This window comes from Lathyrus oleraceus, chromosome 5 (assembly GCF_024323335.1).
Source record: "Lathyrus oleraceus cultivar Zhongwan6 chromosome 5, CAAS_Psat_ZW6_1.0, whole genome shotgun sequence".
NCBI classification, from domain to species: domain Eukaryota; kingdom Viridiplantae; phylum Streptophyta; class Magnoliopsida; order Fabales; family Fabaceae; genus Lathyrus; species Lathyrus oleraceus.
Window position 1 is genome coordinate 485,961,894 of NC_066583.1, and position 72,089 is coordinate 486,033,982.

Genomic DNA, 72,089 nt, shown 5'->3' on the forward strand with positions numbered 1-72,089 from the left:
TATATTGAAGAATTTGAAGCCAGTGCAAAAATTTCCCAAAATGGAAAGTGACCTATAATTTCAAGTTTCCAAAAATGGCAAGTTTTTGGATCAAATTCAACTAGACTTTCCAACATCAAAGAAACTTCAAATGATTTTTTGTCCAACATGAAAGTTGAAGATCTTTCTCTCCCATTTCCAAAAAGTCAAAGATCATGAGCATCTGATGAATGGTTAAGGAGATATGGCCAAATGACTGCAATGTGCACATGGAGGTTCAACAAGCCATAACTTTTGATCCAAAGCTCCAAATGGAGTCACTCTTTTTGTAAAATACTTGTCATGACCAATATTTTCCAAATCCATCATTGCATTGCATGAAATTTAATCACATGATCATTCGTTCATGCATGTCCATTTTGGAGGGAAAGTTGGGAATTTAAATTTGGTGCATCATACATGAAAAATTCCAATTCCATTTTGTTCATGAACTAATTTTAAGTGATTCTACACCTCCACATGACACTGTTCACGTGTGCCTTGCCATGCATAGGTGTTTTCACTAATTTTGGTCATGCACCTCATTCTCATTAACTTTTCATTAACCATTGCCTAATTACATTTTCAGCATGATTAACACATAGTATAAAGCCTTAATCATAACAGAATTTTCAAAACAACAACTTCTAGATCTAGAAAATTTTCTTTCCCTCCAAATTTTCTCTCAATTGAAACTTCAAAATTCTCCACATAGCATATGAATTTTATTGCATAATCGTGTTCAGCAAGTGTTATTGATGAAGGATCAAGCTCTGGATTGAAGATTTTGGCCAAGATTCGTGCACATCAAGCTCAAGAACATGAAGATGGAAGTTGCAATTTGATCAAGATCCAAGCCATTTCAAGCATCCATTCGTGCCTAAAGCTTCAATATACAAGTGAAGGAGAAGATCTGGACATTGCTAGGCTCTTGAATCCACTGTTTTCATCCACTGCTCTTCAAGAAGGTTGGATTTCGATCATCATGATTCTTGATTTTATTGCTATAATTGTGTAGAACTTTCCATGCTGATGATGTTGATGCTTTTAGATTGTGATTTGGTTAAAAAATGAGCAAGATATGTGAACTTGAACTTTTGACATGCATTATGTTTCTCTTCGATTCGCTTTTGTTAGGAAGAATTAGGCCTAGAAATTGTTAGATTTGAGTTCCTGGCTTCAAGACGGTTCCAATGATGTATATATTGCAAAATTCTGGAAAACAATTTGATGAAGGTCACTGTTCCTCCGCCGGTCTCGCCGGAGAAGAAGGCTGAGCTCCTCCACCAGCCGCCGTCTAAAAAAGCGCTAGGGTTTATCCCAGCTGGCGCCACGCATGAGCCTGTTGGCGTATCCATTGGTCCACATTCTTTGACCAGCGCCTCGTGGCATTTGACCTGTGAGTTGGCATGCCAACTCAATTATTGAAACGGCAGCGTTTTATACAAAACGCGCCCTGTAGCCTCATGAGCACCGGTTCGAACCTGGCCTTGGCATGTTTCTTTAACTCCATTTGTTGTTTTTTAAGCGCTCATGTGAACCTCATAAACCAGGGTTCGATCCCCTCGCCTGGCAATTATTTTATTTCCTTTGTGCGCCTTTTTGACCTGGAGTGCATGTGTTCAACTCCTAGCTGATGCAGTTTCCAATTTCTCATTTCAATTATCATTTTATTTCATGTTTTTCATTTTATTTCATTATTTTCATGCAAATTCAAAAAATCATTAAAAATGGCACATTAATCCAATTTGCTCCCAATTTTTTTTCACTTGTTTGTATTGATGTCTTTTATTTTTTGATGTCATTTGTGTGAATTGATTGGTTCTGGAATTTTGATTGAGATTGTATGTTTGAACATGTATGCAAAACTACCATGCTTCATTCAAATGATTGTGAAATGCTCATACATTGTCCAATTGCCATGAAATTTGATATGCTGATTCCTAACATGGTGCATGATTTTTGAGGCTTGGTTTGGCATTTTTAGCATTTTCCATCTCTGTTTTAGACACATGGATATATGGTGTGACAATGTGTATCACACATTTTGATGTTATACTTGTGCATTTTCATTTCTAGGTCAATCGAGCACTGTTGATTCTAATATTTTGCATGATGCTTGTGTTTAACATGTTGATTGCACATAAAAAAATTCATGATCATTTGATTCATTTCTGTTTTAATATGGATTTTCCATTCTTGAGGTCCAATTATGTGCATTATGATTGTCTTTGCCTTATCTTGACTAATTGATGACCTTGCCTTATGATTTAGACTTGGTCCTTTGGTGGTGGACTCACTTGAATGAGTGCCTTTTATGACTTGCATGTTGTGTATATTGGAAACCACTGTTGTTTGTCTGTTGGTTGTTTGTCTGAGTACTATACTGATTGTTTGGTTTTTCACACAGGTACATTAGTCGCTTTAAGCTCATTACTTGAGTTTTGCTTTGCTTGTGGTTGGTTTACCACTTAGGTAACTTCCTTAACTCCATGTAGTCTGGAAGCCCTATCGTTTCTTTTGGCAGGCATTTGGCTGAAGTCCTCCTTAAGAGGCAATGACTGTGTTTGTTTACTCATTGTGCCATGTACTTCAAGTCCTCCTAAGTGAAGAGGCAATTGGAAGATAGAAGGGATTAGTAATCAATCCCCTCCTAATCGTTTGAGTCGTTCATTATGCTCGCACTACGTGTTGAGGCTTTTGAACCTAACCCAAGATCATTGTATATAGAGTCAGTCATGTGGAGTAGAGTTCCTCATTCTGGACTCCCACACCTTCTTTGATTCAAGCTCACCCGGGCCAAGGTTAAGAGTTATGAGGTCTAACCCTCATTTCCCATTTCATCTGCTCACCCTGACGGTCAATGTCAGAGGTTAAGAGCACCTGAACACCCATACAGTATTGGCTTGTTTGTCAAGGTTGATATAACCCCTTGACTAAAGCCCAACTTTGTTTGAGCCTCTTGCTTGTGTATAGAGTGTGCTAACTGATTGATGTGATTGCTTGTGTTTGCTTTTGCATATTGCTGTTACATATTGTGTTTGCATATTGTTTTTGCATTTGTTATTTACTTTGTTGGAGGAGTCAGGTGTAAGACCATTGATTGACTATCTGTTTCCTGTTCCTTTTGGGGAGCTGGATATAAGACAATTTATTGGCACTCCATTTCCTGTTTTGTTTCTGTTGTGGAGTTAGGTGTAAGACCATTGACTGGCTATCTGTTTCCTGTTTCCTTTGTGGAGTTAGATGTAAGACCATTGATTGGCTATTTGTTTCCCGTTTGCTTTGTGGAGTTTGATGTAAGACCATTTATTGGCACTCTGTTTCCCATTCCGTTTTCGGAGTTGGATGTAAGACCATTTATTGGCAATCCATTTCCAGTTTTTGTTGCTCCTTTGAGCTTGCTTATTTGCTTTATGTTGCCTAATTCCAAAGGAACTTACTTGGATCATTTATATGATCTTGAGAAAGGAATTCCTGTTTGTGGCTTTGTCCCTTATCCATGACCTCTTTGCAGGCTTAACCTTAACCTTTTTTCATCTTTAAACCAAATAACCAAAATTGTGCAAACTTCTGATTCTTTTTCAAATTAGAAACCTATGCCATATGCCTTTGATTTTGCAAAATCTTTTCATTAACAATCATTGTAAGTGAACTTAACTCATACTTTGACCATGTTTTTTGTGAATACTCTAATTGGTTAATTCAACCCACTCAATTGTTTTTGTGGCTCTTGTCCACTTCTTGATAAGTTTTCATGCATTAGCCATAGATCTGAATTATCTTAGTGGTTGATGTAAATCTCACCGCATCCTTAGTGAGTTGATCATAAGTCTTCCATACTTATTATAGGGTTAACCCCTCACTAGTATATTGAAGTTATCTTCACATGGTGGATTGTTGGTTCAGGTCGAGTGTTCTCCCTTTGATAATGAAAGACCTTAAGGCTTTTGTTTAAAATCAATCCACTCACTTTTTGGAAATCTTTTAGCCGAACTACGAGGTTTTGATCCTTTTATGGTACATAGGCAATGGATTCTTCCATCCAAACACAAAAATAACTAACTTGTACATTCTTTTCTCACCTCTCCCCTCATGTTTGCACAATAAAGATTTTCATAAACAATAAACCTTTGCAGCAAGTTGTGAAAAGGGTTCCCTAGGAGTACCTAGGATGTTGTGGGTGCCTAACACCTTCCCACAACATAATTACCCCCTTACCCAGATCTTTGTACCCTGTTTATTAGTTTTCTTTGTAAAACTTCTTAGGCTTTTGTTCGCTTTCTAGCCATTCCTTTGGATAAATAGAAGTACGGTGGCGACTTTATCTTTGTATGCTTTGCTTTTGATTTAGTCAATAAATCTAAAGGTAATGAATACACCGCTACACTTCCCATATATAGTGGCTTGAGCAATGAGGAACTCAGAAGGGAGACCTTGAATTCCACCTTTGGTAGTCATGTGAGCACCAACCAGAGATTCATCTATGTGTAACATGTCTGCTATCTCTTGAGAAGTAGGAATACTCTCCAAGCCACTGAACGACAACTGGTCCAGGATAGGTATACCCACAAGATAAGCATACTCCTCAAGTGTAGGCAAAAGCTGAAAGTCCGAAAACGTGAAGCAACGGTATAAAGGATCGTAAAACTGCACCAATACACTCATCAATCCTTCATCCACCTGAGTGGTCAGAAGAGGAAGAAGCTTCTTGAAACGAGCTTTGAAACCCAAAGGATCTAATACATAGGATGTCAGATTCCTTAACTCTTTCAAATCGGATTGCCTGAAGCTGTACTTCTTTGTATTCCTTCTTTGTCTTTCCATGACTGAAAATTTTGCAAATAAACCCCTAAAGTTCCTTGAAAATTTTCTTATTTATTGATGATATGGATGCAAATGGGTGCATGAATGCATGAATGCAACAATCACACTCAAGGATCAAGCAAAGCACACCAAACAAAGGTCATGGGATGGATCATGTTATCCTTAATATCAACCATCCATTTTGGTGGATTATGGTTTACACCTTATCAACACCCAAGTTCCATTGATATTCAGGATACCTGAACGGATCAACCATGAATCAAGGGTCTGTTGCAAGTCACGAGCATGGAGTTTAGGTTAAGAACCACCCAAAGGGAGTGTACTAAGGTTTAAACCTGCCAATCATGTTCTACAAAAGGTTCCCATAGTCATCATCCCATCTTTTGGATATTATCGGAGGAACGACTACTCGTATTCCAAAAATATTCTCAAGAGAGACTCTTATGAGTGTAGTATCGCATAAGAAACGTATCAAATCTTACACTTGAATGACTTTCGCACTACATCCTACGAATAGGCCAAGATGGGTTTGGTAAACTAAGGTCCTTGGCTTCTAAGGTCTATATTGGAAAAAGTAATGTCTAACCACAACTTACTTGTGTGACATTATTGATCCCAACATGACCTCCACCAAGTGAATGGGCTTGCAAGTCAACTTGCTAAGGAATAACTCCACACAAGTTGACAAGACTATGCCATTCTCCTATCCTAAGTGCACTCGAGTTCGGGTATAGAACTCATCTCACAAAGATCACCAAGCATACAAGGAATTAATATCAAACAATTCAATCATTACATACAATACAGTAATCCCAAATTGCACAAAAATATGTCACACAAAAAAAGAGAGTATACGATACAATACAACAAATATGAAAAGTAGGCAAAACCCACTAGGATGATTTCATCCCCAGCAGAGTCGCCACTTATCTGTAGCGGGGTATTCCTTACCATTAGAGATATTGACTAAATCCAAGGTAAATCATACAAGTCGAGTCGCCACCGCACTTCTATTTATCCAAAGGAATGGTTAGAAAGCGAACAAAAACCTAAAAGTTCTATCGAATCAAAAACTAGTAAAAATGTCAGAGATCTAGGTAAGGGGGTTGGTTATGCAATGGGAAGGTATTAGGCACCCAAAACATCCTAGGTAATCCTAGGGAGCCCTTTTCACATTTGTTGCAAAGGTTGTTGTTTTTTTTTTTTGAAAATTTATTTGTGCAAACATGATTGAAGGGATAAGAGAAGCGTGTATGTTTATCTAATGTACTACTTACTAAAAGAAGGGTCAAAAGAAAATGACTCGCACGGACGTCGCATCCACTGCATACGTATCTCATTTGAATCTGAGAATCAGAGTCTTCGTAGCTCGGCTACCTATGGGTTAAAGAGGAGTGTGCTCTCTAAGACATCGCGTCTTATGCCTACGTATCTCATCTGGGATGAAAATCAGAGCAAAACGTAGTTCGACCAACTACGGGTTAAGGGTTTGGGGCGAACGACGTTACTACGCAATCTACCGGATGCTCGACCTTTGGAGACTTACTCGCCTGTAGTAGAAGGAGATAACGTGTTCTTAGGAGAATAAAAATCAATGAGTTGGGGTGTTTAGGGATGCTGATGCAAAAAGGCAGTCCTAGATGAAGGAACCGCGCTACCTTAAATGACATGCCACGAGAGGCTATACGAAACCTAAGAAAGTGGTAAAATGCGGGAAAAATAAAGTACCACGCGGATAAAGATCCGAAGCAACAGCAATTTAAGAGGTAAGAAAACCAGAGATTCCCAAGCTAAACACCATCAAAGAAAGTGGGTCAGTACAGGTAATCGGAATCAACCTCCAGGGAGTATCCCACAAATAAAGTGGGAAACCACGCAAGTTATCCCTGCAAAAGTCATGTGAGCCCTCACAAAAACTCAACAAACAGGTTAGAGCAAACAGGATGAAACCAGGATAAAATAATGCCATGACAAACACAAAACAGGTTAGAACAAAACAGAACAAAAAAAAGCAAATACTGTCACGTTCACGACTGCATCGCCTAGCGAAAGCTTAGCGAAGCTTCGCCGTGTGCTCGCCTAGCGAAGGTGCTAGCGAGCGCCTGCGGGTTCTGGACTTCCCATTGATAACAGTACGATTTTAGGGACTCCAAATCCAGACACAAGGCACATTTCTCTGGGAGCAACACTAAAGATCTGATTACCTTCTATTGCTCTCAGCCTTTTCTCAATAGTTTCAACATTTTCTCTCAGCTTTTCATGTCTTTCATCACCTTCTTCAAACATATCAGGTATATCATACACTTGTTGATGATCATCGAAGTACGGTTGAACTCGAGTGTGCACGACAGTGGGTGTAAAAGTGGGAATCACTTGATTAACTTCAGTAGTTAGTGGAACTGTATGCTGAGTAGACTGTCCTTGAGGAGGAGGCACAACACCATGAGTAAGACCAAAGGGAGGCTAAGTTGCTGGAGTAGTAACTGCTGGCTGAGGATTAATCACCGGATTGACGATCTCATAAACAATTGTGGGTTGAGTATCCATCTTTGCATGTATTACTTGTAACATCTCTATGATTTGACCTATATGAAGGAGAATTTAAAATTTTCTCCTTTAGTGATCCTTACGAATGAGCATGATCAGTGATAGAAATCATTACCTCTTATGGCGATTAAATCCTTTGATGCAGATCTAAGGAGTGATCACGGACGTTGAATGGTGACAACGCCTCTACTCAGTCCACACGAACGGATTCCTTCAATCTCAGTGCTAGCTGCTATGAATCAAGGCTTTGAGTGGGAGAGAGAGAGAGAGAGAGAGAGAGAGAGAGAGAGAAACGAAATTTTCATCTAATCAAATGCTTCTACACAAGGGTTCTATTTATAGAACCACTTGTGTGGGCTACAAGCTAAAAAGCCCACTTAAGTGTATATGGCCCATATCTTATGATATACCAAAAATCACTTAAGCACGTGGTACTGATCATTTTATTCGCAAGTGCACGAATCGCGTCAGAGTAATATAAAAGAATATCGATCCCACAGAGACCAAATCGTCAATCTATCGATTACTATCATTACGATGTTTATCTAAGGCGGTATAAAAGAGATATTGATGTCGCAAAATAACAATAAATAAAGAAAATAATAAATACAGTGCAGATAAAGACAAGTTTGAATGTATTTCATGTCAGTTAAACGATGTTTCGATTGTCTAAATAGAACTACTTATGGGGCAATATTTTCTACTCTTGAAAAGAATCCATTTAACAGGAAATGTCGCTTTCGCGTATTCAGAACCGAGTTTACCCTTAAATTAAGGCCTTTTATTGTCACTTATAAAAGGTGCGTAGAACGCTAAAGTAGTAAACCTATTTTTAAGAAATAAGACTCGTAAGCTTAGTTGAAAAGTGATTTTGATTCGGAAAGTTTTACCCAAGGAGTTTCCTGATTTTAAATCTATCAACGCGTCCGAAAACAGTTTCAAAAATCATTTTTCCTTAAAGTGATAAAAAATCCTAGTTAACTAAGCCAGGGTGCTTTCGCACTCCTTGAGTAGTTAAATCTAACCAAGTTTGTTTCGGAAAACTCAAATTAAAAATCAAAACAGCCCTTAAAGCATTTCTATAGATGCAATATGTGAAACATCTCTTTAACCGCGATCCTTACATTCTAACCTTTGAAAGATTTAGTCAGACATGGTAATACAATCAAACACAACGATATTGATCATGATGAAAAGTTGTTTTAGAATGTAAGGCGTAAAGAACAAGTAAAGCGTGTAAAATAATTAAAACGAGTGTAGCATGGTATTCGTTACCATTAGAGATATTGACTAAATCCAAGGTAAATCATACAAGTCGAGTCGCCACCGCACTTCTATTTATCCAAAGGAATGGTTAGAAAGCGAACAAAAACCTAAAAGTTTTATCGAATCAAAAACTAGTAAAAATGTCAGAGATCTGGGTAAGGGGGTTGGTTATGCAATGGGAAGGTATTAGGCACCCAAAACATCCTAGGTACTCCTAGGGAGCCCTTTTCACATTTGTTGCAAAGGTTGTTGTTTTTTTTTTAAAATTTATTTGTGCAAACATGATTGAAGGGATGAGAAAAGCGTGTATGTTTATCTAATGTACTACTTACTAAAAGAAGGGTCAAAAGAAAATGACTCGCACGGACGTCGCATCCACTGCATACGTATCTCATCTGAATCTGAGAATCAGAGTCTTCGTAGCTCGGCTACCTATGGGTTAAATAGGAATGTGCTCGCTAAGACATTGCGTCTTATGCCTACGTATCTCATCTGGGATGAAAATCAGAGCAAAACGTAGTTCGACCAACTACAGGTTAAGGGTTTGGGGAGAACGATGTTACTACGCAATCTACCGGATGCTCGACCTTTGGAGACTTACTTGCCTGTAGTAGAAGGAGATAACGTGTTCTTAGGAGAAGAAAAATCAATGAGTTGGGGTGTTTAGGGATGCTGATGCAAAAAGGCAGTCCTAGATGAAGGAACCGCGCTACCTTAAATGACATGCCACGAGAGGCTATACGAAACCTAAGAAAGCGGTAAAATGCGGGAAAAATAAAGTACCACGCGGATAAAGATCCGAAGTAACAGCAATTTAAGAGGTAAGAAAACCAAAGATTCTCAAGCTAAACACCATTAAAGAAAGTGGGTCAGTACAAGTAATCGGAATGAACCTCCAGGGAGTATCCCACAAATAAAGTGGGAAACCACGCAAGTTATCCCTGCAAAAGTCATGTGAGCCCTTACAAAAACTCAACAAACAGGTTAGAGCAAACAGGATGAAACCAGGAGAAAATAATGCCATGACAAACACAAAACAGGTTAGAACAAAATAGAACAAAACAAAAAAAGCAAATATTGTCACGTTCGTGACTGCATCGCCTAGCGAAAGCTTAGCGAAGCTTCGTCGTGTGCTCGCCTAGCGAAGGTGCTAGCGAGCGCCTGCGGGTTCTGGACTTCCCATTGATAACAATACGATTTTAGGGACTCCAAACCCTATGGCATCCATCTCAGAAACGAAACTATTAAACATTCAAGGCATTGTTTAGATATTCATGCACAATTATAAACCCGTGGGCAAAACCTAATGTTACCTCATACATTCAGAGTATTCAAATTCAAAGCATTGGAATGAGGGCAAACCTGATTAGAGAGACCGATTAAATCGAATGGCACGGCTGGACTTGCAAGGCAATGTTAGGGTTTGCGTGAGGCGGAGGCGGAAAAGTGTGTGAGTCAGAGTGAACTTTTCAGAGTTGTTTGGAGGTTACTGCAGATTAGTTCCTAGGGCTCTTCTCTGCCTCTTTTCTCCTCTTTCTCTCCAGGGTTTGTTCAGGTTTTGTTTCAATGAAAACTCTAGTATTTATAGACTGATATTGGTAGCTTGGTGGGCTCAGATGAGGGTAACTCAAGCCCAAAAACTTTCTGTTATTTTTCTGAAATTCGCGCTCTTCGCCTAGCGAAGGATTTACTCGCTGAGCGAACATGACAGTTCTCTTCGCCTAGCGAAGTATTTGCTCGTTGGGCGAACATGACAGCTCAGGCCTTGGGATTGCTCAAGCTACAAACAAAAGATGTTAGTGACATATTTTTGTGCTTTTGGTTAGTAAACAAAATAAGAAAAGCAATGATATACAATTCAAGAATGCTTGGTGATCTCAAACCAATCACAAGGAGTCTCACCCAAAGGCAAAGGGAACCAAGATGCTAAAGATCCTTGAGGCAATGCAAATGCAATGTTATGATGCCATGAGGGATCTTAGGGTCAAAATTGGGGTCTTACAACGAGCAATAAAGATAATGGCGAGAAATTTAAATAAAGTAAAGACAATGACAGGAATTAAATGATAAGAAATTAAATAAAGTAAAGCATAGCAAGAAATTAAATAAAGTAAAGCATGACAAGTAAAATAAATAAAAGCGATAAAATTAGAACCTACTCCAAATAGAGGCTTTAAATCTGGTACGAGGAAAATAAACCTTTGACTTTGAAGATAAAGACGACAGCAAAATCAAAGTGCTCCAACTCAATTACACTACGGTGCGATAACCCCTCGATGTGACGGATTACCGCTTTTACAGATGATAATATAGTCTTAGTGTTGTAAACTAAGTTGGACGATTTGGAAGTGAACTAGAACGACCTATTTATAGAGGAATTCAGCAGCATACAAAGACCATGATGCCCTTCAACTTCTCCTTAGTGGGAACGTGAAATGCAAAGGTGGCGCCCGCCACCCCTTCATGGCGCCCGCAATGTGTGTGAATGGGAAAGTTCATAGGATCATGGCGGTTACCTCCTGGTTAAGGGTTGATGTGTCATGGCTTCTCCTATAGCGGTCGCCATGCATAACGCCATGTGTACAATATTTGCCGAAAAACCCTAATTTTTGGTCTTTTTGCTTCGTTTCTTCTAAAAAGGTCCCGAAAGAGCTAAATATTCTAAAACAACATAAAAGAGAGCATAACACAAGAAAAATGGTAATAAAGACCTAATAAACATGTGGAATCCGAGTCAAAAACACGGTGTGATTCAGTGTGATCAAGTACCTTACCATATTTCATATTCTACTTAAGTTTACCGTACCTTACGATGTTCTACAATTCACTTAAGTGCATCGTACCTTACGGTGTTCCTTATTTAATCTATCTCTCATCAATCCATCCTTTTGTGTGTGACCCTGTAGGTTTTCGTGACATTGGCAGTTATATTAAATCACGTATTTAACATAATAAATAGTGAGCGGTATCTAGCAACACATCACTTTTACCCAAGACACCAAAATGTCATGTGATCTGATAAATCCTTCTGTGATAATACTTATGTGTACAACTACCCTTTTGCCTTTATGTCTATATTGAACACAAGGCATAGACCGTGTCATCCTTGTCTAGTTCAATATTGGGCCCTTAGACATTCATCCTGTTACGTAGGATGGGCAAATTCCATCTAGGTCACTCATGTCCCTCAACATGCTTCATTGAGTACCCATCAACTGTCTTTATGGTCATATAGTTACGAATAACATTTGATCAGCAATAAAGTACTCGGCTCTACATCTAGGATCCATAGTGGTTTCAGGTCGAAGGGTGGTATACACCACTATCACCATGAGAATAACTTATGACACTTTGCATAACAATCTATGTAGTATTCTCATAGCGGGTCAATCTAGTATAAATATTACTCCTAATATTCATACCTATGTTTAAGACTTGATAACTCCTTATCCATGATCCATGAGATGTGATCATCAGTCTATATACATAATAGTCTTAATGCTTTAACGTTATCCCACTTCACAATAAAGCTCGACTATGGATACTTTAAGAATAATGTCCTTATGTTTAATGGGATCTCATGATTAAGTCACACTTGATACATTAAACGGACTAACTATTCTAGGGACTTTATTAAACAAACATAATAAATAAAAAGCCTTTTTATTATTAATAAATAATTTGATACAAGTACCAAAAGTATTAGCCTCTAGGGCTTACACCAACACTATATTCTCACGTAGCTCTATAAGCTCTTCATTGACTATTTCCATCTCTTTCTCTTGCTCGACCATTCTTCGTCGGGCTTGAGCTCTGGTGTTGTACTGGTGTGAGGGACTCAGTGTGGAAATTGGAGAGGAGATGACGAGAATGAGTTTTTATTTTGAGAAAAAATGCAAGTGTGATGACATATGCATGAATGCAATGAAAATGCAAATTTTAAAAGTTTCAAGGAACTCAAGAGATAATTGCAAACATCAAAAGACAAATGAGAATGGTCAAAAGAAACTCATTTCATTAATCAAAGAGAGTTACAAAGTTTGAGGACACTTTCAAAAGTTCCAAACAAAGCTAAATAAAAGAAAAATAAAGTCCTAAGGAGATTACCCTAATAGCCTCAAGTTGAGCTTCTTAATTTGTTCTTCCATCTCAGCCTTCTCACAAGCTTGTCCACGATCAACTTCCAAGGAGTATCTGGCTGAACTCCAGAGGAAAATAAATCCTCTTGCACCTTCGTCTTCTTGTTGGAGAGATCTTCTTCATTCTTCATCTTCAACTTCCTTTGAAGTTCTTCATCCTCATTGTTGATGACTTGACACTTGTCTTCCAAGCGTCCCTTTCTCTTTGCACTTTGGTCAAAGAAATCTTCAACTTCTCTGAATTAGTCATTAAGATATAGGTAGGTTCTTTTCCAGCTAAAGGCAAAGGCTCTTGGCGAGGATAAGGCATTTTCAAGCTGATGGCCCTATCTTGCACCCATTTAAAATAAGGCTCTAAGGGGACACAATTTGTCTTCCCTAAAAATTTCTTTTCTAGCTTATGAACATGGAGTCAAGCATGCACAATCTTCTCTTTCTGCGCTTTGTAATCTTCACCTTCCTTAAAGAACAAACCCTCCAAGTGAATATTCTTTGGCTTACATTTCATTGGATAACCGAGTTAACGATGAGCTAGGATTGTAACTGATGCCTCATTTTGTACCAAGAAGAGGTACATTAGAAAATCTTCCACAACTATCAATAATACTAACTCCATCATAGTCACGACTATACCAAACAATATTTGAATGTGTGAGCGACATAATCTTCTTTGACCACAAAAGATCATCCTTAAGATCCCAAAAAGAATGAGACCTAGGCAAGTGAGAAATAAACCACTTGTACAACATAGGCACGTAATATGTAATCATTCCTCCGCTATAAGAATTCCTCATATGAACAAAATGATAGGCATCGACAAGCAAAGTAGGAACTGGATCTCCTATTAAGAAGATCTTGATGGCATCCATGGAAATGAAGTCAACAAAACTAGGAAAGAGGAAAAATCCATAGATAAGTAGAGCAAAAACAGTCTCAAACACATCCATACTTCTCATTCTAGCAAAATATTGAGCTTTGTTCATTACAAACTTAGATGTCAAACCAGGCATTTTTCCTTTTATGGTCATGTGATCCCTTATCTCTAACATCTTCAAGTGAGTAGCCTTTGCCATGTCTTGATCTTTGGGATCTTCCTACAAACCAGAAAATGGAGCTTGACTAGAAATAGGCACACCAAGAAGATGAGAGTACTCTTCAAGTGTTGGCATAAGCTGATAGTCGGGGAAAGTGAAATAGTGACACATGGGATTATAAAACTGAATCAAAGTAGACAGAAGTCCATCTGCCATGTTGATCTTCAAAAGAGAGAGCAAATGTCTATATCTTTTGCTGAAAGCATCTGTGTCAACAACCAAAGATCCCAATCTCCTTAAGTCTTCTAACTTAGGACTCTTGAAAGTGTACTGTTGAGTCTTTTCCTTCCAAAATCCATGATAAACCTAATGTTTGCAACAAAAGTTCCTAAGTTCCTTGAAAACTTTGTTAGAAAAATGATGTTTATGATGCACGGACGCATGAATGCACAAACACACAAACAAAGGTCACACACAAATAGGGTTCAAAGGTTCGACGTCACGAACATGAGGCCATGGGTCTAACCATCCCAAATAGGTATGTACTATGGGTTTATTTTGTACCTGTACAACGGGTTCTACAAAGGTTCCCAAAAATCATTGACCCATCTTTCGGATATTATCAACACACACATTATTCAGTAATTAATAATATTCTAAAGAGAATCTCATTTGAGTGTAGTATCGCGTATCAACTGTTTCAGATTTACACCCTCATAGTCATCGCACTACATCCTAAAGGCCAAGTGGGGTAAAGGGGTTACTAAGGTCCTTAGCTTCTCAGGTTACCCAAATCAATATAGTATGTGTTTTCACAATTTCTTGATCAACAATACTAATTATAAAGGGAACCTCCACATGAATGATGGATTCTTAAGTCAGCTTGTTCAGGATTAAACTTCCTATAAGCCTTCTTGACTATACCACATCCTATCTTATTTATGTACACTCAATTCCGAGTTAGGACTTACCTCACCATACAATGGATCACCCAAAGCAAAGAATCCAAACAAACAAGGAAAACAACTATTAAGAATAACACAAATATAATCAAAATAGGCTTAACCCTATTACAACGCTATTGTATTAACTTGAATCACAAAACATTGAATATTCACCACCAAACTTTAATTTATCCAAGGGAAAGTGAAAAGATAGAATAAAACCTTAATTATGCAATGTAAAAACAATCTGAAGAGATCTATGGTTTGGGGGTTGATAAACCTAATGTTGAAAGTATTTGAGTTATTTTATTGTTTGTTTGGAAATGTTTTATTGGGAAGGACCTAAAGGTTATATTAAGTTTGCTCGCCAAAACTTCGCGGTCATGTGCCTATGTATCCTTATAAGGATGGAATCAGAGCAACCGTAGTTCAACTAACTAAGGGTGGAAGAACCCTTGATAGTGATCAAGGTTCCAAAGGGGGAAGTAAGTCTTCATAACAAACACACTTACAAGAGTTACAAACTCTTACTTAAATCTAATTTGAAAGTGAAAATGACTCTAACAAGGTCAAAGGGAAACTAGGGATTACTAAACTACCTATGACATTAATTCAATAAAGAGTTATTTCCCTTGGATTTGGGCAAAAACATAAAGAAAAGATAAGCAAGATGTTCAATCATGACATCCATAAAGATAAGAAAATGATAAAGAAAGATGTTCAAGCATGACATCAAAGGTAAACAAATGAAGAAGATGTTCAAGCATGACATCAACAAAGATAAGAATATGATAAAGAATATGTTCAAGCATGACATCAACAAAGATAAACAAATGGTAAAGAAGATGTTCAAGCATGATATCCATAAAGATAAGCAAATGAAGAAGATGTTCAAGCATGACATCAACAAAGATAAGCACATGATAAAGAAGATGTTGAAGCATGACATCCACAAAGGTAAACACATGATAAAGAAGATATTCAACCATGACATCAAAGGTAAATAAATGGTAAAGAAATATGTTCAAGCATGACATCCACAAATGTAAGCAAATGAAGAAGATACTCAAGCATGACACCAATAAAGATAAGCACATGATAAAGAATATTTTCAAGCATACAAAGATAAACAAATGATAAAGAAGATATTCAAGCATGACATCACCAAGGACAAACAAGGATGAATAATATGTTCAAGCATGGCATCCACAAAGGTAAACACATGATAAAGAAGATGTTCAATCATGACATCTACAAAGATAAGCAAATGAAGAAGATGTCCATACATGATATCAATACAAAGATATGGAAGCATGATCATAACAATATCAAGCATGGTATGTAAACGCATATGTAAAACATGTGAACATGAATAAAGATACAAAAACATCAATCAAAGATGTATAAAGTTAACATGAATATGAATGACATGGATATATCATCATAAAGAAACAAATATGAATGACATAACAATGCATGAACATGTATATAGATGTCATAATAAGTATGAATGAACATGTATATGCATGAAGTAAGACATGGTTTAGACATAACATCAACTTAATCATGAAAACAAGTTAAAGTATTCAAGACATGCATGTTAAGGTTGAATATCATCACAACCAAAGGTTCAACATCATACAAAAGGTTTGAACATGTAAGCATATAAGTCATACATAGACATGTTATCACAAGTTTAAAGCATTTGCAAACACATAAACAAAGACAAACACAAGGGCACACATACACACAAAGGTTCAACAAGACATGAAAGAATGACATATGAATCATGGATCAATGGAAAAGTAAACTCACAAAAGTTCATGGCATAGTAAGAAAGTTCAAAGCATATAAACATGTAAACATACATTAAAGTAAGTCAAAACTAGGTAAAAACCAAGAGGCACGTATTAACAACATCAAACAAAGTTCACATATGATGCACAACATTCATACATGTCATGGTGATCAAGAAAAAATAAAGTATCAACCAAATAAGGTCATTTGAAACCCTAAAACAATCCTAAAAATGTCTCAACTTTGGATAAGAATAAGTATATGAAAAATAAATCAATTCTTGAATTTATTTTCACCATTATAAAATAGACAAAATTATGAACACATAGAAAAAAGAGTGACTCGAAAAGTCTTAAGAATCATCAAGTTATGAGCCTTTGAAGTTATGAAAAATAACAAAAATAAATAGGCAAGAAAAACAAAGAATAAAATGGGTCTGGGGCGAGGGGGATTCTAACCCCAGAGCTTTTGCACACACAAAGCCTTAACACACACGCTTCAACCACTGAGGTGGTAATACATCAAATAATTTATTCATATTCATTAATATATTTTTTAAAACAAGACCTAAGAAGGCAAGGTCAACGTCACGTCATCATCTTCTTCCTCGGGTTCTTGCAACAACTTGTTTCAATTTTTTTTCTCAAACTTCCAAAAACCATAACTCTCTCAATATTCCATGAAATTAAAAACCATAAGAATCTAAATTGCTCTATTTTTCGCAAGGAATCTAATAGTTTCATTAAATAATCCTAAAACTCAATGTACAAAACGTGCCAAGGGAAAAACCAGAACTGCATTTTTGACGTTCTAACAATAAAATCTCAATGTATGAGCATGGTATAATGCATACAGTAGCAAACATACAACAAACACACTATGTACTGCATTTTTACTTTAACAACTATTCAAGAATGATGCATTCACAAGAGTTTTCAGGTGTATATGCACTTACCTATTGGAGAAAGTCCAATGCTTCTTTCACAAATTCTAGAAGCAAACAAATGATCTCTTTAACACCTTTGATCCTTCATGAAGATGTAGGTCCCCTTGGTTTGTTCTGAAATGGCTTGAACTGTTCTATTCAAATCAAAATGCAAGTGACTGACTTTTGAAATGAATGTGGTATTTGGGGTGTAACAATTGTATTTTAATGGTTTGAACAACTTCTATTTGATGTTTAAAAGGTGTTTGGATGGTTGGTTTGAAGAATTTTCAATAGAAATGGAATTTGGAAGTTTGAGGTTTGGAAGTTGCAATAATGGAGTTTTGGATGCAATTCTTGGTGGGTTGAGTTCAGAGGTTTGTCCCTCCATTTATAAAAGCTCTAAAGGGCTCAACTAACTTGAATAAATTGATTTTAGTTCAATTTGAATTATGGTTTGGATGTTTGGTTTCTTTTTGCACAAAAATGCATGTTGGCTTTATGATGAAAAGGTGGAGTAAATCAAGGATCTTGACCCTGCTTTTATGATGTTTAGGAGGTTTATTTTGGCTTTAGAGATTAACTGTGATCATAGGAAACAATTTAGAGGCTCAATGCAAAAGTGGTTGGTAAAAGCTTGCTTTATGCAAATGGATATCAAGTTTTATGCAAAATGTTCCAAAAATGACATGGTGAAATGTATAAATGCTCAATTCTTTGTGTACTGCACCAAAGACTTGTGTAAACATCTGATTATGGAGAGATTTGTACACAAAGGACCTGCAATCAAGAGATTTGCACAATTGAAATGGTTTTCCTCCAAGAATTCATCATGAACATGACTTGAAAATCAAGTTTGGAACCCTAACCTCCCATTTTCGAAAATCATAGCTCATGCATGAGAAGAAAATGTACTTGTACTTTTTGGAAAGCCCAAGACATTCTCTACAACTTTCATGTTTTGATTTTTTGCTGAATCAAATTGGATCATAATGCAAACTGGCTCCAAATTTTTACTTTTTAGGGATCATAGCTTTCTAAACACTAACTTCAAGGCCTCATACTCAAAATCCTTGCCATTTTAGGGAATCAACCCTCTAGGACAAAGTTGAATTATGGAACAAGAGTTTTCATTTGTACTTTGGAGCAAAGAAAATGAAAGGTTGGATTGAAAGTTATGGCTTTGGGAAGTTTGCCACTTTTGACATGAAATTTGGATACTTAATGAAATTTTCAATTTCTTCAAGATTCCCTTTTTGAAAGTAACCTCAATTCTCTTGAGTTTTCTTGATCAAATTCATCAATTAAACATATCATCATGAAATTTAACTTGAGAAGTTCATATTTAATCATAAATCTCAAAAGTCAAAGGTTGTAGTGCATTGATTGTGTATCAGATGAATTTGAATTTCTTGATCTTCAATGAATTCAAACTCTTGAGCCAATTGAACATCATGGATGGGCTCTAAGGATGTACTTGAGTGTGTTGAGTCATGTCTAAAGCCTTGAGATCATGTCTTGATCAAAATTCTCAGATGAAATTGAATGTTGCTGAGAAACCCTAATTGGTGAGCCAGATGAAAGTGAAGCTTGATGCACTTGTGATTAGGCCAAAATACACTTATTTGTTGATGGAGAGAGATCTCTTGAATGTATGAGAACTTGATTTATTTATGATCAATCCAAAACTTTGACTGATTAATCCTTTGAGCTCTTTGAGAGAAATCCTAATTCACAGATGAAATAAAATCTTACATATCTTGATCTTGAGGTTAGCTATGCATGAATGATGTCTAGGATGCAAATGATTATGAAATATATGAGAAAAATTTGGGGTGTGACAGATTTAAATAGAGGAAGTTTGATTAAGCTTATAATGTCCAACATTATGTGATTTAATCACCTCTTTTTAATGCCACTTCTCTTCTAATCCATAACTCTCAGTATGATCCTTATGTTACTATTTGTCTGACCTGAGAGGACCCCAATAATATTGATAGTTGACCTAACCTCATTGTCCAACAAATCATAATTAATTTCTAGCAAAATATTATAATGATCTAATATTATCGAATATTTTATATTTATAAATTGTCCAATTATATTTAGATTATTACACTCAATTAGATGTTATAGCAATTAGATATATATACATATATATATATATATATATATATATATATATATATATATATATATATATATATATATATATATATATATATATATATATATATATATATATATATATATATATATATATATATGGAAGGCTGAGGTCAATAGCATGATATGCGCCATAGGACTTAAGCAAAATTGAAAAAGCAATGGTTGTCTCATTAGATGCATTGTGTTGTGTAATGTTTATTAAGAAATGTGGTTGAACATAATTCATTCCTACAAAACCAATTTATAGAGTGAGGATTAACTCCATTTATAAGGATATGTTCATATCATGTATTATCCGATGTAAAACTTTTAACGAAAATTATATATCCACTTGGGATTCACAACAAACTTAGTCTTCATGGGCCAATAGGTGACTCTGAAGTTCCTCAAAAGTGAAAGGACGCTAGCGAGTACAAATTGGGGTTGCAATATCACAATATTTTAGTTTAGACCATTGAGTATGTATAGAGTAAGATGATCATTCAAAAGTGTTCTACGGAAGGCGAAAAGTTCATCTGGAAGACTTTTGATAGAGAAGAGATGGCCTGTGATGGTTTTGTCACCTTTGATAAATCATTAAATTTGGTTTATGGTGGACATGACATGAAAGCGAGAGGTGTTCCCATATTGAACTTCTTCTACAAAGTTTGAGCATTGTCATGAGAATGAGAAGAGGTAAAGGAAAGACTTTTGGCTTCAGTCATGGATGTGAGATGACAATTTATAATTTGTAAATCATTTATGAACCAAAAAGGGAACCCAAAAAAGGTGTACATGAGTTGGAAGCTCGTGTGATTGCTGGAACTCGAAAGCCACTTGTCGCATCCGCGAAAAAACAACCGGCGGGACTCAAATAAAAACACAACACAGAGCCGCCACTACGCGTTATTTATCCCAAGATAGGGAAAGGAAACGCTCAGAGAAACCTGGAAAGGAAATGGTCTCGCGACCAAAGAGAAAGGGTAAGGGAGTCGGTTACGCAAGGGGAAGGTATTAGCACCCCTCACGTCCGTCGTGCTCGACGGGATCCACGTTTTAAGAAAAGAAAAGGTTGCTAAAACATCACACACACACACCGAAGACAACGCAGGTGGGGTTAGGAGAAGGGAGCTCGATAGGACGTCGCATCCTATGCCTACATATCTCGTCTGGAACGAGAATCAGAGCCACTGTAGTTCGGCTTACGCACGCCAAACAACACAAAACGCACAAACAGATGGCAAACATGGAGCCCGACAACCACTCGATGGAATTACGTCAGCATCCGAACCAAAACACACTCAAAAGGGAAAACGTGGAGCCCGACGGCCAATCACTGGGCTTACGTCGGCATCCGAACCAAACACACTCAAAAGGGCAAACGTGGAGCCCGACCGCCAATCAATGGACTTACGTCGGCATCCGAACCAAACATACACAAGAAGATAACAAGCAAACACACGCAAAAAAGAAAAAAAGGTTGCCCGGAGTGGTCTCGCACGACCACCTGCCTACATACCTCGTCTGGAACAAGGATCAGGGCGATGTAGTTCCCCCTCAAGGGAAAGAAAATCTAGCCAGAAACCGAGGGAAGACACACTACCAGGGAGCTGGACTCGAGCCTAGTGTTGTCATGCATCGTTACCCTACGTTCAGGTTTCTACCTACTTGCACAACTGCAAGCTACTCCTATCCAGGAAGAAAGCAAGCATACAAGCATACAGATCAAAACAATTCAAGCAAACATGTCAAACAAATATTCACATAGCACACACTATAACCAATCAAGTGAGGCTCACACAATGGGTTTGACTGCCGAAGCAAGTCATCTGTACATGGGTATTATTCGCTCTTAACCTTGCCATTACGAGGCTAAGGTGAAGCAGATGAAAAGGTGAAGTGAGGATGATACCTCACAGCTCTTATCCCTGACCAGGGAGAGCTTCTGACAAAGGAGCGTGGGTCCAGAATGGAGGGACCCTTCTACGCTCAAAGACTCTGACTCGATTGTGCAACAGCACGAGATCTTGGGTTTGTGTCCCAATGCATCAACACACAGCCGTGTGAGCAGAGGGACGACTCACAGAATAGTGGGGGATAGATTGCATATCCCTTGGCTTCCACCAATTGCCTCATAGAGGACTTCACCTGCTTAGGCACAATATTAAACAATCACAAACATCGCCTCTTAAGGAGGACTTCAGACAGTTTGCCCGGCCAAATAACAGGCCGGGTCTCCAGACTACATGAAGAATAGAAGTCCTACCTCAAGTGGTTTAAAAACCAAGCAGCAGCAAGCAAGTTCTTAAAGAACTGTAAGCAACTAAATGTACCTGAAAACAATCAAGTATCATCAGTACTCAGCCAGACAACAATAAACAGCAAATGTTAATCAGTCAGACTATACAGATTAATGCACACAAAGGCAAGCTATAAGCCCAAGCTCAAGCTTCACAAACTACAAAACAAATTCATGTTAGTTCTCAACATCAAACAACATCAACTTAATTGATTTGGTTCAATCTCCTTAAGCATTGTGCCTTTCATCCTGAAAAATCAAGCAAATGTGAGATACAAGACCACTAGGCCAAGCCTAGGGTCCAAAAGTGAGAAAAAATTCTAAACAGCAAGGGATTCTCAACCAAAATCAAGCTAAAGCAATTCAAAGGCAAGAGCAATTGACCCCATACTCATATCACTCATCATATTCATTTCATGACCAAAACAAGTCAAACTAGGTCAAATGCAACATCAAAAGTCCCAACAGAATGACTTTAATCAAATCCATACCAAAACAATTCCAAAAATCCTCAAATAATTCACACCTAAACAGGACATATTCAAGGTATAGCATGTCAATTTTCAGCTCAATTGGACAAAAGGAACTATGTCAATGAAAATCAAGAAAAACAGACACAATTATTCAAGCCAAACCATAGCATTAACACATACATTCACTTCAAAAATTCATAAGTCAATGAAAACAATTAAGAAATGAATGGGACCAAAACAGGGATGTACTACAATGTGTCTACAACCATCATACCAAATTTCACATTCATCTAAAACCATATGAGCATTTCACAAAGATAACACAAACATGTGTCACATGAGCTTGCACAATTGACATACAGAGATGAAAAACATCAATCAAATTGAAAATGCCACATAAAAATCCAGAAAACTTCACATAGCATCTCAACATATCCATAATCATCCATGTAAAATTTCAACTCATTCCAACAATCATAGGCTAGGCAAATAATTTCATGAAGTTGCCCTAGTTAGGTGTGACACAAATTGTCACACCTAAGTTCCAAAAATCATATCTCACTCCACAGGTATCCAAAATTCCCAAACTTTACATGTAAATCACCAGCAACATATCTAGAATCACCACAAAAATTTTCAAGAATTTCTTTTAAGGCATGAGAATTTCACATCAAAAATGGCAAAACATGTCAAAATTACACACAAGTCAAACTTCTATGGTCCAAGTCAACAATTCCCCATGCACAACTTGCAAAATCATATCCATAAAAAACTAGAGGAAAAATGGGATCTAACAAAAAAACTGTCATATTTTTCTGATTAGTAAAATATTTTTTATGAATTTTTTAAGACTTATATGATTTATTAAATAATTATTTGGAATTGTTTTAATTTAATTAAGTTTCAGTGGCAAACTTGTAAATAACACCATCCTGGCGCGGTAAACAGCGAGTTTAAAAATTCAAACGAAAAAACAGATCAAACACTCTATTGCGCCCAGAATTCATCGCCTCTTTCCCAGAAATTTCCAGATTCATCATGAACACGAAGAACAACAAACCTCCACCAAAATCCACAAACGAATAGTCATTGGAAAGGTCTCATCACGTGGAATACGAATATCATCATGATTTTGTCTAAATGTTCCTAAATTTCACGAATCGAACGAACTAGGGTTTGGCAACATAACTAAAATTCATCATAACTTTCTCTACACTAATCCATTTTACAAACCAAAAGCATCATCGAACTCTACATTCAACAAGCTACAAAACGCATACAAGCATTAAAGCAATGGTGAGATTCGATTTTCAAGTACCTGGAAATGGCAGTGTTGAAATTGGATGAGTTTGCGCTTGGATCACCAAAACAGATCAAGAATGATGATAGGTGAGGTGAATGAAAGGTCCAGGTTCAATTGAAATGGCTCCTATTGCACGAATTCCTCAATTCACCATTGATGCATCATATAGGACAGTCACGATTTGGTGCTCCTTTGATCTTGATTTCCAAAAACAGTTGCAGATGATGATGAGTGGAAGTTGCAGCAAGAAGAATTTCACAAATTGATCAAGAATTGAGAGAGTTTTGATCAATTGAAGTTCTATGAGGTTTTTGAGAATTTGGAGAATTTGGAGAATTTGTTTGTGATTTTTGGGGAATTGTGAAATTCTGTTAGAGTTTGTTATGATTAAGCTTAAGTACCTCAACTTAATCGAGCTCCTTAATCATGAATTAGCACCATGCCATGTAATTAGCAAAATTGCATTATTCTTAAGCAAAGGCAAAATGGTAATTGCACATGCCAGCCAATGCCAGCTCATTGACAGCTCACACATGCCCTAAACATCTGTCATGAGCTGTTGCCACTTGTTTCATGTTGATTGGATGCATATTTTGGAAATTCACTATGTGATGGCACTTTGTTCATTTTTAAGTCCATTCCAAAAGTGCATTCTCAAACCACAAGGCCTTGGCATGTTATGAGCATTCCAACAATTTCCAAATGTCATTTCTGATGTGTTGCAAAAATCCCCATTCAAAAATTCCCATTATTTCTCAAGTTGGACCATTTTGCCCCTGGATTTTTAACTATGCACTTGAAATTTGACTTGTTGCATTGACCATTTTTAAAGAAATCCAATTATGCACCATGAAAGTACATGTCAAATGGAGTTTGTTCATAAAAAGATCACTCAATTTGGACACTCCATGTGGAAGTTATGCCCTTCTGATTATGGGTCATTTTTGAAATTGAATGGACCATAACTCGCCAACCATGCATGGGATTTTCAAGTTCTTGGACTTTTTGGAAAGGTGAGAACAAGATCTACAACTTTCATGTTGAACAAATTTTCATTTGAAGCTTCCTTGGACATGTAATTTTGAGGTCAAAAACTTTCCATTTTGGGAAACTTCCATTACAAGTCACTTTCTATTTTTGGCAGTTTTTGTCCTGACTTGATTTTCTTCATTTTTAAGCTTTGCAATGTCAAATAACACTTGTTCCAACATGAATGAAGTGTATCCAACTCATTTTCACCTCCAAATCCATTAAATCATGTACAGTTGACCACAGTTGACTTTCCCAACTGATAGATGAATTTGGCAATGCCTAGATCAATCTGAGCTCCAATCCTCTGATGAAATGGCTCCAGGACGAACCCTAGCCTCAATAAGCTCCATATAACCATGAAATGATCCCCCTCTCCATCATATACCCCATCTTCTAGCCATGCCCTGATTGGCCCAATACAACTGATTAGGGTTGACCAGTGGTCAAAACCCTATTCTCAAGGAATATGCTCCAACACTTGATGAAATCAATCCATGATGATGATGATGAATCATTTCAAACAAGATAAGGACCAATCTCCTTGAGAATCACAAAACCCTAATTTGGACCTCCACATCCTCAGATGATCAATGACCAGCCCAATGAAACCCTAGCTTGCACATGACCTCCTATCTCCTGATCAAGACTTGTGAGGATGATTTGCACAATGTAACCACATGATATGCAATATGCAATGCCTAATGACCTAAAATGATATGCAATATGTTAAGCTAGTCCCAAGAGAGGAGGGCAAATTTTGAGGTGTTACAGCTGCCCCTATTCAATCCACTATGAACCTGTCGATATGAACAGCCTCGACTTTCAGATGATCAGGATGAAGAGTGATTGAATACTAAGAAACAGACGAACAATTTGCACTCTGATGGGAAAATAATTAACAACGCCTGTCAGAATCGGCGAAGCAACAATCTCGAAAGAAACTTCGTCCGGAACGGAGAAAGTCAGCCTAATCACCGAAACAGTCGACCCGGATACCAACATAAATGGTGACACAGGGATAACCATGGCCTGAACACCACTCATCCGCTCGGGATTATTATTATTTCTTCTTTTTTTTCTGTTTCTTTTCTTGAACCCCGAAATTTTCTCTTCTTTGCTTTTTTCATTTTCTTGAACCCCGAAATTTTTCTTTTCACAAATGATCCCCGATCACCGCATTCGAACCCCATTCTCCTGTTTGCCACAATAATGAACCCCATTCTCCAGTTTGAACCCCAGTCGCCTGACGATAACTTGCGATCGCCATTGTGAACCCCGTTCTCCAGAAAATGCCGCAACATCTCCCTTTCTCCATTTGAACCCCGTCTCCAGAAAATGTCTCCACATTTCCCTTTCTCCATTTGAACCCCGATCTCCAATTTCTTGTGATAATTCCGCTGGCAACGTCGGAAATAACACCAAACACCACTCTGAGGGCGACATATCAGAGGGTATACCTTCACAAAAGGAAGGTAACATGTGCATCTCTTCTTCCGAAGACACCCGTAACGACCTCCACTGGCATCCGCCAAAGTCTAAGGTGACACATGAACAGAAGATAATCCTGAGGACCTCATCCCGGACATAATCTTCAACTCCAATCTCCATTTGAACCCCGCTCTCCAGAAAATGTCCCCACATCTCCTTTTCTCCATTTGAACCCCGATCTCCAGAAAATGTCTCCACATTTCCTCTTCTCCATTTGAACCCCGAAATCGCGCTGGTCGCGTAACGTCCTCTGATTTTATTTCCATCTCTGTTTGACGGAAAAATTTCCTCCAATATCGCACTACTGGGGATCATTGCTGATCTGACGTCGTAATGCTAAACTCCACAGAGCAACATCTTCACCAACCAGTGAACCCAAATCCCAAGCGGTAACCACGGCTCGAGTAACTGATACTTGCAATGCTGATGATTTTCCAACTAGTGAAATCACTCCTCAAACGGTAACCACGGCTCGAGTAGCATCTTCACCTCCGGCAAATTCACTTCTCAAACGGTAACCACAGCTTGAGACTAGCCTATGCTTGTAAGGATGCATGATTGATTTTTCTGCGTAATGCTCCATAATTATGGAAATGCTACGCGATTTATTATTTTTCTATGCAACATGCTATGCTATTTTTTCATGATGAATGCATAAAAATATCCCTCTCAAGGGACTCTCTTGAGGAGTACGAGACACTCTGCTGAGGAACTCGTCAATACTCCGATCTCCATCCTGCTGGGGAATAAGCACTGCTGCTGCTGGGATAAGGCAACCCTTGCTGGGGAATAAGCACTGCTGCTGCTGGGAAAAGGCAACCCTTGATGGGGAAGAACCTCCTTTGCACCCGATCCACTCGAGAAACTGCTGGGGATAAGCACCACCAACACTCTGTGGGGATACAACAGTCTTTTGACTTGCTAGGGATATCAATCCCGACTCTGCTTTGGGAAACCCTCACAGATACCTGACGACTTTACTGGGGAAGTGCTTCACAAACACTCTGCTGGGAAACAGCAACCTCCAGGTCCGTCGACTGGGGAAGCACCGATCTGACACCTGCTGGGGGATAACCATCCTGACCCTGCTAGGGAAAACGAATGCTACTCCGCTGGGGACAACCCATGCAATCCATAGGTAGAATCAACTCAGCTGGGGATGCAAATATCCGTCCGCTACGGAAACTCATCCAATCCACTGGTAGGATGAACACTGCTGGAGATATATTTCATTGAAACCCGCTCCACTCGGGGATAACAACCTTCATACCTGGCTGCTGAGGAAACATCAATTACCTGCCGGGGATAACCATCTCGACTCGGCTAAGGGATCCATAGACCTTGGATCTGCTGGGGAGTTGATCTTCCGATTTTGCTTGGGGACCTAGCTGGGAAATGAGAAAAGTTGGTATAGAACACCCGTCGACTCGTCGAACCATGGTATCCACCTCCCAATCTCGTATCAGCTTTCCACTTTTGAGAACTCCCAGACTCGTCTGGACCTTTTCTGCTCCATCATCCTGTACTCCCAATCGCCCCGCACTCGACAAGAAACGTACTCCTGGGATTTATACAGAAATTCAATCTTCCGACTTTGAAGAGTCTTCTTGATTACCATCAAGGATCGTCGTACGTCTCAACGTCGTCTCTTCCTACCGTCCTTCATGCACTCGTCCCTGATCGGACTCTGCGGGGATTTACATACTTTCAAGTCTTCCGACTTTGAAGAGTCTTCTTGATTATCATCAAGGATCATCGTATGCCTTAACGTCACCTCGCCGTTCTTTCATTCATTCGTCCCTGCTTGGACCCCATGGGGATTTGTCTTGTCAAAAGCTTCCACATCACAACCTGCAAGTGAGTGAAAATACCTAACAGCACCTGCAAAACAGACCGTCAGATAAAACCGTGCCCCAGGCGTGTCAAGTTTTCAACACTTGGGTCACTCAACCTTCCAAATAAGATTTCAAGCTTTCAATCTTATAAACATGCATTGGAAGGAACCTGTATGTCTTAAAATGCAAGATTCTTTATCAAAAATAATCGGATGTTTTTGCAATCAAAGCGGTAATGAAAAACAAACAAAATTATTTGACTGAATATGCATTTTATTGATTGGAAAAAGTGTGGCTCAAATGAGCAATACAAAGGAAGCAATTCCTGAAAAGAGGTAATTGCGCACAAAAGGAAAAATCTATCCTAATGGCAATGTGAAACCCGCAATCTCATCGAGTTCCAACTCGGTTACACCCCCTATGTCCTCAGACTCTCCATGCTTTCTGCCTTCTGAACAAGACGCTTCTGATTGATCCCTACCGGGTATTATCCATGATGCTTTAACCAAAGCGCAAACGATCATGCTGGACGCAGTTGTTCGTTTCAATCCCTCTTTTGCCTGGACCGCCCTCTCGGGTTTTCAGTCCACCGGGATACCCATTTTTGCCCAAGTCGCCTTCACAGGTTTTCGACTTGCCGGGTGTACATTTTTCATTTTTTATATCCCTAATGTTTGCCCGAACCTTTTCTCTTTTTTTTTCGGTTCGCCGGGATGCCCCTTTTTGCCTGGACTGTTTTATTCTTTTCGTCCAGCGGGTCTCTTTATACGAAGTATTTTTTAACTGCGTCCGCATTCACAGGGGATGGAAAATCCTCGCCATCCATGGTCGTTAGCAACAAGGCTCCGCCAGAGAAAACCTTCTTGACCACGAATGGACCTTCGTAATTCGGTGTCCATTTGCCCCTACGATCGTTTTGAGGAGAAAGGATCCTTTTCAGCCCCATATCACCTACGTGATATACCCGAGGTCGTACCTTTCTGTCAAAAGCACGCTTCATCCGTTGCTGGTATAACTGCCCATGACAGATGGCTGCTAGCCTCTTTTCTTCAATCAGGCTCAACTCTTCGTACCGGGTCCTTACCCATTCAGCCTCTTGCAGCTTTACGTCCATCAGGACTCTCAAAGAGGGAATCTGAACCTCAACAGGTAATACTGCTTCCATTCCATACATGAGTGAGAACGGCGTTGCCCCAGTAGGCGCACACCGACGTTCGGTACCCAGGATACAAGCTTCATGCTCAATCACACCATCGGTGCATTCAAACGTTATCCAGGCAACAAAAGCTCATTCACCTTAACCTCCCCATCAGACATCAGAATCCGTTCGGATTCAGGGTCAGGCCCCTCCTCCGGGATCGGTTACTCTCAATCTTTCGATTAGAGCACCTCGAGATGTCCTCATCAGGGAATTCAAACTTCATCGGTTGATCATCCTTCACGGGTCATGGAGCGATGTAATCAGACAATACACCCTTTTATTGCTTTCTGAGAGATATATCGAATATCGTGTTCAATCAAAATCATTAACCCTTTCGCAACCCGTCCGGTCATTGCTGGCTTCTCAAACACATACTCGATCGGATCCATCTCGGAAATCCACAAAGTGGTATGAACCAGCATAAACTGTCTCAGTCGGCGAGCAGCCTATGCCAAAGTACAGCAAGTTTTCTCGAACAGTGAATGTATTGTTTCACAGTCGGTAAACTTTTTGCCAAGGTAAATTGCATGCTCTTTTAGACAAGACTAGTCATGCTGACCCAATACACCTCGTAGACCCCTCGAAGGCCGTCAAGTACAGATTAACAGTCTCTCTCCACAGGAGACATCAGAATCAGAGGCTCCTGCAACTTATTCTTTTATTTTTCAATGCCCCTTGGCAATCATTATTCCACCTGACCGTTTGATTCTTTTTTCCAACAACTTGAACATAGGTTCGCACGTGGCTGTTAGATGAGATGTGAACCATGACATGTAGTTCAATCTATCTAAGAAACCATAAACCTCTCTTTTTCTTTCTCGGTTCAGGCGTTTCTCTTATTGTTCTTTTTTTTTTTTTTTTTTTTTTTTTTTTAGCAGGATCAACCTCGATTCCTCTCTTATAATGAACCCCAACAGCTTACCGGACCGCACTCTGATAGCGCACTTACTCGAATTCAACCTCAGTTTGAATTGTCTAGACCAGTCAAACGACTTGCCCCGGTCTGCCAGACGCCCCACTCCTGTTTGGGACCTTGCTATCATGTCATAGCATAGCATTCAACTTCATGATGAATCATATCATGAAACAAAGTCACCATGGCTCTCTGATACAGGTACTGGCGTTCTGCTTCTTTAGAGGACAATCTTCTTTTCATGGCAGCTTGTGCACAACGGCATCGGTATCCGACCCTGACGTATCCTGACATGACCAGGCGAAAGTATCCACATACTCCTTCAACAGGCTACCATTCTGCTCTCGGCTTGCCTCTGAAACGGCCCCAATTTTTCCCTTCCTGACCTCGGCGGTGCTTGGAGTAACAACCTCAACCCGCTCCTCGTGCGGCTGAATCACCTTCTCCTCTTGTTTTGACAACCTGGCTAATTCCAGCAGATCACAATCTTCTTCGCCTTCTTCTTCAGCCTGATTGCTCGGATTGTCGAAGTCATTCAGAGGTGTAACCAAATTGTTATCAACGAGATCCGGAGAATTATTTTTGAATTCGGAACGAGACAAATCAAAAAAAGAGAAAAATGAAAATAAACATTGCCATTTTTATTTGTTTTTAAACTGCAAAAATAAATGAAAAACAGGGAACACCACTTTTTTGACTGAAAAACATCCATTTATTAATGATGCAGAAAATGCAAATTTAAACATGAGGTGGCCCTTACAATGGACCATTACGTGTCGGGCAACACGTATGGCTTTCATGCAGATAAAATCAAAACAGAAATCATTACTCTTCCGGGTGAGTGGCAGTGATGATCTGTTAGGCCTTCCAGCTTCCTGGTACACACGGCTTTATCCAACCATCAAACTTGCAGTTACCGTCAGTCTCTCCACCTACCACACAGGCGTAATCCGAATCTTCAGCAATTGCACTTACCATCGCCTGACCATGCGCCGGCATGGGATTAGCATTAACATTCGGTGATGGCGCGAAATTGATAGCCTTGGAGTCTACCAGGTCCTGGACAACATTCTTGAATGCTCTACAGCCCTCAATGTTATGCCCCGGTGTTCCAGAATGAAATTCACACTGGGCGTTCTCATCATAGTTAGGTGGCCTCTGATCTGATCTCATCGGAACCATCGCCCTCGGCTGAACCAAACCAAGATCCATCAACTTTTTGAACAGAACAACATATGTCACGGGCGGCTTGTCAAAATGGCGATCAATCCCTTTACCTCTCACTTGATACCCGACTCTCTGTTGAGGTGATTGGCGTTGCTGTTGGACTGACTGATTACCAGCAGGGATAGTTACAGCAGCAGTGTGCTGGTAGCAATGATCCCTACCGTGTCCTCTCTGGGCATACACAGCACTTGATTCGCCCTCATTCTTGCGCTGACCATTCCCGAATGGCTTCTTTACTCCTGATGACGGAGCATTTCCTTGTATCTTCCCCATTTTCAGCCAACTTTCAATCCTTTCTAATCTCTCGGTCATGGCTTTCTGCCCCAAGGCAAGCCCTTGCACAATACTGAACAAATCCCTCACCATCTCTTTCAGTCCGAGGACGTCGACGTTGGGAGAATCCATCAGTTTGGATTTGTTGCCCCTAGCAGGATATCTGAGCAAACAAGCTATGCGCACCGGTTGACACCTACAACACAGCAAATGGGTTAATATGCATGAATGCAACATCTATCCATATGAGGAAGATTTCGTCATTTGATTCTGGTTTCATCGAGACGGATAATATTTCACCAATAACATTCTGACATCCGGATGTCTCTCAACCAGATTCTCAATCCATAATACTCCCCATATGGCTAGACATAGGTTCGATGCATATGAATGCAAAATGAGAATGATGCAGATGTAATGCAATGTACTGGGCCATCCTCCAAGTCATCTGATCATCAACTGTACAGAAGCCTCTGATCTCTGAACTGATCACAACCATCTGAAGAAATATGTAACCACAAATCCGACTCAAGGGTTCTGAAATAAACGGAAGACAGATACATCATCATCATCATCAAACCATCTCCGAGCAGATACCCATAACCATCTGAATCGGCCCGGGGAATCCTGAAATAAACGGATCCCCACTGATAAAATCGGCCCGGGGAATCCTGAAATAAACGGATCCCCACTGATAAATACCACGGACAGCACTCCGACGTCACGGCAATAAATGACCATAAATCCGACTTATAAATAGGACTCTGATCCACGGAACAAAAAGTCACCATCTGAACATGCATCTGAAAGAATCACCCTCCCCTCACAGGTAAATTCTAATCAGGTCATCCTAAGGCGGATAATAGTCTCGACAATCGGGCGGAGATACTCAATGGGTTTTCCCTTTCGGGTGTGCCATTGTAGCTCTCCTGAGATCGTCTAAACCAAAGATCCGGGAAATGATCGGTCACCAGAGTCAACAGTTCAGATGAAATAACTCAACCAAAGTGGAATACCCACAGAGGCAAGCACTATCAAATGAACCTCGTCCGGCTTGTGGTACATCATGCTGCCAGGCACATATTGACCTAACATGAAGGAGGCAACATGAGACCACACTAATCCTAGGTGTATACTCGGGCCTGGGTTTTAGCCCCACTCAGAACACCCACCCCAAACAGAGGAACCACCTGCACAGAGGACGGCAACATGATAGTATGATGCATGCAAATATTTATGCAAATATAGAGGGTTAGAATAATAAATGCAATAAATAATACAACACAAGCAACCTAAACTAATCCTAGAATGCTAGGAGAGACTCGCTTAGGGACGATGGACCAGCACAGGTCGACATCTTTTTAAGTCCCCAGCAGAGTCGCCAGCTGTCGCATCCGCGAAAAAACAACCGGCGGGACTCAAATAAAAACACAACACAGAGCCGCCACTGCGCGTTATTTATCCCAAGATAGGGAAAGGAAACGCTCAGAGAAACCTGGAAAGGAAATGGTCTCGCGACCAAAGAGAAAGGGTAAGGGAGTCGGTTACGCAAGGGGAAGGTATTAGCACCCCTCACGTCCGTCGTACTCGACGGGATCCACGTTCTAAGAAAAGAAAAGGTTGCTAAAACATCACACACACACACCGAAGACAACGCATGTGGGGTTAGGAGAAGGGAGCTCGATAGGACGTCGCATCCTATGCCTACATATCTCGTCTGGAACGAGAATCAGAGCCACTGTAGTTCGGCTTACGCACGCCAAACAACACAAAACGCACAAACAGATGGCAAACATGGAGCCCGACAACCACTCGATGAAATTACGTCAGCATCCGAACCAAAACACACTCAAAAGGGCAAACGTGGAGCCCGACGGCCAATCACTGGGCTTACGTCGGCATCCGAACCAAACACACTCAAAAGGGCAAACGTGGAGCCCGACCGCCAATCAATGGACTTACGTCGGCATCCGAACCAAACATACACAAGAAGATAACAAGCAAACACACGCAAAAAAGAAAAAAAGGTTGCCCGGAGTGGTCTCGCACGACCACCTGCCTACATACCTCGTCTGGAACAAGGATCAGGGCGATGTAGTTCCCCCTCAAGGGAAAGAAAATCTAGCCAGAAACCGAGGGAAGACACACATGTCAAACAAATATTCACATAGCACACACTATAACCAATCAAGTGAGGCTCACACAATGGGTTTGACTGCCGAAGCAAGTCATCTGTACATGGGTATTATTCGCTCTTAACCTTGCCATTACGAGGCTAAGGTGAAGCAGATGAAAAGGTGAAGTGAGGATGATACCTCACAGCTCTTATCCCTGACCAGGGAGAGCTTCTGACAAAGGAGCGTGGGTCCAGAATGGAGGGACCCTTCTACGCTCAAAGACTCTGACTCGATTGTGCAACAGCACGAGATCTTGGGTTTGTGTCCCAATGCATCAACACACAGCCGTGTGAGCAGAGGGACGACTCACAGAATAGTGGGGGATAGATTGCATATCCCTTGGCTTCCACCAATTGCCTCATAGAGGACTTCACCTGCTTAGGCACAATATTAAACAATCACAAACATCGCCTCTTAAGGAGGACTTCAGACAGTTTGCCCGGCCAAATAACAGGCCGGGTCTCCAGACTACATGAAGAATAGAAGTCCTACCTCAAGTGGTTTAAAAACCAAGCAGCAGCAAGCAAGTTCTTAAAGAACTGTAAGCAACTAAATGTACCTGAAAACAATCAAGTATCATCAGTACTCAGCCAGACAACAATAAACAGCAAATGTTAATCAGTCAGACTATACAGATTAATGCACACAAAGGCAAGCTATAAGCCCAAGCTCAAGCTTCACAACCTACAAAACAAATTCATGTTAGTTCTCAACATCAAACAACATCAACTTAATTGATTTGGTTCAATCTCCTTAAGCATTGTGCCTTTCATCCTGAAAAATCAAGCAAATGTGAGATACAAGACCACTAGGCCAAGCCTAGGGTCCAAAAGTGAGAAAAAATTCTAAACAGCAAGGGATTCTCAACCAAAATCAAGCTAAAGCAATTCAAAAGCAAGAGCAATTGACCCCATACTTATATCACTCATCATATTCATTTCATGACCAAAACAAGTCAAACTAGGTCAAATGCAACATCAAAAGTCCCAACAGAATGACTTCAATCAAATCCATACCAAAACAATTCCAAAAATCCTCAAATAATTCACACCTAAACAGGACATATTCAAGGTATAGCATGTCAATTTTCAGCTCAATTGGACAAAAGGAACTATGTCAATGAAAATCAAGAAAAACAGACACAATTATTCAAGCCAAACCATAGCATTAACACATACATTCACTTCAAAAATTCATAAGTCAATGAAAACAATTAAGAAATGAATGGGACCAAAACAGGGATGTCTACAATGTGTCTACAACCATCATACCAAATTTCAAATTCATCTAAAACCATATGAGCATTTCACAAAGATAACACAAACATGTGTCACATGAGCTTGCACAATTGACATACAGAGATGAAAAACATCAATCAAATTGAAAATGCCACATAAAAATCCAGAAAAATTCACATAGCATCTCAACATATCCATAATCATCCATGTAAAATTTCAACTCATTCCAACAAACATAGGCTAGGCAAATAATTTCATGAAGTTGCCCTAGTTAGGTGTGACACAAATTGTCACACCTAAGTTCCAAAAATCATATCTCACTCCATAGGTATCCAAAATTCCCAAACTTTACATGTAAATCACCAGCAACATGTCTAGAATCACCACAAAAATTTTCAAGAATTTCTTTTAAGGCATGAGAATTTCACATCAAAAATGGCAAAACATGTCAAAATTACACACAAGTCAAACTTCTATGGTCCAAGTCAACAATTCCCCATGCACAACTTGCAAAATCATGTCCATAAAAAACTAGAGGAAAAATGGGATCTAACAAAAAAACTCTCATATTTTTCTGATTAGTAAAATATTTTTTATGAATTTTTTAAGACTTATATGATTTCTTAAATAATTATTTGGAATTGTTTTAATTTAATTAAGTTTCAGTGGCAAACTTGTAAATAACACCATCCTGGCGCGGTAAACAGCGAGTTTAAAAATTCAAACGAAAAAACAGATCAAACACTCTATTGCGCCCAGAATTCATCGCCTCTTTCCCAGAAATTTCCAGATTCATCATGAACACGAAGAACAACAAACCTCCACCAAAATCCACAAACGAATAGTCATTGAAAAGGTCTCATCACGTGGAATACGAATATCATCATGATTTTGTCTAAATGTTCCTAAATTTCACGAATCGAACGAACTAGGGTTTGGCAACATAACTAAAATTCATCATAACTTTCTCTACACTAATCCATTTTACAAACCAAAAGCATCATCGAACTCTACATTCAACAAGCTACAAAACGCATACAAGCATTAAAGCAATGGTGAGATTCGATTTTCAAGTACCTGGAAATGGCAGTGTTGAAATTGGATGAGTTTGCGCTTGGATCACCAAAACAGATCAAGAATGATGATAGGTGAGGTGAATGAAAGGTCCAGGTTCAATTGAAATGGCTCCTATTGCACGAATTCCTCAATTCACCATTGATGCATCATATAGGACAGTCACGATTTGGTGCTCCTTTGATCTTGATTTCCAAAAACAGTTGCAGATGATGATGAGTGGAAGTTGCAGCAAGAAGAATTTCACAAATTGATCAAGAATTGAGAGAGTTTTGATCAATTGAAGTTCTATGAGGTTTTTGAGAATTTGGAGAATTTGGAGAATTTGTTTGTGATTTTTGGGGAATTGTGAAATTCTGTTAGAGTTTGTTATGATTAAGCTTAAGTACCTCAACTTAATCGAGCTCCTTAATCATGAATTAGCACCATGCCATGTAATTAGCAAAATTGCATTATTCTTAAGCAAAGGCAAAATGGTAATTGCACATGCCAGCCAATGCCAGCTCATTGACAGCTCACACATGCCCTAAACATCTGTCATGAGCTGTTGCCACTTGTTTCATGTTGATTGGATGCATATTTTGGAAATTCACTATGTGATGGCACTTTGTTCATTTTTAAGTCCATTCCAAAAGTGCATTCTCAAACCACAAGGCCTTGGCATGTTATGAGCATTCCAACAATTTCCAAATGTCATTTCTGATGTGTTGCAAAAATCCCCATTCAAAAATTCCCATTATTTCTCAAGTTGGACCATTTTGCCCCTGGATTTTTAACTGTGCACTTGAAATTTGACTTTTTGCATTGACCATTTTTAAAGAAATCCAATTATGCACCATGAAAGTACATGTCAAATGGAGTTTGTGCATAAAAAGATCACTCAATTTGGACACTCCATGTGGAAGTTATGCCCTTCTGATTATGGGTCATTTTTGAAATTGAATGACCATAACTCGCCAACCATGCATGGGATTTTCAAGTTCTTGGACTTTTTGAAAAGGTGAGAACAAGATCTACAACTTTCATGTTGAACAAATTTTCATTTGAAGCTTCCTTGGACATGTAATTTTGAGGTCAAAAACTTTCCATTTTGGGAAACTTCCGTTACAAGTCACTTTCTATTTTTGGCAGTTTTTGTCCTGACTTGATTTTCTTCATTTTTAAGCTTTGCAATGTCAAATAACACTTGTTCCAACATGAATTAAGTGTATCCAACTCATTTTCACCTCCAAATCCATTAAATCATGTACAGTTGACCACAGTTGACTTTCCCAACTGATAGATGAATTTGGCAATGCCTAGATCAATCTGAGCTCCAATCCTCTGATGAAATGGCTCCAGGACGAACCCTAGCCTCAATAAGCTCCATATAACCATGAAATGATCCCCCTCTCCATCATAGACCCCATCTTCTAGCCATGCCCTGATTGGCCCAATACAACTGATTAGGGTTGACCAGTGGTCAAAACCCTAATCTCAAGGAATATGCTCCAACACTTGATGAAATCAATCCATGATGATGATGATGAATCATTTCAAACAAGATAAGGACCAATCTCCTTGAGAATCACAAAACCCTAATTTGGACCTCCACATCCTCAGATGATCAATGACCAGCCCAATGAAACCCTAGCTTGCACATGACCTCCTATCTCCTGATCAAGACTTGTGAGGATGATTTGCACAATGTAACCACATGATATGCAATATGCAATGCCTAATGACCTAAAATGATATGCAATATGTTAAGCTAGTCCCAAGAGAGGAGGGCAAATTTTGAGGTGTTACACCACCATTCAATTGTAAGGATGACATTAATATTTTACGGTACAAAATTATGGCCTACACCACATGTGAGGGCTGGACAAAAAACCGTGACCCAGCCCAAACCGCAATAAACCGAAAAAAATAAAGATTTTGGGCGGGTTTAATTGGGCCGGCGGTTTATCGGGCCAAAAACTTGGGTTGGTTTGGTTTGGCATGGGCGGGTCTGGGTTAAGAAATGTGAACCGCAGGAACCCTAACCCGCCCACTAATAATAACAAAACGAATTTCATATTAGGTTTTTAGTAGTTGTTGTGCATTCCCCTTCTTTCATTTTCATTACCATCCAAATCCCTAACAAGTCGTCGGCCGCCGGATACACACCTTCACCTTCATCCATCCCCTCAACCCACACCACCACCAACCTTCAAAACTACCCACCACCACCATATTCAAATTGTTTTATTACTCACAACCAGTCTCTACGAATAATCCTAAAGAGACACGATTCTCATTCACTCATCTTGTTCAAGATTTACTTTTTCTTTCTTGTTGTTTCGAAGAATAGTGTATTCTTATTGTTTTGGAGTTTTCTAAATTAGAGTTTCTCTATTTATCCGTTCTTGTAAGTTTTGTTTGCATCCTTCTAATTATTTTCTTATTTTTGGATTTTATTTCATGTTACCGACAGATCCATCTTCATGTTACAAGCAAAGGTACGAGCTATGGTTAAATGTTTTTGTTTTGAGCTTTTATTTATTTAGCCTTTGTTGTTTTCAGTTGTTGACCTTAATTGTTGTTTTGGTTTAAACAGATGGAGCAAGGACTAAATCATAGGCAAGGAGTTACAAATAAGAAAATATATCTTGGAATAAGTTTGTTTTAAACCAGCAATATAATTATTTACTATGATATTTTCTTCCAAAATCTGTTATCAATTTTCATGATCGGTTCTAAAATCTAGACATACTTGTTTATTTTTATGTTGTTGTTGTATAGATATAATTTGCAATGAAATTCTCCTTTCATGGTGGTATGTTGATATTACATGGTATGTTCATCATATTATATTATGGTGTATTCACTATAATATTTTTGAATGATTTAATGTATTATTTATAGCTTGATTGAATATAAATGAATGACCATATGATTGCTAATTAATATGACAGGTTTAGTGCATGGATTGCCTATGTGTTATACAACTATTGTCTTTTTAATATGACAGGTTCATGTTTTGTTTTCATGTCTTTTTGCAGATCAAGAGTGGTTCCTGTTCCACTGAGTTTCTCCATAATATGCAAAAGTTTGCTTCTTGGGGCAATAGAGTAATGACAAAATTGCCTTATACTTAACTTAACAACTGTGATTGTATAGTATTAAGGCCTTTTAAATCTGATGATTTTGTGTTCTTTTGGAATTGTATGGTGCTGTTATGCAGATGTGGATCTCAGATTTTGGGGTATATTAGTATTAATTATAGTTCTCCAACACTTGCTTCAGCAATTGGTAATCTGGTACCTGCTTTCACTTTCATGCTAGCTGTCACTTTCAGGTTTGATCATTATATTGGAATTAGGCAGTGATTTACAATAACCACGGTAGAAACATCTTAATCTATTTTTTTTCTCTTATTAAGGATGGAAAAGTTAGCTATAAAGAGTAGAAGTAGCAATGCTAAGGTAATGGGAAGCATAATATCAATAGCAGGTGCTTTTGTCTTGACTTTCTACAAAGGAAAATCCATCTTGAATTCCTCATCACTTCATCAATCAAATGAATTTCTCAAGTCAGTGGACTATTTTCTAGTTTCTCTATGGTACATTTTATAGGTAGATAGAATTAGTATTATGCAAAATGAGAGATATTATTTAATAATAGCTTCAAAAATTTAGTTCTAAATTGCTACATTCAATTAGCAGGTACATATCTTGAAGGAGTTCCCAAATGAACTAAGTTTAGTCTTGTTATACTCCATTAGTGCAACCATAATATCAACATGTGTAGCTTTGTTATCAGTTTCAAATGCAAGTGCTTGGAAAATAGGACTAAATCTCTCACTCATCTCCATTGTTTCCTCTGTAAGTTGTACTGCAAATAGGACTAAAGGATTGAGCATTGCATTTGAAACTGCTCTTTACTGCAAACAAGTTCTTTAGCTTGTTCTTTTTGTTTAACTTATATTTATATGTATTTTTTTAGATTGAAGAAAAAGAGTCTCCATTGATTCTATATTGATGAGTAATTCAATTGTAAATTAATATTATTAGTTATTGTATAATTTAATATTAGTTATTGTAGAATTTAATATTAGATTGAAGAAAAAGAGTCTCCATTGGTCCCATTAATTTTTTTTTTTTGCTTTTGATTTGTATTAGCCAATTAATATTATTAGTTATTGTATAATTTAATATTTATAAGTTGTATAGTATTTAATATTCAGCAGGTGGGTATAATTAAAAATAATTTTGACATAAATTGTGTTGTTCAAGTTGAATGTTTAATCCATTATTGAATTTGAAATTTTTATAATGTAAAAACTGTACAGAAGTTTTATGAAAAAGTTAGAAATTTTAATTGGATCTTTAAATATTTTTAGTCTAATAACCCGAGGAATCCGTCCGTTTTAACCCGCAATCCATCTGGACCCAACCCGACTAAATCAATGTTAAAATTGGGCGGAAATGGGCCACAGTAATGCATCCGCGGGTTGGACTGGGTGTTGATTTTAGATCCGAACCCGCCCAATCCGGCCCGTTGTCCAGCCCTATGTGAGGTAATGCAATAAACAAGGACAGTACTTGACTTACACTATCCTATTATCAAGAGAAAACAAAAAAACATTCAAGTGAATGACAGGTCTTGTGGAACAGGTCTTGTGGAGCAGATCTTCTTAGTTTGTACCTAAAATTACAGAACTAGTTAGTAAGTAGCCCATTATTTTCTGAACGTCCATTTAAATTTGTCCGGCTTAAGCAACTGGTAACTAGGAATCATGCCATTATACCTGTTGGGAATTAATGGATAATTATTACTTATAATCATACTTTATCAACTATCCAGTTCCGGATATTAGAAAACAATTGTCAATACTTTCTTCTTACTTAATGGCAGCCTTCTCAAATAATACAGAGACCATTAATAAAGACCATTAAAAAAAAGATATAAATTTCAAAAAAAAAATCATTTATTTTAATTATAAATGTCTCTAATTGTTTTTTTTTTTTGGAATAATAATAATCTTTATTGCCAAAAACAAAGAAATACACGTCGATCCTCAGATCCAGACCCCAACCGACACGGATACAAACAACGACCACTAAAGGCTATTATAATACGCTGTCAATTTTCTATTCATTCTAAATCTATCCATAAGTATGTCATGAATATGTTGGCTTTGAAGCTCTTCCTTCCTCCCCTGTTGGAAACAAATCCTGTTTCTCACCCACCAAATGTGGTATACCGTTTCAGCCAGCGCAACTTTGAAAATACGCATTTTGTTGCCCTTCCCTTTGGCTTGTTGCCAAGCAGTATGCTCATTCCAATCAATATGGATATAACCAAGCCCAAGCCTATTAAGAATCTCCTTCCAAATCTTCTTTGTGATTGCACACTCAAAGAATAAATGGCATCTATTTTCCTGCACATCACAAAACAGACAATTCCCATCAGTATAAGTCCCGTGTTTCATCAATCTGTCTTTGGTTTGCAATCTGTCCTGACAGACCAGCCAAAGAGTAAAAACAGCCCTTGGTCTAGCCATGTTTATGTACATTAACCTCCTCCAATCAACTCTTGGCTTGTCCCCACGCAGATGCCGATACATTCTTCGAGTGCTATACATATTATTAGCCTGGAATTCAACCCAAATATCATTAGACATCATTTCAGCTTTATGTTTACACATGGACTTCATCAACCATGAACTGTTGTTGTTGGGCTGGTATTCCTCAATCACTCCATTCTTCAAGTAGTAAATATGCATCCATTTAACCCACATTTTATCCTTCTTCTCGCTCAAATTCCAGAGAAGCTTGCCAATGGTGGCTTTATTCCACTCCCCTAAGGCTATGATGTTCCTTCCACCATTTGCAATCGAATCACAAACATGGTCCCAGGCCACCGGCGCTCTTTTACTCTTCTCGTCATTTCCAGCCCAAATGAATCTTCTACACATGCTTTCAATGAGCCTAATGATCTTTTTGGGTAGAAGAAAAATTTGCATCCAATAATTGGTTATAGCAAACATCACACTTCTCACCAACTGTAATTTACCTGCATACGACAAAAGACGGCTACACCAATGGTTAATTCTAACAGTCATTCTATCTAGCAGCCCTTGACAATTGTTGATGGTGAGCTTTCTACTGTTCAGAGGCACTCCAATTGTTTATATTATAGAGATTATTATAAATATTGTTAAATATAATTTATATTTTGGAGATTATTATGGATATTGTTGAGTATGACTAATATTGTGGAGATTATTTATGGGTATTGTTGAGTATGACTTATATTTGTGAATATTATTATGAGTAGATAGTTGAAGGGTGTGAGGACTTCAAGAGTATTATTGTAAATTAAACCATAATATTATATATTGTTTGTAACACTTTAACCCTAATTTATTAAACAAAATAAATAAAATTATAGTTGCTCCATAGTTGCAGAGGTAGACATCATTGGCCAATTACGTTAACAAAGATCAATTGTTTTCATTGTTTTTTTTACTTTCGTTTATCTTTAATCTTCTATACTGGTTGTTGTTCTAAGAGTTTGTATCAGATGATGATTAACTCTTGTGCGAAATTCGAAGTAATAAGGTTCGAAAGGACAAGTAATTTTAGATTATGCAAATGAGGGTTAATGATTAGTTGGCTCGGAAAAGTTTACAAAAAATGATTTGTGAGACGAAACCGAACGACGTGGAGGATAACGATTGGACAGAGATGAAGGAGAAGGACGCGAGATTGATTCACCTATGTGTTTTAGATAAGATGGTGTATCATATCCTAAACCTGACGACATCGAAGGAGGTTTGAGACAAATTATAAAGTCAATATATGTCAAAAGCACAATTGAACAAATTATTCGCGAAGTCAAATCATGCAAAAGCTCATGCATAAGGCGGTGTATCTATTATTTTAATGTATTTAATTGAATCATTTTATTCGTTATTTGATTTTGTCGTTTTATCGTAGAAATGTATCTTGAGTTATCCCTCTCCCCCACTTATATTCAAATCATTGCAATTGTTTTCTTTTTTAGTAAATGGTCAAAGTCAATTATATATGTGTCCCTTGAATCACAAGTCATAAATCTTGAAACAAGGAGTTTTTTTTTTATGTTTGATTCAAATATAACATATGGCCGACTCATTTAATAATTCAATGTGAAACTTAAATTTTGGCTCTGTATTCGTGATTCGAATCAAGGAAGTGTCTGATTCTAGTAAGAAGACACATTAGCCCGAATCATTGTCAGACATGACTTGAATCATGATCACATTATATTGTGTGACTCGGATCATGAAATTTCTTAATTCGAATCACATGATTCAAATTCAAATCATGACTCTGATCAATAAGTTATTTACAGATTTTATCACCTTGATTCAAATCATTATTTCCTCTAGTTCAAATCATAACTGTGTGATCAGACATGAATCATTTGATCATTTTCTCACCAGTTTTATGTCTAACCTCTAGCACCTATATAAATCATTCTTGTCATTTTATAGAAACATATACATGACCAAGATGTAGAAGACGCACAATTTGTGAATTTTGAAAATAATCTCAAACATACTTTTCACAAATCTAAAAAGTCACTAGTGTTCTTTCTTTCATACCTTCTCTCAAGTCGAACATATATAAAAACTAGCAAGATACTTGTGCATCCTTACAGGCAAATTTATTTAATATGATATAAAATATATTTAGACACATTTGTAAATTTGAAATGAAAAAAAAGAATTTGGAGAAAGAAAGAAAATTTTTATATTTGAAAATAAAAAATTCATCTTTCAATTAAAGACAATTACTCGTTAAAATAAAATATATATTATTCTAATAGTGACCCGTGAAATGGAAAGTTAGTGGTGTCTACCATTATTGAGTAATATTCATTTTGATACAATATAAAATATTTTTAGATACACATGTCAATTTATAATGTGTTACTTAATTGTAAAATGAACAATGATCATATAAGCTCAATTGTATTAAATAATCATATAAAGAAAGAGACACGTGAGATGGAGAAAGAAAAAAAATCACATTTAAAAATGAAAATTTTGTTTCTAAAATAAAGTTAAATATTGTCTTAATAGTGACTTGTGAAATGGAAAGTTAGTTGTGTGCATTGTTATTGAGTGATATTCAATTTGATATCGTATAAAATATATTTAGATAGAACATATCAATTTCAATTGAGTTACTTAATTGTAAAACAAACAATAATCATATAAATATGAATATTTAATATATAATAATTATAAAATAACTATGTCTTTATTATAGATAAATTTTGGGTGTTAAAAATTCAATATTTTTTTTTGTTTTCTTCTTCATTAAATTAAAAAAAAAAAGTTTAAATTTTTGTTATTTATACTAAAATACATAAAATAGGAAAAATAAAATGGATTCAGAAAAAATTAAAATGAAAGTGAGAAAGTGTGAGAAAAATAATGTGAATGAAATTTGAAATTTGAATTAAGAGAAGAAAAGGAAGAGTGAGAAAGTTAAAAATAAAAAAGAAAAATGAATGAAGTGGCAAAATGAGGTAGTTTCAACTTTTTTAGCAATTGTTAATTACAAATATGCCCTTTTGCTAGTAAAATTTTTGAAAAAGAAAAAGAAATATTAGGGAGATTGATGATAGTTTATTTTAATGGATAGAGAGTTGATTTTTGATTGAGTTAGACCTTTTTATGCATTGTGTGATTTTCTTCAAGATACCCAATCACCTTTAACCTTGAACCAAGAAATCACATTGTTGCGATGCTCAACTCTAAAGATTAAGTGTGCATGGTAGATACAAGAAGCATTAGAGAATCTAATGTTTTTTGTGAATTTTTTGTGTATGTATTAGATTGAAGTTTCAATGTTATGATTATGGTTTTTTTGAGAATTTATTCTACCAAATAAGAGGTTATTTTGTCCTGCATTAAAGACGTCAATAGTATCAAAATAAGGTAGCTCTGGAATGAAGTTGGGAGTTTTCAATATCTTTAGGCACATCAAGGGATCAGGAAAGGAACCAATAGGATCGAGGAAATATCGCTTCAGAACGAAAGCTTGAAGCAGAAATTTATGTATAGAAATATTCTTGAGTCAAGATCAAACGAAGAACTTGTGATTTCAACGGTTTAGAGTTTTCTTCTATAGAAGGGAATTCATATTTAAACATTTGTTGGCTTAAGTATTAATTGACTTTGAAGTGTTAAAATGTCATTTGATTATCTTTTGTAACAAAAAATTGTATATTTATTTTAAAAATTATGGAAGAACCTAAGAATTTTCAATGGCTTGCCAATGAAGACTAGACTAACCTCTCTCTCTCTCTCTGTGTGTGTATGTGTGTGTGTTAAATGCGCTCTCTCTCTCTCTCTCTCTCTCTCTCTCTCTCTCTCTCTCTCTCTCTCTCTCTCTCTCTCTCTCTCTCTCTCTCTCTCTCTCTCTCTCTCTCTCTCTCTTCTCTCTCTCTCTCTCTCTCTCTCTCTCTCTCTCTCTCTCTCTCTCTCTCTCTCTCTCTCTCTCTCTCTCTCTCTCTCTCTCTCTCTCTCTCTCTCTCTCTCTCTCTCTCTCTCTCTCTCTCTCTCTCTCTCTCTCTATATATATATATATATATATATATATATATATATATATATATATATATATATATATATATATATATATATATATATATATATATATATATATATATATATATATATATATATATATATATATATATATATATATATATATATATATATATATATATATATATATATATATATATATATATATATATATATATGTATGTGTTAAATGCACATCTCTTTTTTTAAAACTCTAATGGTATGCACATCTCTTTTTTTCAAACTCTAATGATAAATAATGGTTTATGCACATCTTTTTTTTTAAAACTCTAATGGTTGATGCACATCTCTCTTTTTAAAACTCTAATGATAAATTGTTTTTAAGAGGAATGATCCGTTCAACCCTCATTCTAAGTCATTTGAATCCCATATTCTCCTCCAACAGTATTTACGTCACTTGTCTAAGACACCTCTGCAAGATTGGAGTACCGTCGATAACTCGATCTTTTTTTTTTAGAAGTTAATGGAAGACTTTAGATAGAGGTTTGGTGAGGAAGTCACTTAGTTGGTCAACTATGCTAACACGATGAATTTTTACTTTTTCTTGTTGAACCAAATCAGGAACAAACCGAATATCAACAACCATATGTTTCATTCAAGTGTGGTACACATGATCATTCATAAGATGTGTAGGACTTGTATATTATCATAAAGAATATAAGGTTTGGGCGAAAAAGATCACCTAATTCAGTGAGAGCTTATGTGATCCATGACAATTCAACCGCAGTATGGCTAAGATTCAATACTCAACTTTAATGGATGATCCTACTGCTGCTCTTTGTTTGGGTGATTTCCATGAGATATGGTGGGGGCCATAGTAAACTAGGTGATGTGATGTAGATGTGTGATCATCTTTATCCTCAATCCAATAATCATCACTGTATGAAATGATGGAAGAATATGTTGGTTTTTGAAGTAGGAAGCCATGAAATATTGTACCTTTGAGATAATGAAAACTCCATTTAAAAGCGACCAAATAAGTAGTGGTGGATCTTTGCATGAATTGAGCAAGTTTCTTAAAAGAGAAAACAATGTTAGGTCATGTCATGGACAAGTTTTAAGGTTGCCTATATTGTTGCGATAAAATGTAGCGTCAACACTTGACGAACCATCATCTTTTGTTAATTAAATGGTTGTTGATAATCGAGTGAGGATGATTTGGCATCAGTCAAGTTTGTTATTTCAAACAACTCAAGAATGTATTTATGTTGGGAGAGGAATAAACTCGTAGTTGTTTGTATGAATTTAACAACAAGAAAGTAATGCAATGAACCAAAATATTTGATCAAAAATGAATTTGCAAGCTTTGTTATGCAATCATTGGTTTAAAATTCACAGTTGCATATAATCATAATATCATCAACATACACAAGAGAATAACATCAGATTTTTGTCTAGCTAAAGATAAATCATATTTTAAATTTACAAATCCATAGTCATATATAAACTTACAATTATTCTTACATCAATATATACACCAAATACTTACCTCTAATACTATTTACGGTATTTATATGGTATATAGTAATTTTTATTTTATTTTATAAAAAGAAATATTTTTATTTTTAAAATTATTTTTATAGTATAAATATAAAATTTATAATTAAACAGTATTATTATTGTCTTAGTCACAAAAATATAGATTATTAATCATATGTTTTATTTATAATTCATTAATCAAATTTTCTACTTTCTTAACCAGTAAATTTCATAACATTAAACAAGTTCTGACTTTAAAATATGAAATATAATAGAGTATAATTATATTTTATATTTTAATGTCAGAACTTGGTTAATATTATGCTATTTATTGATTAATGAATTAATAAATTTGATTAATGAATTATAAGAAAAATGCATGGTTAATAACCTATATTTTTGTGGCTAAAACAATAATAAAATTGATTAACTACAAATTATATATTTATGTTATAAAAAAAATTAAAAATAAAAATATTTTTTTTATTTATAAAAAAAATAAAAAAAAGGGTTAAATACACTTTTCCCCCCTGTAATGTTAGCGAGTTTAGGATTACCCCCCTGTAAAAATATTTTTTGTAAACCCCCCCTTATGTTATGTAGATTCCTTCATAGAACCCCCTAATATCCAGGTGGCATGGAATCTAATAAGAGGTCCTACACCTGGCATATTTTTAATTTTGTTAAAGTGATTATGTGTCATTTTACACTTTTTAATTTCAAATACCCCCTTAGAAAATTAGGGTTCTGAACATAGCAGGGAAGACGAAGACGAAATTTCCAGGGGAAGACGAAGACGAAGAAGAAGAATGCAGGGAACGAAGCAAACGAGAAAGACGACCGCAGTGAAGACGAAGATGAAGACAACCTCAGCGAATACGAAGAAGCGATCCAGCTTAGTGAAGACGAGCTCAGTGAAGTGTCCAAAGTCCGAGGTTAGTAAAAATTTGAAGTTCATCAATGTCGTAGGGTAAAATTTTGAAATCAACAATCTTTGACATGTGGGTATAATATATTGACAGGATTCACAACACTTTAGTGTTACACTCCACCATGGGGGTGAATTTTACAGGGTTTTTGAAGAAGAAATTATATACAGAGGGGGTACGGATACGACAGTTAATGGGATACATGTTTCAAATTGGAACATGGATAACATTGAGAAGTTGTTGAGTAGGTTAGGGTATAAGGCTGATTGTGTTAGGGTATGGACAAAAGTTTTAGAAATTCAAGATGGTTTTTTTCTGATTAGGAAAGATGATGATTGCAAAAGCATGGAGGGCTAAGCTAATTGCCAAGAAGATAATTGAAGGTGATGCTGACAATCAGTATGCTTCCATATGGAGGTATGCAGAAGAACTAAGAAGGGTAAACCATGGCAACACTGTGAAGATAAATGTAGAAAGACCTAGTCCATCCATACAACCAAGGTTTGGGTCATTTTATTTCTGTTTTGATGGCTGTAAGAAAGGCTTTATTCATGGATGCAGACCATTTGTGGGGGTTGATGGATGTCACTTAAAGACCAAGTATGGTGGACAGTTACTTATTGCTGTAGGCAGGGATGCTAATGATCAATACTTCCCTTTGGCATTTGGTGTGGTTGAAAATGAAACAAAGGAGAGTTGGAGATGGTTTATACAACTACTAATGGAGGACATTGGTCAGGATAGAAGATATGTATTTATCTCTGATCAACAGAAGGTATGTATTTAACTCTATCTTTCTGTTGCAAATTATTCTATTCTCTAAATGTTGAAAAAAATTCTATTTTGTATCAAGGACTTGTGGCTGTATTTGAAGAATTGTCTGATACTATTGAGCATAGATTATGTCTTAGGCACTTGTATGCTAATTTCAAGAAAAGGTTTGGTGGAGGAGCCCTTATTAGAGATTTAATGATGGGAGCTGCTAAAGCCACATACTATCAGGCATGGGTCCAAAAGATGAATGAATTGAAGAATGCAGATCCCAATGCTTGGACTTGGTTGATGGCTGTTCCTACCAAAAGCTGGTGTAAGCATGCCTTTTCTTTTTACCCTAAATGTGATACATTGATGAATAATATCTCAGAGTCTTTTAATGCTACCATTCTAGCTGCTAGGGACAAACCTATACTCACAATGTGTGAGTGGATAAGAAAATATCTGATGAATAGGTTATCCACCTCTGCAAGTAAACTAGAAAATTGGCCACATAAGGTGATGCCAATACCTAGGAGAAGGTTAGATAATGAGGTGTTCAGGAGTGGTCATTGGTTGCCAACATGGTCAATTGCTGAGACTTTTCAGGTTACACATAGTTACAACACACATGAATTTATTGTTGACATTGCTAAAAGGTTATGTAGTTGTAATTTTTGGGAATTAGTAGGAATTCCATGTAGGCATGCTGTAGCTGCTCTGAGTTATAGAAAGCAAAACCCTGATGAATTTGTTTATGCTTGTTACACAAGAGAAAAGTTTGCACTATGTTATGGATTTTCAGTAAGTCCAATCAATGGTCAAGATATGTGGCCAGAAGTTGAGATGGAACCACCTCTACCACCTGCATATAAAAATGGTCCTGGTAGACCTAAGAAGATTAGGATAAGAGAAACAGGATCTAGTGTGACTGCCTCAATCACAAAACAATCCAGAAAAAGGGTTGAAAAAAAACCTATCATCAAAAGAAGGCAAAGTGAGAGGATCAAGTTGAGTTGGTTTAAAAGACCCATAACAGGTGAAGGAATATCTAGTGACAAACCAATTACCCTACCAGAAAATGAAGACATACCCACTTCAAAATGAGGGACTGATTATTATGTTTCTGCTATGTATTTTGTAATCCTTTTGGAAAACTCTTTTGTAATGCCAACTGATCTTTGAAGACATGTATTTTGTAATCCTTTTGTAACAAACATATGCACTTACTGTGATGATCAATTCTAATGTATCAGTTTAACATTATTGGTGTGTATTGTCTATAAAACACAATGGCTAGTCTGTCACATTTTTTTCTTGTTTTTCATAAACCATGAATTCTGCAGAGAGCCATGGCTAGTCTGTGCACTAATCTTACAACAAAACCATGAATTCTGCAGGACCTAAAGAAAAAGCCAAAGTATTTAATTACATTCACCTTGAATTCTGCACTGAAAAAGTTTAAGAGATAGACTACATTAATATATTTCAATTTATTTATATGTTTACTATGTCATATTTTCTTTAGAATTACTGACTATAAAATTGTTCTGTAGTTTTCTGATGATTTTGCAATTTTGCTCTTTCATTATTATATAACTTTTTTCTGTCATTATTGGTAGATTGAATGCTGAAAGTTTAATCAAATAATGATGCTGCACTGACAGTTTAAGATTGATGAACAGATTACATTTCATTGATGAACACATTACAAGTTCAACATTACATTGCTGAAAAACACTAATGACATAACAATTACATGACAGACTCATTAGACTAACTTAACCATTGCTGCTATCAACATCCATGACAGACCAATTACAAACATTAACCATAAATTTTTCCTCTTTTCCATTGCAATCTTTTTCTTCAGTTTTTCTAACTTGTTAAGCTTTCCGACTCTGCAATCTATCTCCTCAACAATCTCTTTAGCAAATTCAATCAAATAAGCCTTGTTGACTTCACATTGGCGGCATCCGGACGGATTGGTTTCTTTCACTGCAAACTCACTGACCAAATCATCCCACAAAAATAAACCGCACCCATTCTGCAATTTGAGACAAACACCACCAACAATTAATTTCGAAATCAAACTCAAAATAATAAAATGCTTCAAAATTGCTCACCATATTATTCCTGCATTTCCAAAATTTGCGACCGGGGTTTTCAATTGACTTGGAGAGCAACAACTTCATGGTTTCATTGCATCCACATCTTGGTAAGCCGTTTCCAACTTCACTCGTGGAAGATGCCTTGCTGCCACCCATAACCCAGATGAAGGGGACACGGACGAAGATGAAGAGAGGGATGGATTTGGGGTAGGGATGGATTTCACGAAGAGAGAGAGGGATGGATTTGGGATAGGGATGGATTTCACGAAGAGAGAGAGGGATGGATTTGGAACCCTAATTTCTAGTTTATGCCATGCTGGAGACCTAATGAAGATTCACATGTGAAAATAAAAAAATTAAAAAGCCACGTCTGAAATAAAAAACCAAGATTCCATGCCACCTGGATATTAGGGGGTTCTATGAAGGAATCTACATAACATAAGGGGGGTATTGAAAAAATAACTTTACCAGGGGGGTAATCCTAAACTCGCTAACATTACAGGGGGGTAAAGTGTATTTAACCCTAAAAAAAATAATAAGAATAGCATTGCTTATAAACTTACACAATATTTGGAACTAATCATGTGGTGTATGTTTAAGGTCATATATTAACTTTGCAACTTATTTGGATTGCTTTTGGCCAATAGTTTGCATTAAATAATGCCAATCTATTTAGGAGTGTAAGGTAAACTTATGTAATGTGATATTCCATGTGTATTGAAATAAGATTTGAGTTTGATGTATTCAGTTTCGCCATCTATGGAGTCGATTTTATCTCGGTGGGAGAAAAAAACTAAATAATATCTCTAACCATTAATCCGTGTTGTATGGGATGGTTTTCAAACATTAAAGAAAATAAGTGTTGACCAAATGACTCTAATCATAAGAGAGAGTGTGATATTTAAAATTTTTAAATGATCGATTTATAAAAAATATTTAATATTAAAATATTTATTTTAGACGGTAGAAGAAAATAGGGAAGAAGCAGTAGAAAAATAGAAAGGAGAAAAGACATTTAAATAAGTAGCAAAATAAAATAAATAAAAGAAAATAAAGAGAGAATAGATAGAGAGATCGCGTCTGAGAAATATCCTAGTTCGACCTAAAATATTTGGCATACTCCAGTCCCCAAGAGTTTCCCCTTATGGTTTTTATAGGATGAATTAGAAGAAGATTTCTATTAAAAAAACTAGTGTAACTTGAAATGATGAGAAGTTTCCTTTATATAAGAGAAAATTTGGCTTAAAAAAGGAAACAATACATAGGTTATTTTAATGAGTTAATCAATTAAACTTATGCATTAACTTATTAACCAAACTAAATTAATAAATTTTGAAATTCTACGTCACCGCTTGATTATTACCCCCTCCTTGATCGAATAGAAGACAATATACTTTGATTTAATCAATTAAAAATAACTCTTAATCAATTGTAGTGTATTGTATATTCCTAATTGATTAAAGAAGTTTCTAATCAATTAAGAGCTTGTTCAAATTTATTCAAAGAAGTTTTATCAAAATATAAAAGGTTTAAAAATATTTTTTTTGCGTGTGCGCAATGCCTTAGTACCTTAAGACTTGTTCTTGTTCCTTTTACAATCAAGCTTATTAGAGATAGGAAAAACCCTAAGTGCAGGATCAAACAAGCTTTCACACTTTCATAGATTTTGAGGACTTTAAGCTTTTACATCTTTAACTACTTCAAGAATTCAAGCTTTTGCATCTTTCAGATTACATCTTCAAGACTTCAAGCCTTCACAATGCAACTTAAATATCCTTTGCACGATTCAACTTTGTCTAGCGCTTTCAACTTTATCTTTGTACATTTGACATGTGAGGCTTGTGATATTTCTCTTTTATTCAGGTGTTATCACCAGGAACCTTTAGAAGAGTTGTCATGTTTAAAGCCTTTTTACAGTTGTCATCAACACCACCATTTAGCAGTTGTTATCATCAAAACCAACACTTTTTAATGATATTACCTGCCCAACATATGGAACCATATTCTCCTTACTTTTTATGTTGACAATGCATATCTCAGGGAGGTGGTAAAATAGAAGAGATAGATAAAATATTTGGGGTGGCTAAAATCCTCCTCATAGATAAAGAGATTATATTTTACTCTCCTTCAGAGTATAATTTTCTCCTTTGATACTATCAAAAATGCGGAAAGAATAAAAAGAATAACACAAAACATGAAACTAAGGTATCACATATGAAATTCTGGTATCAGATATAAGATGTCGAAGGTAATGTCACGACACTAATATCTGTTAACACACAATGGATAAAAAATACAGAATGGTAAAGTGAATAACACAAGCAATTGTTAACCCAGTTCGATGCAACTCACCTACATCTGGGGGCTACCAAGCCAAGAAGGAAATTCACTAAAATAGAATTAGTTCAAAGACTCCCCGTACACTTCAACAAGTTACAGTCTTTATCACCTAATCTCTACCCGTGCAATTTCTACCTAAGCACTCTTAGATATGAGAACCCACTCACTTCCTTACAATCACACACCAGTGATTTTAAACAACAATCCCTTGTGAAAAGAAAATACTTTTCAATCACACACTCTTGATTTTACTTCACAGTTTCAATCAAGAAGACACACTCTTGATCTTGCTTCACAACTTTGATCAATAAGACACACACTCTTGCTTAACAGCTTTAGAGTGACAAATTACAACCACAAATCAGTCCAATTCAATCATCAATGGATGACTTGAATGACCTACAAGTCTTACGACTAAACAGACACAAACCCTAGCTCTCTCTCTATATGTCGCTCAGTCTTGGTTGTGTGTTCAAACAGGTTTTCTAAGTCCCTTTTTATAGAAGCTTTCAGCTGGGCTTGGACATCTTGAAAACCCTAAATCTATTTTCCAATCAAATATTTTTATAACAGCTGTATAGATCTCCTTGGAAAATAAGTAAATCTGGTTGTAATCCATGATTGAATGCGCCAACTAGCCATATCTTCAATCATACAAAGATTGCCATTAATTGAGCAATCACAAAACACCAGACATTCACACTGAATGTTCTGTGTACAGGATGTCATGAAATCGGGTCTGACATCCTGGAAAAATCCTGCATAATCCAATAATTCCTTTTATAACTTCCATCACGTACAGCCATATCAGATGTCATGACATTGTGTATGTCATCTGAAGCAATCCTACATGAACATGTCTTTCATTTAAGATCCAGCAGGTACATCCAATATCAGAAGCCTTGTCATTGTATGTGGCATTCTGAAACAATTCTGCATGCACATGTTCTTGAACTCCAGCAGGTACATAGGATATCTCATGTTAACACATCACACATAACATCTTGTGAACACTCTTTGTTTTACCAAAATTGCTGCCAACACTTAGAATCAACAAACTCCCCCTTTGGCAAATTTTGGCTAAAACATATATCTGTCCTTTTTGTTCACAAGGTAAACTATCAGCAGTTAAACAACATAACAGTAGTTTAATCAGCAGCAGAAGCAAAAGAATTACTAGCTATGGCTACTAGTAATACACACATGCACAAGGGTACTTCTCCCCCCCCCTAAATCTGTGCAACAAACAGAATTACTAGTTATGGATGCAACTAGTAAGACACACAAAAGCATAATGCACAAGGGTACTTCTTCTCCCCCTAAATCTGTGCATGCAACAATCATAACAGCTATTGTAACTCCAGCACCTGTACCAGCCAGAATGTCATACTGACATCTGCTTCAACATCAACACCTGTGCACCATATCAGACATCCTCTTTGACATATGTAAACAGAACAACATTCTGTTTTAGCACCTGTGCACTTCTTTCAATAATAGATGTCCTTCTGTCCAGCCACATACAACTTCCACAACAGCTTTCATAACAACACTTCTCCCCCTTTTTAGTCAAAATTGACCAAAGGTGACCTTATTTCAAAATAAAACTTCAATCTTTCAAACATCAGTATCAGAGTAGCTTCCACCCACACAGTCTAGTCCTTGCCACAACACAGTTTTCCCAGTCAGAAATATCCTTTGGGATAACCACAAACTCCTTTGCTTGCTATAGGTTCTCATGAACACAGATCCCCAACTTCCCCCTTAACCATTCAAATTGATTGGCATCCAAAGCTTTAGTAAAAATGTCTGCTAATTGCTTTTCAGTAGTAACATGCTCCAGAGTTATGATCTTCTCTTCTACGAGTTCTCTGATGAAGTGATGACGAATGTCAATGTGCTTTGTCCTGCTATGTTGAATAGGATTTTTGGAAATATTTATGGCACTCAGGTTATCACAGTATAATGTCATGACTTCTTGTGTGACATTGTATTCAGACAACATCTGCTTCATCCAGACCAGTTGAGAACAACTACTCCCAGCTGCTATGTATTCAGCTTCAACAGTGGATAGAGATACACAGTTTTGTTTCTTGCTAAACCATAAAATCAGATTGTTTCCCAAAAAGAAGCATCCCCCAGATGTGCTTTTCCTATCATCAGCACTTCCAGCCCAGTCAGCATCATAGTAACCAGTCAACATGGATCCAGATCCATGAGTATACAACATCCCATAGTCACTGGTACCATTGACATATTTCAGTATTCTCTTCACTTGGTTTATGTGACTAACTTTTGGTTCAGCTTGATACCTAGCACAAACACCTACAGCAAATGCAATGTCAGGTCTGCTTGCTGTGAGATATAGGAGACTTCCTATCATGCTTCTGTATAGACTCTGATCTACACTGACACCATTTTCGTCTTTGGAGATTTTCACATGAGTAGGAGCAGGTGTCCTTTTATGGCTTGCATTTTCCATTCCAAACTTCTTCGCAATGTTCTTGGCATACTTGCTTTGAGATAGAAAGATAGAGTCTTCCATCTGTTTGACTTGTAGCCCAAGAAAGTAGGTCAATTCTCCAACTAGGCTCATCTCAAACTCAGATTGCATTTGTCTAACAAAATGTTCAACCATCTGTTCTGACATCCCACCAAAAACAATGTCATCTACATATATTTGTGCCACCATGAGCTTTCCTCCTTCATTCTTCACAAACAGAGTTTTGTCAATACCTCCCTTTTTGTATCCATTGTCAGTGAGGAACACTGTGAGTCTCTCATACCAAGCCCTGGGAGCTTGCTTCAATCCATAGAGGGATTTCTTTAATATGTACACATGTTGTGGAAGATTTGGATCTGTGAATCCTTTAGGCTGTTCAACATATACTTCTTCATTTAAGTAGCCATTCAGGAAGGCACTTTTTACATCCATTTGAAACAGCTTGAATTTCAGAATACATGCCACTCCAAGCAATAGTATAATGGACTCAAGGCGAGCTACAAGAGCAAATGTTTCATCAAAGTCCACTCCTTCAACTTGAGTATATCCTTGAGCTACTAATCTAGCTTTGTTTTTAGTAACAACCCCTTGTTCATCAGATTTATTCTTATAAACCCACTTTGTTCCTATGACATTTACTCCTTCAGGTCTAGGAACCAATTCCCATACTTCATTCCTCTTGAATTGGCCTAACTCCTCTTGCATTGCATTGATCCAGAACTCATCAGTCAAGGCTTCCTTGATATTTCTGGGTTCAATTTTTGACACAAAGCAACCATGTGAGATTACTTCCCTTGATCTAGTAGTGACTCCTTTATCTGGATCTCCTATGATAAGATCTTTGGGATGATCCTTCTGAATTCTGATAGAGGGTCCCTTGTATATTTTGCCATCTTCAGGTTCAGCTTGAGGAGGTTCTTCTTCCTTATTTTTGTCTGAGTGGTCAACTTGAGAATCATTCAGAGATGTCTCAACATCGTCTGTGACATCCGTCTGTTGGTCATCAACCACAACATTAATGGATTTAATCAATAGTTCTGGAATTAAAGACCCAGTAGGCTCTACTGTTTGTTGAATAGCCCAGAAATATTCCTTCATCACTTTTGGGATCCATCTTCCTTCTTTGCTCACGATCAGCCAGGATATAGCATTTGCTACCAAATACATGGAAGTATTTGACTGTGGGTTTTCTTCCTTTCCAGACTTCATAAAGGGTTGTGGGAGTTCCTTTCTTCAATGTCACTCTGTTGTGAACATAGCAGGTTGTGTTCATGGCTTCAGCCCAAAAATGATAGGGCAATTTCTTAGCATGAATCATAGCTCTGGCTGATTCTTGAAGAGTCCTATTTTTTCTTTCCACCACACCATTTTGCTGGGGAGTGATGGGGGACGAGAACTCATGATGAATTCCTTCTGAAGAGCAGAATTCAGCAAATTTGTTGTTCTCAAACTCCTTCCCGTGATCACTTCTAATTTTGACAACAGGACTTTCTTTTTCCCTTTGAAGTTTCAAACAAAGCTCCTTAAAGACTTCAAATACATCAGATTTTTCTCTTATGAAATTGATCCAGGTGTATCTGGAGAAATCATCTACCACCACATATGCATATTTCTTCCCACCAAGGCTTTCTACTTACATGGGTCCCATTAAGTCCATATGAAGTAGCTCCAGGACTTTGGTAGTTGTGTCATGTCTAAGCCTCTTGCGTGACATCCTTGTTTGTTTTCCAATCTGACATTCTCCATAGATTTTTCCCTCATCAATCTTTAATTTGGGAATTCCTCTAACTGCTTCAGTAGATATGATCCTTTTCATACCTTCAAGGTGTAGATGGACCAATCTTTGATGCCATATCTTCACCTCTTCTTCTTTTGCTAAGGTACACATTAAGGAGTATCCAGTTTCTTGAGAGCTCCACATGTAGCAGTTATCCTTGGACCTAACTCCCTTCATGATTACTTTATTTTCTTTGTTAGTAATCAGACATTCAGCTTTGGTGAAGTTTACATTCAGACCTTGATCACACAGTTGACTGATGCTTATAAGATTAGCAGTTAATCCCTTAACAAGTAGGACATCATCAAGGTCAGGAACTCCAGGGCAATCCAGCCTACCCATTCCCTTGATTTCCCCCTTTGCACCACCACCAAAGGTAACATAACTCATGGCATGAGGATGAAGTTCAGTTAATAGATTTTTGTTCCCAGTCATATGTCTGGAGCAACCACTGTCAAAGTACCAATCTTCTTTGGCAGAAACTCTGAGGGAAGTGTGAGCTATGAGACTTGTGACCTTTGTCTTAGGAGCCCATTGCTTTTTGTTGACAGTCTTGTGATCCTTGGACCTTGATTGGTATTGAGACTGAACAGGGCCAGGATAGCCACATAGCTTATAGCAAAAGGGCTTCAGGTGGCCAAATTTTCCATAGTATTGGCATTTCCATCTTTGATGCTTCCCTTTTTGTTGTTGTGACATCTCAGGTTTGCTTTTAACATGGCTGCACTTAGGTTTGGATTTTGGTTTGCAACCAGTGTAACTGTACTCAGCCTTGAATCCAATACCAGATTTGTTTCCTGTTATTTGGCCAGTCTGGAGAATCTTGTCTAAGATGGCAGATCCATTGTTAAGCATTCTTAAATACTTTGTCGTCTCATCTAGTTTGGAATTCAAGAATACAACTTCCACCTTTAATTTTGAGATGGTTTCCACAAGCTCTTCCTTTTCATTTTTCAGCTGAGCTATCACTTTCTTCTGGCTTTCAACTTGTCTGCACACTCCTGCCCTTCTGTGGCACAACTCTTTAAGGGTTCTTTCATCATCAATTGACTCTTCCTTAGACCCCCATCTTCCTGTCAATGCAGTCACATGGTTTGTGGCTTCTTCTGTTTCACTTCCATCAGACCAAGAGGCCACAAGACTCCTCTTTTGTTTCTTGAGGTAGGTCCCACATTCAGTTTTAATATGACCATACCCATTACACTCATAACACTGAACTTCTTTGGGCTTTTCTTCAGACTTTGGTTTCTTACCAAAGTTGTTGGATTTACTGATGTCAGATGTGATGTTCTTGACATTTCCCTTTGCTCTCACATCTACCTTTTTTATCCGTCTGTTGAACTGTCTTCCCAGCATTGCTATCTCATTTGCCAGGTCTTCATCAATATCTTGACCACCTTCCTCATCTTCCTCTTCAGTGTTAGACATAAATGCTATGCTCTTGGCTTTCTTTTCAGCTTCATCACATATTCCCATCTCAAATGTTTGGAGGGATCCAATCAGCTCATCAACTCTCATATTTGAGATGTCTTGAGATTCTTCTATGGCTGTTACTTTCATAGCAAATCTCTTGGGGAGTGATCTGAGTATTTTTCTTACTAACTTTTCATCTGACATCTTCTCTCCCAAGGCTCCAGAGGCATTGGCAATTTCAAGGATACTCATGTAGAATTCATGAATATTTTCATCTTCTTTCATTCTTAAGTTTTCAAACTTGGAAGTGAGCAGCTGAAGTCTAGACATCTTTACCCTAGAGGTGCCTTCATGAGTTGTCTTGAGAATGTCCCAAGCCTCTTTGGCCACTTCACAGTTGTTTACCAGCCTGAAAAGATTCTTGTCTACCCCATTGAATATTGCATTCAAGGCTTTAGAGTTTCCAAGAGCAAGATCATCCTCCTCCTTGGACCATTGTTCTTCAGGCTTCTTAGTGGTGGCTTCTCCTTCTTTAGTAATGACAGGATGTACCCAACCTATTAACACAGCTTTCCAAGCCTTGTTATCAAGGGATTTTAGAAATGCTACCATTCGAGGTTTCCAATAGTCATAGTTAGAACCATCCAAAATTGGTGGCCTATGAACAGATCCTCCATCTCTCTCCATTGTACCAGAAAGTATTGCCCCTAGATCTCACCCAGAACCAAAGCAGGATGCCTGCTCTGATACCAATTGAAATTCTGGTATCAGATATAAGATGTCGAAGGTAATGTCACGACACTAATATCTGTTAACACACAATGGATAAAAAATACAAAATGGTAAAGCGAATAACACAAGCAATTATTAACCCAGTTCGGTGCAACTCACCTACGTCTGAGGGCTACCAAGCCAGGAAGGAAATTCACTAAAATAGAACTAGTTCAAAGACTCTCCGTACACTTCAACAAGTTACAGTCTTTATCACATAATCTCTACCCGTGCAATTTCTACCTAAGCACTCTTAGATATGAGAACCCACTCACTTCCTTACAATCACACACCAGTGATTTTAAACAACAATCCCTTGTGAAAAGAAAATACTTTTCAATCACACACTCTTGATTTTACTTCACAGTTTCAATCAAGAAGACACACTCTTGATCTTGCTTCACAACTTTGATCAAGAAGACACACACTCTTGCTTAACAGCTTTAGAGTGACAAATTACAACCACGAATCAGTCCAATTCAATCATCAATGGATGACTTGAATGACCTACAAGTCTTACGACTAAATAGACACAAACCCTAGCTCTCTCTATATATTTCTCTCAGTCTTGGTTGTGTGTTCAAACAGGTTTTCTAAGTCCCTTTTTATAGAAGCTTTCAGCTGGGCTTGGACATCTAGAAAACCCTAAATCTATTTTCCAATCAAATCTTTTTATAACAGCTGTATAGATCTCCTTGGAAAATAAGTAAATCTGGTTGTAATCCATGATTGAATGCGCCAGCTAGCCATATCTTCAATCATACAAAGATTGCCATTAATTGAGCAATCACAAAACACCAGACATTCACACTGAATGTTCTGTGTACAGGATGTCATGACATCGGGTCTGACATCCTGGAAAAATCCTGCATAATCCAATAATTCCTTTTATAACTTCCAGCAGGTACAGCCATATCAGATGCCATGACATTGTGTATGTCATCTGAAACAATCCTGCATGAACATGTCTTTCATTTAAGATCCAGCAGGTACATCCAATATTAGAAGCCTTGTCATTGTATGTGGCATTCTGAAATAATCCTGCATGCACATGTTCTTGAACTCCAGCAGGTACATAGAATATCTCATGTTAAGACATCACACATAACATCTTGTGAACACTCTTTGTTTTACCAAAATTGCTGCCAACACTTAGAATCAACAACATATAAGCAAACAACATTGAATAATATAAAGGAAAGAATTGTTTATTAAAAAGCGATAAAGATAGAAATATATAGCACACATACAAGACATGAAAAAATTCCAAAACAAGACTGCTACTAATTCTTGCCATCATCATCATCATTATCAATAAAAAGTCAAAAAGGAACATTTTCTCTAAAGATATCGGCTTGGTTCATCAAGAAAGCAAATTGCTTGGATACACATTTAAGAGTTATGGAATTTTTTAAATAAGCCTGGTGTTTTCCTGGGTGCATGCAAGAATGGAGTATAATAACGCTTCTGTTGAAGGAATTCAATGAATCTCAAGATCAAAAACTTCCATGTTTGTTGGATTATATTCCCTATGTTATTGTTGTCTCCCAACTGAATTTGCTTTAGAGAGTTCCTTCTAATCATTAAATAGGATGGAACTGAATTTTTTCCTTCTAATATGATTCCAACATGACAAAAAATTTGTGATCAAACAAGGTTTCTTCATAAAAATCCTCTTGTTAAGTATTTGAAGTCATCATACTACTTGCTGACAAAGTAACTCCAAACACAAGACGGGAAGGGGGGGGGGCATCGATTTAGAAATTTTTTTAGTATTACAATTCCAAAATACCTAAACAACCTTTTAACATAGCTTGAACATTTCCACATGATCAACCCAAAAACCTTTTACACACCAACATAGATTTTATATGATCTTAGCTCAAAAGTTAAACAAGATATTTTCACAGGATTATCTTAATAACCTTCACCAGAGCATTTACAAAGGTAGGCTCAAGAAAATTCACCTAAGTGTTGTACCTCGAAAAGAGAATAAGACTTCACGAAGCGCATCACACGCTCGCAAAATGGACTAACTGAGTCACCAAATAACTTTATTTATTCCAAAAAAAGGGAAAAGAAAAATATCAATAAAACCCCTAAAAGAACGAGAATGGTATGGCCGTCATAACCAAATCGGGTTTGGAAGTCGATTATACAAGGGGAAAGTATTAGCACCTCTTACGTCTGTTGTACTCAACCGAAATCGTTTAGTTAGTTTGTGCTTAAATGTTTGATTTAAAAATGTTTGGCTTTCTCGAGTTACTAAAAGGTTTAAAAAGAAAATGAAATGGGTTGCAAAAGTTTTTTTTTATTAATGTGCCTGACAAGATTGCAGGTATTGCTTATACGTATCTCCGGGTGAGATGGAGAGCTCAAGACTACATAGTTTTGGGTAGGAAATGTTTGTTTGTTGACCTATTTTAGCGAAAGCTATTTTGTCACAGTTGACGGAAAAATATTGCTTGCTACTAAAACAGTGAAGAAAGGAACATTTGCATCATGGCAGAATGGATAGACATATCAACATTCGCGGGAAAATGTCACTAGCTTACTCACATATAAGAGGACATAGCATTGTCTTGCATCGTTTTGAGATGAAATATCTTTCGTTTGTGAAAAGGGTTTGATGATTGCACAGAGGTAGAAAATAGTTTGATGTGTTGGATGTATTTTGTGTGATGGCGAGAGCTTGGATGGGTGAGATATCCATCTCGTATCATAGCCTTTGGAGCTCGTGGTTTCTACCATGTTCCTTTTCCATCTAATTTGAAAAAAGGTTTGATATCGATTAAGATGTTTTGAGGTTTTTCATTAGAAAAAGATTTGCATCAATCATGTTGAAAGTTTTTAAGGGATGACGAGAGCTCGGATGGGCGAGATATCCATCTCGCATCCTAGGCTTTGGAGCTTGTGGTATCCACCACATTCCTTTTTCATACTTATTTGTGAAAATGTGTTTATTAATGATTAAGTGTTTTTTATTTTCATTTGGGAAAATCTCTTGACTTTGGATCAAGCATTTGATTAGTGTTAGGAAATGGTTTGAAAATGATTGAAGGTGAAAATTATTTGATTTGAGAAAATTACTCGATGTTGGATCGATCATTTTTTTCTTTTTGAAAAGTGATTGATTTTAATCTTAAGTTAGAGTTTAAACAAGATGACAAAACAATCAAAAGGAAAGCGATAGAATTAAGCAAACAACATAATACGGGTATAGGGGGTACATTTTTTCGAATGGGGTTTGCAATAAGGATAATCAATAGAAGTAAAGGCAATACAAAGAAAACCAAAGATGCAAACAGTAGGAATGCATGCGTTATATTTACATTACACGTTCAATGTAATCAAATCGAAAGAAGTAAAGCAAAAGTGGAACGTGCACGAATCATGATTATGACGCAAAAAAAAATTACTCGATGTTGGATTGAGCACTTTTTTTTTTCTTTTTGAAAAGTGATTGATTTTAATCTTAAGTTAGAGTTTAAACAAGATGACAAAACAATCAAAAGGAAAACGATAAAATTAAGCAAACAACACAATCCGGGGATAGGGGATACATTTTTCCGAATGGGGTTTGCAGTAAGGATAATTAATAGAAGTAAAGGCAATACAAATAAAACCAAATATGCAAACAATAGGAGCGCATGCGTCATATTTACATCACATGTTCAATGTAATCAAATCGAAAGAAGTAAAGGAAAAGTGGAACGTGCACAGATCATGATCATGACGCGAAGATATGAATCAAAGTCGAGTACGCGAGGACGTGAAAAAGATACCACAAGAAATCAAATTCGATCTAAATATAATGATGTTAGATCATTGTATACTAGCACAAGTCGAAAGGCAAATTGCACGGTCGTCACAAATCGAAACACAACAAATTAAAATCGTGCAAGCACAAGTTGTGAATTGAAAATGTAAATTGGTAAGAAGCACAAATGTGGATTGTCAATATGCTAAACCATATGATGGACATGCAAAATCGAACACAACGATAATCAAATAAAGTGAACGCAAAGTTATACACAATATACTCAAAGTTGGTTTATACATAACGACAACATAAGTGAATGACGCACGCAAATGCAACGACATGGGTCATAACGCGGTGAAATATTTCATCAATATATTGAAACTAAAACCCAGCGGCATAACGATATGAAATTGATGTCGAATCCGCATATTAATATCTGATTATACAACGCAAGTAAAAGGTAACCAAACGGAGGTCACCACACATATTATTTTTATTACAATAGTATTACATTATTACATCAGTTCAACATAATCAAAATAGAAAACCAGCATAACACACACACACACACATATACACGCGCATGCGCATTACCCAACAATATTCCATATTATTATAGAATCGAAATAGAGCCAAAAAAATCTAACAAACAACATTAACAATACACAAGTACACGACGGTCTGGTGGAAGGGGGTTTAAGGGTGGCTAGGGAGGTGATGAATTAGAACAAGGTGGATATGGGAGAGGAAAATATGGAGAGAAAAATAAGACAACATTGAGCAATGTGATATTTTTTCAAATCGTGTCTCTTTTGCAGACAACCTCTCTTGCAGGCAACCTCCCTTATTTAATTGGTCTGCTTATGAAAACACAAAAAAAGAAACCTCTCTCTCTCAAATGCGCCGCATATTGGTTCATTTGGTGGCCTCCAATTGGTCTCCCCTTTTAAGTTTCAACAACATTTATTATTTATACTAGGGTTTATGGAATTAACTTCCCCAAAACACCCTTTTCACTATTTTAAAAAGATAAATTAGTTTTGAAATTTTAAAATAAATAAAAAAATCAAAACTATTTCATTAAAACAAAAAAAAACTAATTATTTAATAAATTATATTTTTTATTTTGACTAAAAAACAAAAATAAAAGGATAAAAAATGAATAAAAATCGGATGCGAAAATGCTCAAAAAATTAAAATGAATGCACTAAAATGATCAGCGCGAAAGAATGAAAGGTGGGCCTATGGGGAATGACACACACACACACACACACACACACACACACACACACACACACACACACACACACACACACACACATATATATATATATATATATATATATATATATATATATATATATATATATATATATATATATATATATATATATATATATATATATATATATATATATATATATATATATATATATATATATATATATATATATATATATATATATATATATATATATATATATATATATATATATATATATGGTAACAGTGATCCATAGGAAATGAAAAGGACAATGAGAGTGAAGACTCATTGGGGATAGCAATCTTACTAGAAAAAGGACATTGGGGAATATGCCAGACATCAGTGGACTTTAAAAGAAATGAACTTCCAGACATCGCTGAACTTTGAAAAGATAAATTTCCAGGCGTCGTTGTACTTTGAAAAGATAAACTGCCAGATAATGATGGGCTTTAAAAAACGGACGTCCATAATGCGTTGGACTTAAAAATGGACTGCCAGACAACTCCAAACTTTTAAAATGAAATGCCATATGGCGTTGGACTTTTTTTAAAAATGAACTTCCAGACAATGCTAGACTTTTAAAATGAAATTCCATACGACACTCGACTTTAAAAATGAAATATCAGACAATGTTGGACTTAAAAGATAATTTTCTAGATAGCGTTGGACTTAAAAGATAAAGTTCCCGACAACATTGGACTTGAAAAAGATAAACTGCCATACGGCGCAGGACTTTAAAAATGGATTGCCAGACATCGTTGGACTTGAAAAAAGAACTGCCAGACGGTGCTGGACTTTAACCATAGGCATCGATAATATATATCGACTTCAAATGGAGATTTCCATACGGCGTTGGATTTTATGCCAACAAAAACTAGAATGGCTTAAGGGCATCAAATGAAAATTGGATTTGAAAATGCCTACAAAAATAGGACAATGGTTTAAGGGCGCCAAATGAAATTGGACTTGAAGAAATGCCTGCGAAAAATGGAATATGGTTTAAGGGCGCCAAATGAAAATTGGACTTAAGGAAATGCTTGCGATAACCGGACAATGGTTTAATTGAGCCATAAATAAACTGGACTTAGAGAATTCCTGTGAAAACCGAAATATAGTTTAAGGGCGCCAAATAAAATTGGACTTTGAAATTGCCTGCAAAAACCGGACTATGTTTAAGGGCGCCAGATAAAATTATACTTTGGGATGCCTGTGAAAACTAGACTATGGTTTAAGGGCGCCAAATAAAATTGGACTTTGGGGATGCCTGCGAAAACCAATCTATGGTTTAAGGGCGCAAAATAAAATTGAACTTTGGGGATGCCTGAAAAAACCGGAATATAGTTTAAGGGCGCCAAAATAATTGGACTTTGGGGATGCATGCAAAAATCGGACTATGGTTTAAGAGTGCCAAATAAAAAATTTACTTTGGGGTCAAGGGATGTAGAATCAACCAAAGAGATCTAGGTTAATGAAAAATGAGCACAAAGCACAATTCGAGTTATGCATGATTTGAATTTTCTTTTTTTGCATGATATATGAATGATCATGATATGCAAATACTAACATTATGCAAACTGGGAGTTTATAGAGGCTATTTATGGAGGTTATGATTCCTCAACACTAAGAACTCAACCAAGTAATTATGATAAATGCACTCAAAGGAGAATTTTATCAAGCTTGATAATTACAAATATCCAAGAGGATCGTTTCGGAGGATTGAAGGGTTGCTAGCATGATTTCCCGACACTTATCTCAAACTTGACAATTGTTGACGCATGACGGAGTTTGCTTGGGCAACTTGAAGGCATGAAGAGGACTTTCCCCTATATGGCTCATCTTTCCCCATCTTTTAAGTTTCTGAAGATGTTCACCTTAAAAGGAGTTTGGAAACAGCTTGTCATAATATGACCTTGAGATAGCCTGACCAAATGTTTTAAAGCTTGAAGGGGTCCTTGACTGACTGATTCTTGGAGTGGTAGATCTATGATTTCTCGTCCTTTGAAGGGTAGGACTCACTATGCTCTTTGTGGAGGCTCGTCCTAGTCTGAGTCTTTGAAGCGATTTGATCTTGACTAACCGACTCTTAGGGTGGTTGGATCGGATTGACCGATGCTCAAAGTGATTTCCCCTAACTGGACTTCTTTCACCTGATCAAGTTCCTAAACTACTTGCGCATAATTGGGATTTCTTTGATGTTAATTGCTTACTTATAGTTAAAATAGTTCATTCAAAAATGGTAATTTCAATGCAGTACTTATGCAAAAATTTGAAATCAAAATTTATTTTGTCAACTTGGTGAAATATAGTGATCGGGTCAATGATCAAAACACAGTGCTAATCTAGTCATTCATAGTGTGCAAGGTGGTGTGATAAATACAAATGATCAATAAAGATCGTTTGGAGTCAGGTTAACACAACCTTGTTGTAGTATGCTTTTAGAATAAACTCTGCCTCAATTAGGTCTTTTAAGGGTTGCAACATGGCTTGGTTCACGGTATTTGAAACAAAAGGATACAATGCTCAAAATTTAATTTTAACCCACCATTTCTTCTTGATGAACTCTAGTCTTACATTCAATTAATTCAACACACACATTCAACTTCCAAGAGGGTTTGAAGGTTTGATGGTAAAGATGAGGATTCAAGATGATATTTTCTTGAAATGGTAGTCACTTTATTTTGATTCTCTTTGTTTTTATTAATGATTTTGATGACCTCTTTTGATTTATTTTTATCCCTAATTTTTTCTGGACCGCTTCTTAGAAGCTTTCGGCCCACCGGCATGCCCTGATTTTGCCTAAGTCATTTTTGTGGTGTTTGAATTAGCGAACTTTTTTATTTCTTCTTTTTTTTAAAGGTTCGTGACTGCTTAATTATTGGTTATTCAGGAATAACCACTATAAATTTTGGCTTGTTCACAACTTCTTCGACACTTCAATAAGTGTATGAAGAAAAGCATGTGGTTCTACCTCTTTGGAGGGTGTGCAGATGGACTGATTCTCTTGAAGATTGAATGTTTGGTCAAACTATCTGAACACAACTACCTTGACTTAGGTTAAGATTAAGGGTTTTAGTTCCGAAAGAAACACCAACTTCTACACTCAAAGTGGTTGACTAGGGACTAACTCCTTATCCCTTCGGTGTTTGGGGGTTTGAAAGAATGCTTTACATCATAGACAAAGTTTTCTTTGAAAGCATACCACATCAATTTCGGGTATTTTATTTTCATGATTCTCCCTCTAATCTTTACTAAGACAACTGTTTGATAAAGACAAGTGAAATGGGAGAAATATTTTTGTTTGACATAAATGAAAAATGAGTGAATACGACATGACTGATTTAGAAAATGTATAACCACTTCATTAATATTACCATTTAAAATAAAACAACAATGCTTAGAAGCAAATAAACATCTAACATGCATATAAATTACAAATGGAATGTTTAAGCAGCCAAATGATTTCTAGCTTTAGGGAATTGAGCTTCCTTGTTTGATCCATATATTGTAGTGAATTGACTTCTTAAGCATGATTCATGCTTCACTCTTCATGTCATGAAGAGGGTTATTGTTCACATTGGGCCATATGTCCCTGAATGTCAGAACCTTACTGTTAACCAACTCTTGAACCCTACGCTTCAAAGCGACACAACTCTCTAAGTCATGTCCTAGAGATCCCTCATGGAATAGATAATGAGCATTCAGATTGTACCTCGACGGGTAAAGCTCTGGTAGAGGATCAAGAGACCACGAAACCACTAGTCCCTTCTGAAGCAGAGAAGGATAGAGCTCACTATAAGTCATGGGGATTGAGTTGAAAGTGGCTCTATTCCTCCGTCTTCTATTTAGATTTGGAGCATTTTGGCACAAAGCTTGAACTCTCGGATACTGATAAGTTGGTGATACATTCACTTGTTGATATACAAGAGCAGTCTGAGTATGATGGTACATAAGTGAAGGTTATGGATTGAAGGTTGGTGCAACAGCGGTCGCGTAAGGTTTCTCAACATATTGCACTGGATAGACAAGCTACTTGTATGCAAAGGGTTGTTGCCTCTTCCTCTGAAGGGGTCTCCTTCTATTGATAAACACAACATTTACTTCTCCCTCCCCCTTTTGGAAATTTCCAGGGGTTTTCTATGGATTGTTGAAGGTTTCAGCAGTAGTTACAATCTTATTATTCTTCATACCATGCTCAATCCTGGTACCCACAGCCACAAGTTCAGAGAAGCCTAAAGATGTTCCACCTACCGTCCTCTCATAGAAGGCAGGTTGTACCATGTCCATGAAAAGTTCGGCGAGCTCTTTCATGGCAAGTGGTGGTTCAACCTGAGAGGCCAATTCCATCCATCGTTGCGCGTATTCCTTGAAAGACTCTTTATCTTTCTGGGATATGTTCTATAATTGCCTTATATCTAGTTCCATATCTATGTTATACTTGCAGTGTGTGATAAAGGCATCAGATAGATCTTTAAAGCTCCGAATTCTACTTTGGTCAAGGCTCAAGTACCATTTGGAAGATGCACCGCTTAGACTGTCCTGAAAATAGTGTATCATCAATTTTTCAGCTTTAACATATGGTTCCATCTTCCTATAGTACATTATGAGATGGCTCTTAGGGAAAGAGTGGCCCTTATATTTGTCAAATTCTAGTGTCTTTAACTTTGCAAGGATCACCAGTCCTGACACTAAGCACATTTTGTTTGGTGGCAGCATCAAAAATCTTGTCTCCTTCCATGGCTCTTAGTCTCTTCTCAAGAACTCGGTGACTCTCTTTTATGCCCTTAATATCTTCATGCCTTTAATCCTCTTCATACAAATATTCATCAGCATGATACAAATATCTCCAATATCTGGCCCACACTTCCTCTTAAGTCGTCAAGATCTAACCTTACCATTGAATTTTCCTATTCTTAATCTATTCTTTGACGAAGAGCATATGCTCGAATAAAGTATTGGTGTTTGGGATTTAGTGTGGAATTGGAGAAAGAAAAACGGAATGAGATTTTGATGATTATGCATGCATGCTGATGAATGAAGATGCAATGGTATGTGAATGAATGCAATGTATTTTTTATTTTTTCGGCATAGAGGTTCATAGGTCCAAGGTACAGATGAATATGATTGGTTGCATGAAAAAGTTCTCACCGGGTATGATCTAGGGCTTACAACGGACCCCAGGGTCATAGATCCATAAGAATGTTTGTTGCTTACGGCAAATATTTCTCGGTCGTAAACTCCTTCAATGGAATCTATTCTAGGTAAGGTTCTCGTACCGACCCTTACGAGGTATCCACCTTGCGGACCCGCACTATGCGACCATTGACTTTGGGGTTTTAGACAAGGTTCTCAGAGTCATAGATTTGCAAGAATGTTCTCCGATAATGGAAAAATAATTGTTGGGCGTCAATTCCTTTGAGAGAATCTAATCTTATCGAGGTTTCATATCGACCCTTATGAGATATCTACCTCGGGAATCCATACTACACAACCATCATTCCTAGTTGGATAATGGGGTTTAATGTTCTACAAATGTAATTAGAGTCACAGACCCCTGTGAAACAGCGAAGCTTATGGAAATACTTGTCGAGCGACAACATTTTCAAGAGGATCTACTCTAAGTGAGGTTCTCGTGTCGACCCTTACGAGGTATTCACCTCGGGAATCCACATTACTCAACCATCGTCCTATCTTATGTTTGCACTCTAGACTCGAGTAGAAAGTCTTTCCCACAAGGTGTTTGAAATTATAGTATCAATCCAATACCATGTCACAGTAAAGCCATATAACAAGTTATAAGTGACAATAACACAATAGAGATAAAAAAAGCATAAGATAAAGAAAATGCCACACAAGTAAACAAACATAAAGCACACAATAAACCAAACTAGGCTTTACTCTCTTAATGGAACCAGGATCCCCACCAGAGTCACCAACTGTCGTACCTCGAAAAAAGAATATGATCTCGCGAGCACATCTCACGCTCCCGCAATGGACTAACAGAGTCACCACCGAAATTTATTTATTTCAAAAAAATGGAAAGGTAAAATATCCATAAAACCCCTAAAAGAACGACAATATTATGGTTGTCGCAACCCAATTGGGTTCGAGAGTCGATTATTTAAGGGGAAGGTATTAGAACCCCTCACCTCTGTTGTACTCAACGGGAACCGTTTATTTAGTTTGTGCTTAAATGCTTTCTTTAAAAATGTTTGGCTTTCTCGAGTTATTAAAAGGTTTAAAAAGAAAAAGAAAAAGGTCGTAAAAAAAGTTTTTATTAATGTGCCTAATAAGATTATGGGTCTTGCTCCTAAATATCTCCGGGTGCGACGGAGAACTCAAGACTACATAGTTTTGGATAGAAAAATTTTGTTTGTTGGCCGATTTTAGCGAAAGCTATTTTGTCACAATCGACAGAAAATATTGTTTTCTACCCAAAATAGTGGAGAAGGGAACGCTTGCATCGCGGCAAAATGGATAGACATATCAACATTCACGGGAAATGTTGCTAGCTTACTGTAGCACCTCAAATTTGCCCTCCTCATTCATGCATTCATTTTTAGGTCATTTAACATTTCATATTGCATTTCAGCAAAGTTCATCTGAATTGGGGTTCGACCTCTAGTCAACTGTTGGTCAACTGAAGGTGAAATGGCCAGGGAATGACTTGAGTTACTTCCAACATGTTCAAATAGGGTCTATTCATCATTCAAAGGAGCAAAAGTTTGTTCATGAGCTATCATGCTCGCTAGGCGAGCAGAATGGGTCGCCTAGCGAGTCCCAAGAAAAGCCACCAGAATCACCTGCGCTCAAAGGAATTTCCTGAACTGTCATGCTCGCTAGGCGAAGCCCACGCGTTTTGAAAAAAATAAAATAAAATAAAATAAAATATAAATAAATAAATAAATTAAAAAAAAACAAAAAAATAAATATAAATAAATAAAAATAATTTATATATATATATATATATATATATATATATATATACATATATATATATATATATATATATATATATATATATATATATATATATATATATATATATATATATATATATATATATATATATATATATATATATATATATATATATATATATATATATAATAGAAAAATCTTGGACTTGAACCTCTCTCATTTTGAGCCCACAAAGCCACGAAAATCAAGTTATAAATCC

At 37.0% G+C, this 72,089-nt stretch overlaps 1 protein-coding gene and 1 pseudogene across 1 annotated transcript; both read left to right on the forward strand.

The window, feature by feature from the left end:
- The first annotated feature begins 36,187 nt into the window (after window positions 1-36,187).
- On the forward strand, window positions 36,188-40,160 carry LOC127081478 (WAT1-related protein At3g28050-like; annotated as a pseudogene).
- Window positions 40,161-48,145: 7,985 nt separating this feature from the next.
- On the forward strand, window positions 48,146-50,077 carry LOC127081480 (uncharacterized). Its single transcript, XM_051021734.1, has 4 exons — window positions 48,146-48,223; window positions 48,311-48,392; window positions 48,541-48,951; window positions 49,071-50,077. Exons 1-4 carry the CDS (start codon window positions 48,146-48,148, stop codon window positions 50,075-50,077), a joined length of 1,578 nt encoding a protein of 525 aa, XP_050877691.1.
- Window positions 50,078-72,089: the final 22,012 nt, after the last annotated feature.

Excerpts from the sequence above, each read along its gene's own strand:
- LOC127081480 (XM_051021734.1), top strand. The coding sequence starts at position 48,146 with ATGAAGACAACCTCAGCGAATACGAAGAAGCGATCCAGCTTAGTGAAG. Across the intron at positions 48,393-48,540 it reads AGAAATTATATACAGAGGGG|GAAAGATGATGATTGCAAAA; the intron begins GTACGGATACGA and ends TTTTCTGATTAG. Across the intron at positions 48,952-49,070 it reads ACTACTAATGGAGGACATTG|GACTTGTGGCTGTATTTGAA; the intron begins GTCAGGATAGAA and ends TTTTGTATCAAG.